This window comes from Bombyx mandarina, chromosome 25, assembly GCF_030267445.1.
Source record: "Bombyx mandarina strain Sakado chromosome 25, ASM3026744v2".
NCBI classification, from domain to species: domain Eukaryota; kingdom Metazoa; phylum Arthropoda; class Insecta; order Lepidoptera; family Bombycidae; genus Bombyx; species Bombyx mandarina.
The window spans coordinates 189754-261842 of NC_143231.1; the positions used below are offsets into that span (position 1 = coordinate 189754).

At 41.5% G+C, this 72089-nt stretch overlaps 3 protein-coding genes across 7 annotated transcripts; 1 reads left to right on the plus strand and 2 right to left on the minus strand.

Annotated features, from left to right (window-relative positions):
* Positions 1–9798: 9798 nt before the first annotated feature.
* Positions 9799–28267, minus strand: Pkc98E (Protein kinase C). Of its 4 annotated transcripts, XM_089738356.1 has the most exons (18): positions 28150–28267; positions 27724–28062; positions 27428–27560; positions 26955–27069; positions 23411–23471; positions 22426–22633; positions 22044–22075; positions 21439–21509; positions 20704–20845; positions 20229–20365; positions 20069–20162; positions 19397–19468; positions 18062–18413; positions 17785–17933; positions 16975–17214; positions 16760–16896; positions 16592–16690; positions 9799–15119 (listed from the first exon to the last, which is right to left on the minus strand). In XM_089738356.1, exons 2-18 carry the CDS (start codon positions 27818–27820, stop codon positions 15060–15062), a joined length of 2199 nt encoding a protein of 732 aa, XP_089594482.1. In that variant the 5' UTR covers positions 27821–28062; positions 28150–28267; the 3' UTR covers positions 9799–15059. The 4 variants fall into 4 exon arrangements, with proteins under 4 accessions (XP_089594482.1, XP_028033283.1, XP_028033282.1 ...); XM_028177482.2 differs by having other exon boundaries at positions 19397–19465; positions 27724–28253; XM_028177481.2 differs by having other exon boundaries at positions 27724–28253.
* A 2711-nt stretch (positions 28268–30978) lies between these two features.
* Arl2 (ADP ribosylation factor-like 2) lies at positions 30979–34095 on the plus strand. Its single transcript, XM_028177488.2, has 4 exons — positions 30979–31115; positions 31902–32057; positions 32555–32753; positions 33095–34095. The coding sequence occupies exons 1-4, from the start codon at positions 31051–31053 to the stop codon at positions 33227–33229; spliced, it is 555 nt and encodes a 184-aa protein (XP_028033289.1). The 5' UTR covers positions 30979–31050; the 3' UTR covers positions 33230–34095.
* Positions 34096–35064: 969 nt separating this feature from the next.
* Pnn (desmosome associated protein-like protein pinnin) lies at positions 35065–39812 on the minus strand. Of its 2 annotated transcripts, XM_089738358.1 has the most exons (7): positions 39539–39812; positions 39331–39465; positions 38124–38346; positions 37363–37657; positions 36815–37060; positions 35320–35500; positions 35065–35241 (listed from the first exon to the last, which is right to left on the minus strand). In XM_089738358.1, the coding sequence occupies exons 1-6, from the start codon at positions 39667–39669 to the stop codon at positions 35343–35345; spliced, it is 1188 nt and encodes a 395-aa protein (XP_089594484.1). In that variant the 5' UTR covers positions 39670–39812; the 3' UTR covers positions 35065–35241; positions 35320–35342. The 2 variants fall into 2 exon arrangements, with proteins under 2 accessions (XP_089594484.1, XP_028033286.2); XM_028177485.2 differs by having other exon boundaries at positions 35065–35500.
* Between the last annotated feature and the right edge of the window lie 32277 nt (positions 39813–72089).

A 72089-nucleotide genomic window follows, 5' to 3' on the forward strand; every position in this document is an offset into this window, starting at 1 on the left:
CCAGAACCAAGACTTTATAAATCCCCAGTATTTATTCAAATTTTCGTTTATGTACACGACGTATGCTAAGAAATAAAAACATCGGCAACTTTATGTTCGCCACCTCTAACATTTATCCTACTTAATTTTATGGATATTATTTAACTTTCATTCCCGACATTTAGAAATTAAAACTAAAAAACGCACTTAAATTTTCTACGTAATGGCTTTCTGACATTTTACTACCAAACTATATCATATTTTTATCAAATATTTAGATAATAATTTGATTTGAAGCCCGCTGCCTTTCATCACTATCCGCCCAGGCTCGGCCCGATAAGATCGTCCAATAATTGAGGCTTTCACTCGCCCCAATGTTGCCTCACGCTATTTGTAATATGAACGCTGATGACGTAGACACGTTGTAAACATTCAGACTGTAGAGAGCACGTATCTACTGCCACTGTCAATAGGACTGCTAACAGCGAGCTGATGTCAGAGCGACTCAACTCTTCTTAGAACATCGGTGAAATTTTTGGCAACATTGTATTCGGGTACAAGGGAGAGTAGGCTAGTAAATGCTGTGTTTAGTACAATCTAGCAACAAAAAGTGGAAAAGAAGTATAATTTCACATCAGATTTATCTCTGTTTCGTGGAAACTAATATTTTAGACTTCCTCGTACAATATTTTAATCATAATGTCGCTTTAGACATCCGTTTATGTCATTTCGTGACAAATCGCGTCGTCGCTCATACAAACGTAATAAATTATTCAGGGCGCAGAGCAAACAACACAGTCAAGATCAGATTTGTACCCGACGGAGACGGTACGTGGATATAACTAATTTGTCCGACATTAATCTGAAGAAAAACCCTTTAAAAAAACTTTAACAAGGTTGGCATCGACGTTCTGTGTATTTCTAGCGCAAAGCAATCATGTCTTCATGCTGTAAGGGTGGGAGCTATTATTATATTAAAAGGGTCGAGTTCCCTGGTGCCAGTATTGGATCCAAGCAGCCGCTACCGACCTTGAGGCGTAAGGTTGCAGGCACAGTTTTATTACATAATAGTTAGTGCACCACTCAGACCGGAGCGCGGGACTGCATCGCTGCAGGAACAGATTAAATGGTAGGCAGTAGTAGGTACCTGCCCACTTGAGAGCACCACCACATCTAGTAGTACGGTACAGCGTCCATCATAGCAGCACATTCACTATACAGCGTAAATTTAATGCAAGATGACCTAAAAAAAACTAAAGACAGAAAGATCCATGTTTTTGAGTAGATTATGGTATCGTTAATCTCAGACCTGATTACCTGCACTTAGTATGCAGGTCCACCTTCTCTTCATCTCCGAGGATCGTCACGCGCCGCTTTAGAAACACATCACGTACTTAATTTTACATTACAACTGTTGTTTTGTATGATTTTATAAGAATTTTTATGACGACTGCCATATTAGGTTGTGTAAATTTCTATTGTTTGAGAAAAGTTTCACAGATTGCCAAATTTACATGCAACACGAATTTAATGGATTTTATATTTACGAACAAAATTTAGAAGAAAATCCAAGTTAACACACAGTAATGTGTTATGTGATCGACGAGATATCTTAGTATACATACATATATCCACAAAGACAGCTAAGTACCATGTTCTCCCGTCGATGTGTCAATTTATTTTCTTTTTTCTTTTCTTTAGTAGCTATGACCGAGATTTAGTGGTATCAGTTTATTTTTTCAAAAAGATTTAACTTGTTGTCTACTTGTCAACCGTTTATCATTTTTTTAAGTGTTTTAGCTTTTGACAAGTGACTTTAGTTAAATCAATAACAAGTACCATATTTGCAAAAATAGTCAATTGTTATTTTAACATATCCATAATATAACAAAAAAATACATAATACATAAAAATAATCTAACTTTTGTCATTAAATATCGTCGAATTTCGGTCATTGTCCAATGATCGCTAGTCATTTTGAAATTGCTGAATTAATTAAACACACCATCAGATATCAAATCAAAGGTTCAATAGCAATCGCATCATCCTTGTCCCTTGAAAGACCTGATATAGTCAGCAGACCGCCGCTTGGGCAACAGGTGGTATACCATCAAGTAGCCAAATATACGCACAATAGCAGATGCTGGAGGCACAACTCACAATACTCACAACTCAGGCAATACTCACAACAAATAATAATTTACATGTATGTTTGTAGAATGAATGTTAATAATACATCATAATCATTGCGCGTGTAGTGCCAGTTCTTAATAGAATATAGGAGATGAGACGAGCAGGACGCACGGACTAGACTAGGTGCTGTGACATCTGGAGCGTGTGCCGCGCTTGTGGTCCGGGCCATCAATCTCACATGTGTCGTCGGCCAATCGAATAATACCCGAAAACTAATGGATCTTTTTTTTTATTGCTTAGATGGGTGGATGAGCTCACAGCCCACCTGGTGTTAAGTGGTTACTGGCGCCTATAGACATCTACAACGTAAATGCGCCACCCACCTTGAGATATAAGTTCTAAGATATCAGTATAGTTATAACGCGTGCCCTACCCTTCAGACTTCTGACTTAAATAAAAACTATTAGAATATCAAAGGCTGTTGACACCAGGTGGAGCTGTCTTCAGAACTGATTACAAGATGTATGTAAGATTTTATTATATGTATTGATGATTCTGGCCGAATAGTCCCCTTCGTTTCGAACTCATTCAAATACAATTACACATCAGTTTTTGTAACGTTCACAAACAAAGGTTTTACAGGACATTGCGACGAGCCGCGCCCGATCACATTACATTATTGTTGATCCATTGACGCAATAATGCTGTGCGGCAACGAGGAACGATATCAGCGGAACTGCGCTCATCCACGATGCGTTTTTCGATACCATTTTTGCCACCGCAGTTGCTCGAAGTGCTTAGACATGTCCTTGTGGAAGTCCGTGGGCGGTGTCCAGCCAACATTAGCTCAGCCGGACGCAACCGTCAAGAGCAATAAAAAATACCTCAACACAAATGACGTTTAACATTCATTGTGAACTATGTATAGCTATCGATTGAGATGTTACACCGTGAACCCTAACTCAAAACAAATAGCCCACTTGATACAAAGCCATCTTTATAAAACAGATATTATCGTGACGTCGTAAACTAACGTGGAGGGTATCGTGGGGTATTGACGGAATCGACTGGGCTTCTGGATTTCATAGTAGTCCTTTCTTTTCTAAAGTTGGTCACAGCTACAACGTCCATGCATTTTGCCATCTGACCCATCAGAGTCACGGCCGTGGGCTGTGCACCCGCACTTTCTAAATATGCGCCAATCAGGAGCCAAGGATACGCCCACGGACTGCACCTCCTACTTACTGATGACGTCATTTGAACTATCTTAGATCTATAATTTGGCTAAACGTTGGGCGGACTACATTCAGATTATCATTTATCTAAGCTTATTTTTATGTAGACGGACACTGGCGGTGTTCATTACTTCTTTAGTATTAAAACACGTCTTTCTTGATGAATATGGACTAGCCAGCTTACTTCTCACCAGATGTTCCAAATTCGTAGCAATATGCCGCCGTAGACAACACCGGCACGCTGGGCCCTGGGCCATGATTATGAGCTGTGAATTCCCCTTTATCTGACTCATACACTAGACGCAACTAGTAAACGTTTTAGGTTACCTAGATCGCGTCGCTCGTCCCCACTGCCAGTCCCGAGATCATTATTGCAATATACCATCCGGCTCTGGTATAAACTGCTCTCTTGGGTCGTGTAGTTATGACAAGTCCTTCTTCAAACGAGCTTAGAACCGTATCGACAGGCTTGTACCGGTCCTGACATTGCCATTATCTATGGATGAAGGTGATCACTTAAAATCGTGTAGGTCGTGTAGGTCGTCGTAGTTTGTCTTCAATCACCAAGAAATACTAATTGTCCAACCATTAATCAGAGGGCATTGGGTATGCGACATAATATAAACTCAATTTGTACCCAATAATGCATTTTGTGATGAAACAGCAAAATAAGCAAAAGCAGCTTACAAATGTGTTAGGTTAGGTTACAATAACGAGACACCGTGTCACTTGCGATTAGATCAAACACGTCATGGTAATAAGGCGTTCATATCAGACACATCTAAATACAACTCACGGACTGCACTACTCTGTGGGATCACGCGACTTGTTCCTTGTTAAAACAAAACATTACGCTATTTATTTATTACATACCGCCTGCTTTGCTTTCATCGACTTGGATTACGAAATGTTAAAGCCCTACTCACCCAGTAAAAACATCACATTCTACAATACTTTCGGCTCTCTTAAGTTAGTAGTTATTCGTAACTTTTAGTAACAGATTATTGTGAACAAAGCTTGAAGTACTAAGTTCTTAGCGTAACAGCTCACTGCAGCGGCATCTGCTAGTGAAAACTGAAAGGTACCTACTTGTTTTCGATAATAATAGTTGACGGATTACAAGCTGTAGCAAGTAAACACAACTATTTATACATATATATTTCATTCACTATTACTCAAAACCCATTGAAGTGGAACCTAAAATACAAACGGATATGTATTTCTACTGCTTATTGGTAGACAACAGTTTAGCCACCTAAAACGTAGATCAGAAAATCAATCAAATATAAATTCATCTAAATTGAAAACAAAATAAGAATCAACAACAAAATAAACAACTAAACTAATGCTTAATCAAAAATATTCAGACTTTCACGTGAGCACTCGCGACGTATGTAATCAGTCTTCATTACATTTGGATATCGGCCATCCCACCTTACAAAATGAACTGTTAATATTTCTGGAAGGAACGAGCAAGGCTATGATTACTACCCAGCCATACGGCCGCAGGACTACCGCTCAAAAAAGTAGCAACATAATTAATATTATCAACTAAAATGATATTCTGGTCAAATACAAAATAGTTCAAGTACTTATAATATTTCCAGATTATGTGTGTGAATATGGACGTTTCCACTGTTTATTTTAAAGATGTAACAAATTTTATTAAGAATATGTGCCCGGTCTCGAACCCCGCGATTGAGCACAGCTGTGCCACGAGTGCATTATATCAGTAAATTTTAAAATCAGTCAGCCCTGTAGGATCGTTCGCGGCCCAGGGTCAGTCGTGACCGGCTGCAATTACACGCGCCGCTCCGGCCGCGGTTATTTATGTGAGCGCACCGCTTTTCATTCTGCTCCCTCACTGAAGTACCACCAACGTTTTGAGGTTTCCATGGACACGCTTGCGACTTTCAATAACACATTATCCAAAACATAAGCTAGAAGGCGGTCCAAGCAAAATCGCTTGAAATAAGATTTTATTAAAATTCTACGTTCAAATGCTATGCCATTCCATTTTTGTGTATTTTAAATTTTAGTCGAAATGGGAAGCATAGGGACAGATTTAAGTAACATTTTTTACTATTATATCGAAAATGTTTCAAAGCTACTTAATCAGTCATGATTTTCATGCGAATGACAAGAAAAATGCCTGATAAATTCAGAGTGAATGCTATGGCCAATGGCCAGTGATTGTTGCCAACATAACCCAATCATTAACGAATATAAATTGCAAATTTCACTTTTGTAATTGATGCATATTTATTGGAGTATTTCTCTTCAGTGTAGAATAGACAAATAAGGTTTGGAGGACTCGGGGTCATAGAATTGGGATTTCAAAGAGTCTTCGAAATCCTTATTAACGAATCCTTGGTTGAGTAGAGGTCGACAGAGTTTAAATTTTGTTTTAGTATTCTGTAATGTTTTGTGATATCTTTAACTTGTGGTCACATAGCGGGCTAGTTCCAAGTTGACCGGCAGGGGTCGCGATTCTCCGTGTTGCTGGCTTTGCGCATTTTTATAAATAGTTCACGTATTACGCTGTTCGTTTTGAACGATAACTTATCTTTGTAAATTGCTTTAATGTTGTATGAATAGCGTGCTTAAACTTTTAATGGGTGATCGCTGTGAAGGTTTTTCGACTAGCTAAAAGGCCAAGTTGCATATGTAATTATTTTTTTTGGAATTAACACCTTTACAGATAAGTTTAAAGGTATAAAGGATTATAATAAAATGAATATTCTAGACCATTTATGGTAATTTAATCAAAACCAAATGAAAATTTGTAACTTTCTTCTAAAACTGAAAGATTAAATTTACATAATGTTGCTAATAAGCTTATGGTTTTATTTTCAATCGTTATCGTAATCAACCTAATTGTAAACAATTTGAAAACAATTCTTCATTATCGTATTAAATTATCAGATTTTCTTGCTTTTGAGTGTAAAAGAATGTTTAGTTGGCAGGAAATAACCTTGACCACATTGCAGCAGCTGAAAACATCTTTGGATCCACATTTCGTTTTTAAGTTACTAATGCCATCTATCGGAAAAGGCTAGAAATTAAAACACATGACACAATTTTAGTCTTCGATAATGGCTCAGCGTGACACGGACACAAAATTACAAATGCTTACGCAAGATGGCATTTTAACTTTAATTTTAAAAATACTGAAGAGTTGGTGTTTTAACGTAAATTTATTATAAAACTAAAATAAAATAACAAGACTTTTGAAAATCATTAAAGTTGGTACATCGATGCAATAAAAATGTATACTACAATTGCCGAAGCCCATAAAAAGCTTTAATGTCATGCAAATAGCCGATTCACGCTCGATTAGGTATTTGCTCATCGATCAATTACCACAAAATACCGATTAACGTTCGCTAAAATCGATTTAAGCGATTCACAAATGGACACCCTATTGGATTATATATTCGACGCATTTGATCGGTTAAGTACACAATGAGGTGTAATGAATAAAGGATTGCGAGGGGACGACATTAATCCGTGTGTCGAATTTTGCAATATCTATAAGGGATGGGGGATTTCTGCTGATCTATACAATTAGATAGTTTTTATTTGTATGTTCGTAATACTTTTACAGCTTGTTGGACAACTAAAGTGGCGGATGAAAGGCGATTGCATGCAGCAGAGATGCAAATGTTGCGATGGATGTGTGGAGTAACGGGAATGGATAGAATACGGAATGAATATGTTAGAGGAAGTCTGAAAGTGGCACCTGTGACAGAGAAGCTGAGAAGTGTGCGTTTGGGATGGTATGGACATGTGATGAGACGAAATGAAAATGAGGTTGGTAAGAGACTGTTAACTATGAATGTGGAAGGATATAGAAGAAGAGGTAGAACCTAGGAAGAAATTGATGGATTGCGTGAAAGACGATATGGGCAAGAGGAGAATGTGCCAAGAAATGGTATACGATAGAAGAATATGGAAAGAGAAAACATGTTGCACCGACCCCAGGTGATTGGGAGAAAGGCTGGAGAATGATGATGTTCGTAGTACTTTTACAGATTATATTTAGTATGGGTCAATGGCGCTTAAGTGTAGGTAGAGTTTAGGCAGAAAGGCAGACATGACATATTTCTGACAAAGCACGCCATTTCTACATTTAAGTTCGAGAAAAATTAAAATACCATAAAGCTTTATATAGAAATTTCAAGGTGCCCACTGGTTTAGCTAAACAAATGGGCACCTTGAAATTTCTGTGCCAAGATCAGGTAAATGCTATTCTGATTAATTCAAATTTAAACCTTATTGCGCCTCTCCACCATGCGAGCAGGCTGTCCGTCGCCCCCTCCGGCTGGACGTACCTAGGTATTGACATGTCAAATTCTTGCTGCGTAGAATCTGGCGTTCTTTAATTTCCAAATCTTGTGGTAATTGACGGAAACGTTTATCCATCCAACCTTTTTGCGTTAACTAGGTACTTATTATTATTATTATGGTAGGTATATAAACGTAGGGGGCGTCCATTTATTACGTGAGGTGCTCTAGGAGAGGGTCAAGATCAAGGGAGAAGGGACGATCAAGTTAAATCTTCCCAAATCCGACTTAGAGAAGGGAGTCTTATTCACGTAATTGGTTTTCTAGCAGGAAACGATATAAAACGGCGGGAAAAATTATTTCTAGAATAAAATATGACCAAGTCTGACGCGATAGTGTTTATCACATTGGTTTTTCTTCTCGTATAACTCGTGTTTCGTAGTTGGTGACGAAGTTTACGTTGTTGATTTCTAAGGGTTCCACTTATCTTCACTCCACCAAAGCTTAGCGGCAGGAGTAGCTCAACCACGGTCCAGTCATATGTTACAGGATAAGAGCTAGGGGGCGTCTATTACTTTGGTGACATTTCGTAACATTTTCCTCAACTCTCTCCCCTAATCCAACGCGAGATTCTTCAAAATTTATGTAATTTGTGCTAATTTAGGTATGTAATAACCAAAAGTTGCGAACGTGTTGGATTATTGAGAAAAAACAACACACTTGTTCTATTAGTTTTTTTGAAGACTAGTAAAATTAACTTATGACGTTGCGCTGCGGGGTCCGCACGAATATAGCCTCCATGACGACCTGGACTTAGAGTCCATCAGTAAGTATCTTCAGTCGGCGTCAATGCGCCACTTCGATAAAGCGGTACGACACGAGAACCCTCTCATCGTGGCCGCCGGTAACTACATTTCCGATCCTGCGGACTAGCGGTGGGTTGTAGCGGCATTTTCGGTTAGCGAAACGAAACTAGCTATCGAATGTCAATAGCGGCTTTTGAAACGCGCTATTTCATTAGCGAGCAATAGCGGGTTTTGTTTAGCAGTAAACTAATGTGCACACGAATGAGCTAGCGTCGCGATTAATATTTCAGTAATTACGACTTTATTTGTAATTTATCTTTAAGGATAATTTATATTAAACAACTATACACTTTATATTTTTAACTATTTAATTTGGCAATTAAACTTAAAACTCCGCGCCGAGTCTTTAATACATTTTGTCGCTAAACACGCGATTCGTGAATAACTGGTTCAAGGCCACAAAATTCGACTTCAACTTGCACTCATGATTTAATTTTATAAATCTTATTTTAAGGGGTTTAAGGGCTAAAGTCAAAGGTCAAATGCATCTCAGTCGTGTGCGTGAAAGAGACAAAACGATGATTGTCTATTTCGATCGAATCGATGTTAGCGCTGCGTGTCGCGATAGCTGCCGACCGAGCGGTACGAAGTAAAACGAATATTGCCGAACGTTGTGTGATTTGTGTTCGTGATCGGTGACGTGATTGAGTAGTAGATGTTAGCAGGTTATTGCAGTAGGGCGAAACTAGCTAACCGCTATTTTGTCTATAGATAGTTTCAATAACCATTTACGTTGCGCAACGACCATGCCTACTGCGGACAGAATGGAAAGCAGTCGACGTCGCCCCAAACACGTCATTTCGGATCCTCCCGATCCAGTAACGGTGCTTTCAGGTACCTCAAGCACCGGTCATCGTTCTCGTCGAACCCGTCGCTTGCGACGAGGGGCTCGACGAGTAAATTAACCTTTAGACACAGCCCACTGAGTTTCTCGCCGATCTTCTTAGTGGGTCGCGTTTCCGATCCGGTGGTAGATTCTGCGAAGCACCGCTCTTGCTAGGGTTCGTGTTAGCAACGTCGCCAGGTTTGAGCCCCGTGAGCTCACCTACTAATTAAGGTTACGCTGAAATAGCCTCTCAAGGCTATCAGATTAGGTAGGAAAAAAAAAGGCGGCGATGATGGACGATCATTTGTTGGCCCATCATGGCCGATTGTGAAGAGGAGCCGTTAGCAACTTCTCTCAAGTTGAGTCCGTGAGCTCACCTACCCGTCTGGGCTGAAATACCCTAAAGTTACCAGCGTAAAAAAATAAAGCAGCCGCAGGTCCCAGAGTTAATCATTAAATAAAACACGTCGTGTAATCTATTTCATTGATTTAATAGACTTGTAGGATTACATTTATTAATATATTTCTTGTTCTCATCATAAAACTATATATATATTATTTGCATGAGTGAACTAATCGTGAATACAATGAAAATGTCCACGCCAGTACAGCCGAGGACAAATTAACAGTACGCAAAATCAATATTATAATTAAATGCAGTTTTAGAATGATAGCGGTCTCGCCCCCGACTGTACCGGACCGGACTGCAATCCCAACACTTCTAAAAATCATTTTTTTTTGTTTTTTTTTTTTTAATTTAATTGTCAACTACACATCATAACACAAACTATATAAGATTTTATTATATAACTCAACTACTTTTACATCTCAAGGTACAAAAGTATATTGTACTTTTTCGAAACAACCAAGATGTTATTTTGTTTTCAATTATGAGTTTTGTCAAGAGGTGTACCTCAGAATGTAAAAGTTAAATACGAAACAATAACATAGTTTAACGTAAGTACACGTGTATTATATAGACACTAAATTTTTAAACAATCTGTCGCAATGGCAAGACGGCTCGGCGGGGGTGACGCCGCGAGGCAAACCTTCCTTACATCTGTCGAAGCAGTCCTATAGAACTCTTCGATACAGTAATGGAGGCTAATGTACTCTGAGGATAAATAGTGACACTACTATCGGTCATACTCAATTTCGCGAGTACACAGAGATTAACATTTTATCAAAAGTTAGGCGAATTATTTTTGTGACAAAGTCAACGTTTGAATATTTTCTAGATACTAGGTACTTTAAAAACCAACGCAATAACTAAGTATATAAATTGCCTAACAAAATCGTACTGTTAATTATGTATTTGACGAGCAGCGTCGTGGAGGAGCGTGTGCCCCGCGCGCGCCCCCCTACTCGAGCCCACGCAGACAACAGGAAAGGCTTTAAGCCACTTTGTACATTCATAAATCCATTTCTTTGGCTATAAAACACCTCTGGGAAGCGTAAAAATATATTTATCTAATATATAAGCATTTTATTAAACAATAATAAAAATCCTGTTAATGATCTACATTCTTCAAATTCGCTCTTAAATCAATTATAGTACATTTCTAATGTGCAAATTGTAATAATAATAATAATAATTCATTAGTAACAAAACGTTTTAATGTCAAATGTTAGAAAATAATTTCAAAATCAATGTGTAAAAAGCATGATCCGAAATAAAGAGCTTGACTGGTAGACCGCGCACCGAGAGCCGCGTCCGACTCGGCAGACGCGTACACTGGGAGCTTCGCAGCATGAGAATGTTATTGCACCCAATCATTTTATAAATATACATACATCGTTACTGTAAGTTGTGTTAAGATCACTATGACAAGTTACTTGTGTGTGACAGTACTACACTAACTGCAATTAACTGTAGTGATGATGCACCGTATAACGCGACAGACGGGCGCGTCACGCCACGCGTCACGCGTCACGTAGACACCAGTGTGCTTAGTGCGAGTGTTTAACGTTCTCGACAGTGTAAAAGTTAACTCAAAATTGTATGGAGTTGGAACAACGCCCCTAGCGGCAAACGTTTACACTGTCTAAAACGTTAAAAACTCGCACTAAGCTCACATGTGCTGGTTTGGACGAATGTAATTCGTTACTCTTCATTACCCAGTAACTATTTATTCTATTGCACCTTTCGTAGCAAGCATTTTATGCGCATTTCTCAGAAAACATCTCCCAGCACACTACTATGTTTTCGACAGTTAAATTACACAAATCAAACAAAAATAATGATTTATTTAAATATGTATATATATATATATATATTGCACGGATTTGGTACTTTGGCACGATTACGTTTTGGTAACTTCTCTTTCAAAAATAAGAAATAAACTAAATAAAGAATATAAAACAGTATTGAACTGGCTCCTCAACGAGCCGCAGTCCCCTGGATTGTTCAAATTATTCGCATATGTGACAGAAGCGTACCAACCAGTTAATAGCAAAACATGGGATTTTTCCAGATTCTGTTCGTATGAAAACAATGTCCGCATATTTGTAAATGATCTTTTAATACTTTTCTTTGAATAGTTCACAAATAATGTACTAGTTTATATTCTAATACATATAATGGTTTCTTTACACGGAGTTTATGACAAGATTGAAAATAAATCCGAGTAAATCGGTCCAGGAAATATAAATTATGATCCGAATTAAAGAAAATGATGCGTCGGTTGCCACGACAAAGTACTTGCTCGTTTGTGCAAGCACACATCACTACAAGAGAAGTCGCTGAAGCCAATTTGTACAAATCACTAACAAGATCCGCGGTGACGGTATCGACAAAAAGGACACGCTGTAGGTTTAGATATATAAACGAACGAGCTCACAGCACGTCCGACGTTGAGTGGTTCCTGGAGCCTATAGAAACCACAACTCGGATGCCGGCGCCCGTTCAGTTATTTTCAAGAGTATTGATTTGGTAATTGATTAATTATGGCATTTTCGATTAAAATGCAGGAAGAAAACCGGGCTCATTTACAACATCGGCGGTAGCCGCCGGCCGCAGTGGCAAAACGGTGCTCACCGCTGTGTCTTAAGCGTCCACTACTATAATCGATCAACATGTACCTTTTTGTCAATGATGATATTTCAACTATACCTATTTTAAAAATAAATTTGATTATAAAAAAATATAAGTAATATGATGCATAGTCATTATTTAATATTGTAACATACAATATAATTATACACTAGTGTGAAGTGAGTACTAAATATATTTATCTGTATGGCGTTTTAGCTTAACTACAACTCGGCCGTTGCGAGTGCCGAGGAAACCGTATTCTGCGGCGGCGCGAGCCAGACTGTAGGCCGAGCGCGCCCGAGCGGACCCGAGTACAGCCGAGCACAGCCGAGCGGACCCGAGTGTCGCCGAGTACACCCGAGTACAGCCGAGCACAGCCGAGCGGACCCGAGTGTCGCCGAGTACACCCGAGTACACCCGAGTACAGCCGAGCGGACCCGAGTGTCGCCGAGTACACCCGAGTACAGCCGAGCACAGCCGAGCGGACCCGAGTACACCCGAGTACAGCCGAGCACGGGGGAGCGCTTGTGATCGCGGGCATTCACGGATCACCAGCGCTCGAGATGTTTACCTCGGCACACGCACACACGCACCGCTCTCACACACGCGCGCGCACATGCACACATCCGATAAAAACACACAAACAGTGAACAACACTCAACATATTAATATATTATATTTTTTATAATCGAGTAAATAACACGACAGTGACGTCACAGCTATAACTATAAAACTATATTATATAATATATATATATTATTACATAAATGATGTATATAATAATGCATAAACAAAACAGTGAATTCAATGAACAACGAAACGAGCGCATCGGCGGCGGAGTCCGGAGGGGCGCGGGGGCGGCGCCCCGGGGTTCGCCCCCGCGCCCTTCCGTGCGCGCGTCGTTTTCCTCGTCTTGTATTTTCGTTATTGTGTGAAGATTTCATGTTCATAAACAAACCGGGCGTATAGACATATAAACCTTTGATCTTTCACGAGGAAATTATAAAATGTCCTGATTGGTAACTATTCATTAAAAAAAAAAAGATTTAAATAAAAGTCAAAACACGACAACGGGAACACGTAAAGAGAATTACCATTTTTTTAGTTTTTTTTTTCAAATTTTATTTAAATGTATGTGTATATTTTATTTTAATGTTACACTAAATACTACGTAAAGCATCAAAATTTGTGCATCAACCGCGACAATCGCACGAGGCCGGCGGGCGGCCGCTACAGAACAAATCAAAAACAAAAACTAAGAGAATATAAACTACAACATCTAAAATATATTTCGACTATAAAATTTATGTTTATTTTAAAATTAACACCTTTGGTTTTGTTGAAATCTTAAACTAAAAAGTAATACTTATGAATACGTCGCGACTCGACAGAAGCGGTGCCGCGGTGCCGCCCACAGAATGCGATCCATTTCCAAATAACAACAAAACACATCAGACGGTCAGACTGTCGATGATCCATCACGTGAACGCACGTTACAGAAGCGCAATGAGTATTAGAACAGACAAGTTTACAACCAAACCTAACACAACGCACGACTAGAAGCGACAAATGTATCAATAACTAGGAACGAACCCGCCGCGGACCCTGGTCCCCCCCTCCGCCCCCCACCCTTGTAAATGTGCAAGTAAAACCACCCATTAATCGTTAATAAAAAGTAGGTTTTCAATGTGTGCAGGGGACGAGGGGGGCGGGGGGGGGGGGGGGGGTTCTGCAGTATCCTCAAGGGCGTGAAGTTAATTTAGTTTCGTCGTACCAGTGCCCGCGGGAGTAGCTATGTATCCTATGTATAAATTAAGTAACATAAAAAGCACCAATCGCAGGTGAATTTAGTAAGCCAAATTATAAGCACACGACATGATCGATCGGTCCGGAATATTTACAGCAATCAATAGTTGGCCAAACATATTTCATCATAGTTCAACGTCCACTCGTGGTCACATTATAATTTATCAATTAGCCTGACACTTGGCCGCACGGACGGTCTCTCAGGCGGGAGAGAGCGCCAGTGAAATAATTCCAGACGCAAGTTAGTGAGCACGTGCTGCGGACCACACGCCTCGCTACTCCTACAGTGTGGCTAGTGTATATACTTTCTCTCTTGTGGACAGATATTTATCATAAGACTTCAACCGTGTCCTTTCCTTTCACAAAAATAAATCTATAGTTTGGCGACGCACCGTGTCCTGCTCGCACGGTGACGCGTCTAAAATAACAAATACATCATTTGTATTAACATGCAGTAGGGTGAGGATAATATTAATAGTTAAGGACTATGTAAACGAAGTTGCAGTAATATTTGAGGTTCGAGGGGGAGGGGGGACGGTGCCCGCGGACCGCAGCACGATGCGAGCGCGAGGCCGGCACCGCCCGCGTCTTTCCATTTCATTATATTATGAGATTTCACTTCGAGTCGTCCTTTTAACGACGGCCGAGAGGTTAAATTTATATTTAAAATGATTACCCATATTAACATTTGGTAAAACTAAACGAGATTTAGATCAGATCGATGATGCGAGTGTGTGCGGGGGGAGGGGGGCCTCATTAATTCGATTCATATAAAAACAAGGTAATACTTTGCACGTTAATATGACTAGAGAGATGGCATGCACTGGGCGCGTGGCGACAGGACAGGGGGAGGGGAGGGGGAGGGAGAGGGAAGGGGAGACGTGTGGAGGGGTTCAGGCGGCGGGCAGGGGGTTGAAATCCTTGTTCACGAACGAGAATCCTCGGAACTCCTCCTGCGTGAACAAATAAATACATTTCAGAATGTAATTATTACACTAATTTTGAAAATAGGCATACATTTCAGGAACCAAATAGTGTAAAGAAGACATCCTCATTTATTGACAATGCCAAGGGAAAAACTCAAGCACTATTCAGTTGCAAGATTGATTACTAGCATCGCAGTACGGACAGCCTGTGCCTGTGGTACAGTTCACAAGAAACTGTATTTGCACCTTATTGAAATATTTGCCACTTCATATACTCAGCGATGAGGGAATTTTGCCCCTGAACCCCTCAATGCTTTTTTCATTTATGATCAAATCACTCGATTCGAGTGCTCCTCTATTAATAACTCCAGACCTCCTCTTAAAATGTGTCTCGTTTCTCTCAAGATCTAAGTATTGTCAGTTCCAACTTTGTACTGCAGTCAGTACCCATACCTACCGTTTGCCGCTACTTGTGGTCTGTAGAGATTAGCCGCTATGGAAGTTCCTTTAAGTACTTTTATTTATTCATTTATTTATTTTTTATATTGTTCACAAAGATATTTTTAAAACTTTCAATTTAATATTATTTTAAAGTAATTCATTGCAAAGCCCTGTAACTATAAAATATCGATACTGTAGTTATAATAAAGGAAATAAAGGGGTAATTTAAAAATACATTATTGATAATACTTAAACTAGTTCGTTAAGAGCGACAAGACAAAGAAAAAAAATCAATAAAAAACGGTGCGCGTGCAGCTCCGCGCACGTGGAAGAAGTCAAACTTCTTTTGCGGAGTGTAGTGTTGTTTTTTTTTCATTTTTCATCTTTAAATAAAATTTCTCTTGTAATAGGGAACGCTGTGTATAAAAGAAACGACCTAGCTCACTTTTTCCGTTCTCTCTCTCCATGGTCCAGTGGCTCGCGGGATGCTGTCTATTTTTTGACTCTCACTCTTCCTAAATTGTATATTTTTTCTCTAGCCGTAACGAATCTGTTACGAGGGAGTGCTCTGAGGAATTGTTCGAGATGATACCGGCATCTCGTTTTTACCACCGCACCGCCCGCCACCGGAGTAGAGTTCATCCATACTACCTGGAGCCGCTGCGGTCATCCACAGTGCGCTTCCAGAGATCTTTTTTGCCACGTACCATCCGGCTATGGAATGAGCTCCCCTCCACGGTGTTTCCCGAGCGCTATGACATGTCCTTCTTCAAACGAGGCTTATGGAGAGTATTAAGCGGTAGGCAGCGGCTTGGCTCTGCCCCTGGCATTGCTGAAGTCCATGAGCAACGGTAACCACTCACCATCAGGTGGGCCGTATGCTCGTCTGCCTACAAGGGCAATAAAAAAAAAATAAAAGAGTTAAATTCTACTCTCAACGCTCCTAAAGAAATTTAACTTCAAAAGGTAAAAGTGGACAATAAACTAAGCATACAATTGCAAGTTGGGTATATAAAGCGCAATTTGCAAGGTCCAGAGCTGTTAGAACGTGCAAGTACCTGGTTGATGGTCCGCAGCACGTCTGGCGCGACGGGCGTGAGCACGGGCTCCTCCTTGGTGAACTCCGCGTCGAAGTTGACGGCCTCGCGCTTGCTCTTCTGTAACCGAAAGCACAGCTGGCACAGCGCTCCCTCGGCAGCGGACCCTTCCCCCGCAACCCTACGCACCTTGGGGCGGAAGGGCGGCCGCAGCTTCCTCTGGGCGAGCGCGTCCCAGTCCACGTCGCGGAAGAACGCGTGCGCCTTGATACCCGCCGCGCCGCCGCACACGCCCAGCCGCCGGCTCGGCGCCTTCGTCATGAACCCTGCGCACGACGGTGTGGTCAGTGGGCCGCCGGTCGCCGCGCCGGACACTACGCCGGGCGGGCGGGTGCCGATATCACCTTTGAGTATGGAGACGGCGTCGCGCGAGAGCCACACGGGGTAGAGCACGTCGTCGTGCAGGATGGACTCGAACAGGTCGTCCTCGTTGTCGGCCTCGAAGGGCGGCTGTCCGGCCAGCATCTCGTACAGCAGCACGCCCAGCGCCCACCAGTCCACGCTGCAGCCGTACTCCTGCTCCTGCAGGATCTCTGGCGCGATGTAGTCCGGGGTCCCGCAGAACGTGGTGGTGGTCACGCCGTCTACAACAAACAATTTAAACTTTTACTCTTTTAAATCAATAAAAACCCTACCGGAGCCTAAGTAAAATATAAAACATCCTAACATCGGTTAGGGAGTGGTTAAACGGTAATTAATTGAAAAACTAACGTAAAGTGGGGATCATATAATGAGTGAACGAGTAAGGACAGAATATTGTGTAGTGAGTAGCGAGTGACCTTGTCGTGAGTGAAAGTGTATTGAGTAGTAAGTGAGCTTGTAATGAGTGAACGTGTAGTGAGTGAGCGTGTAATGAGTGAGCGTGTAGTGAGTGTAGGTGTAGTGGGTGTAATGTGTGAGCGTGTAGTGAGTGTAGGTGTAGTGGGTGTAATGTGTGAGCGAGTAGTGAGTGTAGGTGTAGTGGGTGTAGTGAGTGAGTGTGTAGTGAGTAGTGAGTGAACTTGTAATGAGTGAATGTGTAGTGAGTGAGCGTGTAGTGAGTAGCGAGTGAGCTTATAATGAGTGAACGTGTAGTGAGTAATGATTGCGTGTGTAGTGAGTAGTGAGTGAACGTGTAGTGAGTGAGCTGTGGTGAGCGAGTGGTGGAGACCTACCGATGATGCCCTCCTTGCACATGCCGAAGTCGGCGAGCTTGCAGTGTCCCTCGGAGTCGAGCAGGATGTTGTCGAGCTTGAGGTCGCGGTAGATGACGCCGTGCTCGTGCAGGAACTCCAGCGCCAAGGTGACTTCCGCCGCGTAGAACCTGCGGGGGCGTACTGCGCGCTAGTGCAGCCGCACGCCGGGACGTGCCGCCGCACTAGGACTAGGACCGACCACTAGTAATCATTCAAAATTAAAATTAGCGATGACAAGAAATGAATCGCGACTGACCTGGCGCGAGGCTCGTCGAACTTGCGCGCTCTCTGGATCTGAAACATCAAGTCCCCCCCGTCCACGTACTCCATGACGAAGAACAGACGGTCCCTGGTCTGGAAGGCACAGTGCAGCGCCGTGAGGAAGGGATGCGCGGCCGCCAGGGCCAGCACGCGTCTCTCGGCGAGCGTGCACTCCGCGTCGTCGTCCTGCAGGATGGCGTCCTTCTTAAGGACCTTCACGGCGAACACCTCCTCCGTGCCGCGCCTTTCGGCCAACATCACTTTTCCGAAAGATCCTTTCCCGAGGACCTTGATGAACGTGAAGTCCTCGAGACATGGCTTCTTTAACCCTCCGCATTCTGTGTCCCCTGTTCGATGGTAACATTCCAATACATGTTATATATTATCTAAATCAGATTGCTGTAAAGGTAAAGAGCCTCAATCGAGCCTAAAACTGAATGTACGTTTGTGCGTCTGCGCTTTCGATCCGTTCATGTCATTTTGAAGTGAAACTTCTTTAGGCGCGTTGAGAGAAAAATTTAACTTGCGACGAGCTCGTTACGACTACACAGAAAAGGTGCAATTTAGCAAAAGAAATTTACGAATGAAAAATGAAGAAAACCACAATACTATACCGCAAAAGAAGTTTCGCTTCTTTCACGTGAAGAAATAATTTTTTCAAGAAATAAAGATGTCTATTTTTTTATAGGAGAAATGAGTACATGTAGTTTATAAAAATCAGGCATTGAACGAAATGCAGTGTGCGTATGTATGCAGTGTACGTGTACATGCAGTGTGCGTGTATATGCAGTGTACATATGTACGCAGTGTACGTGTATATGCAGTGTACATATGTATGCAGTGTACGTGTGTACGCAGTGTACTTGTGTATGCAGTGTACGTGTGTATGCAGTGTGCGTGTGTATGCAGTGTGCGTGTGTATGCAGTGTGCGTGTGTATGCAGTGTACGTGTATATGCAGTGTACGTGTATATGCAGTGTACGTGTATATGCAGTGTGCGTGTGTATGCAGTGTGCGTGTGTATGCAGTGTACGTGTATATGCAGTGTGCGTGTGTATGCAGTGTGCGTGTGTATGCAGTGTGCGTGTGTATGCAGTGTACGCATATATGCAGTGTACGTGTATATGCAGTGTGCGTGTGTATGCAGTGTACGTGTATATGCAGTGTGCGTGTGTATGCAGTGTACATGTGTATTCAGTGTAATGCTATAGAGGACTACCACTATTGCAACACTCCACGTGCACTACAATCGACAGCTATGTGTCCCATGATTCGAAGCCAAAAAATTTACTAAAATATTCTTATATGAAAAAATAAAAAGTAACGAGACCTTCTGCAGTAACAAACAGCTGCATGTCGTGCCAGGGGGGGCGCCACGTGCCCTCCTTGTCGCGCACATCTACTGGTGGGGATCAACGCAAAACAATCGTTCAAAAAGCAAACCAAAACAAATGAATACGGAACATAACAACGGAGTGACGCGACTATGTCAGCTTCGCCGCGCGTTGCTGCAGTCCGGGGGCTCCAGCTGCGCTGACAGGGTCGCGTCACTCCCCGGTCTACGGTCGGCAAAACAACAAGATATTTAAACAAAATATTATTCAAGCACTCATATTCTTTGAGAATTTCAATTCAAGCAAATAAAAATGGTTTATGAACAATGTAAGACCTACTATTTCGTTCTATATACAGGCCGTTGTTTTTGTGTGGACGATAACAAAAAATAGCGATCTCAGGGGCCAAATGTTTGCCACAACAATTAAAAGTCAATTTGTAATCAGTTTTAATACAAAAAACATCTCAGTGAAAAGCTATCGCTATATTGCTATCATAACAAACTACAATTTCTTATCTCATTGAGAACGTCCGATGAATGATTTTCGCTATTTTCTGCTCGCTACCTGACCTACCGAGTGCCGGGCTGCGTGTGGCAACAACACTACACACTGTCACACAAACATAACATAAACATTGACAGTAAATGTGGTCCCGGTACGCAAACCTTTATCGTCTTGTTTGTCCCCTGCGTCCTTGGACTCGGAGTCCCCGGACGACGACAGCTCCGAGGATCCTTCGAGCAGGGCGGGGTTGAGATACTGCGGGTGAGAGAGGCGGGTTACACAGTGGCTCGGCGGCGACGGGACCTGAGGGGACGATGTTACCTTAAAGGTCTTCGGTCTGGGGTTCTTGTCGGGCGATATCCCCATCTCGTTGAGCAGAGCCGCCATGGCCTTGGTGTTGGTCCCGCAGTTGTTGGCCACGTTCTTCTGGCACCGCTTGTGGACGTTCATTGAACACGCTGCAAAACGTCGCAGTCCGGGAATGGATCGAATATGATTTGGTACTTTCTTTTGCGGACGTCACTGACTAGTGGGTAATACCTTAAATTACCTTAAAATACCTTAAAACGGCCGTCTGGTGTAGTGGTAAGTGACATGGTCACTACACAAGGTGGTCGCGGGTTCAAATCCCGCCAAGAGGAGATATTTGTATGATAAATATAAAATGTCTTTTCCAGGGTTATGGGCGTATATTAAATATATGTATGTGTATAATAAAAATGTTACATTTATTTCCGTTATCTGGTACCTACAACACGCACGGGCCCAGTGAAGGTGGCGCGATGGTTAGTAATACCTTCGCACTGCAGTCCCTGCTTGATGAGTCCGTAGAGCAGCGAGCCGCAGTGGTCGCAGAAGGTGAACCGCTTGTAGGAGTGCACCACGAAGCGGTGCGGCACGTTCACGCTGAAGCCCTGCCCCACCGCGCCCGCGCCCGCCTGTGCCGCACACCACACTACAACTCGACACTCGCAACAACCTATATCTACTAGTGTTCCTGCAAGCCCATGTCCTTCTTCAAACTAAATTAGGGACCAAATGTTAAGGCTTCGTCACACAGAACACGTACTGAGCGCTGCGTTTTAACGTCGCACTCTTTTCATGTCACACAAATTGACTAGATGAGCCTAACGCTCCTTGACGCAACGTAACATCCGCCAAATCATAGTGCTTTTCGATAGCAGTGTGAAAATTAAAAAGTATTAAGATGTCGAGTGATTCCGATGTGGCATTGTATAAGAATGGGTATTTTTTAACTAACTTTATCAATTTTTCGGGCATTATCCAGTATTTTAACACACATTCACTCGGACGCTAAAATCGTACTCATAGCGCTGGCTCTCTGTTTGACAGTGTATTAACCCTAGTAGTACAACACATCTCGGCGTCATAGCGCGCCGTCAGTTTAGCGTTCTGACGCGCGCTAAGTACGCGTTCTATTTGACGAAGCCTTTATATTATTATGTAGGCGGCTGCGAGGGAGCCGCGGGGCCGGCTCGCGTTGATCTGTTAACAAACATGATCGCGTTACCTCCTCTTTCATGCCGGGACACTTCGTGACGATGAGGGAATGACATCGCTTATGCAGCACGCAGGTGCAAACTGTGAACAAAGTGACGACAAATCAAATTATTAACTCAATCCATTTATTTACTTTCCAAGTACGATTCTACAAAATGTATACATATTGTTACAGCGGAAATTGTCTTTAGAGTGAAGCTCTCTGATTGCAACGAACGATGACAATTGAACTGATGAGTCGAGGTCGAGACCGGTACAACATTCCTGTGATACAACGGCTGGGGTTGTTTATTATGTTGCCTTTTATATTAATTAGTTAATTACTTCCGATTGCGATTACGATTACTTACAGTATACTCATTTTTTTATTGCTTAAACGTGTGGATAAGCTCAAACCCACCTGATGTTAAGTGGTTACCGAAGACCATAGACATCAACAACGCTTGTTGTATGTTATTAAGCATTTGTGTCATATAATTGTTTAAATGTATAAAACTGAGCGAAAAGTCTGCTCAATCGGTTTTGCAACTTTTTATAATAAAAAGATAGTGACTGAAAATTCGAAGTTTGTTTATTTTCAAGCCTAACTAGTTGAAAACTTATTTAAAATCTTACCTTGACACTGGTATCCTTGCTTGCCGATGCCCCTAATAAGGAAAGTTCAGTATTAAAACCGCGAACTTAAATATAATTTATCGCATATTATATAAGTAAACCCTAAAGGAAACGTTAGGAGGTAATATTCCGTATCCGCGCAGAGAGGTCGGAGCAGCGAGAACAAGGCAAGTGGTACCGGCTGGCAGTCAGCCAACATCAGATGGTCTGTGAGTTTGCTCATCCCAGTTTTTTTTTTAATAATGATATAAAGATAGCCGTTGTATTCAATAAGCTCGTTCACCAGTAAATATCTACGCAATGACGGCTACCGGACCTGGCATCAGAAGCGCCTCGTCTGGGAACAAGGGTTAGCGGATATGAGCGCGTGCATTCTACGTACCATATGAACTCCCGACAGAGGCTGCAGAAGGTGGGTTGTCGAAGGAAGGTGGCCATGAACTTGTGTCCGTTGACCTGGTGCACGCGGCGACGCATGGCCCCGCGGCGCCGGGCGAACCCCGCCCCCTCCTTGAACTCCCGGGGAGCGCCGCGCCCCCCGCGCACTCCGCGCGTCCCCCCGCCGCCCCCGCCGCCGCCCTCGCCAGAACCTGAACCGTGCGCAAACGACATTTATTCTATTTCAAAATCGTTTCCTCCTTCAATTACAAAATGCTTTTACTATTTCATGAGACACAGTAAGTATTTTAGTAGATTTCATGAATATTCTAAGCCTAAATTGTGTATACAGTATCTTTATATTAACTAAATTGAGCAAATTATCTCACAATCCACCAGATTTGAAGAGAGTATCGACGACCAAAGGCACCACAACGTAAATAACTCTGCCTACCTTGAAATATGAGTTGAAGTCGCATCTTTCAAAATGGGACAAAGCTGACTTTGAGTCATATTATTTTTTATTACCCTTGTACGCAGGCAGACGATCTTACGGCCCACCCCGATATTAAGCAGTTACCGTGGCCGCTGCCCATTGCTATTAATCTACCTATGATACCTTTCCAAGCGAGTCACAATGTACAGCAACACCACAAAGAAAAATAATACTGAAGAACTTGCAATATAAAATTGTCACACAAGACATTATGGACAGAAATGCCAGGATAATGTCAGACTTAAATTGCTGTAAAAGTATCATGTTTGAGATAAAACAAACACACACACACAAACACCCACATCTAGTTACAATTACACATAACAAAAGTTCATCAATAAGTTTGGTCAGTTTCCAACTTCACTTCATCATTTTACAGTATATCCATTTTAGTTTATACTAAAATATTAAATATAATTTGTCATGTATTTTTTTTAGGTTGATGCTACGGACAAGTAAATAACGATTACCTATACTAAGTACAACAACTGACCTTGAGAATGCCATTTCAGATCTATTTTCAGATGCAGTTTCCCCTGCGGCTCTAGGTCCACCTGCAACAAAAACATGTATTAACTTTCAATCTTATATATTATTCAGTCTTTTAGATAAACATATATTTATAATTAAAACAATTAGAAATAATACCTTATCTTAAGAATTCTCAAACACATGACTGACGCTTCCCAAACCAAAGATAGGAATTTCTTTCAATATAACTATGATTTAAATTATTATGACCTTATTTAAATAATTTTAAAAACCAACTTTTCGTGTGAAATTTATTTTTATTTAATACTATGTTAACTAATTTAGAAGACCAATTATTGTTGGTACAAGCTTACCACCCAAATCATTTAGCCTAAATGAGTTTAAAGGCGCGCTAACTTACAAATAGGATGACTATTAATTTTATGTGTTACGAGATATGAGACGGCCTTTCTTTTGCCAAAACGAGAACTACCTCTGAGGTAAACGGAAACAATATCCATGAAGTAATCCAGCACCACGCCGACACTTGTCACATTTGTGTTGTAGTGTTGGGCTGTTTCTTTTTTGTTGTTGACTGTTTGCATTATCGTTTTTACTTATAATGAGATGATATTTATCATGTAACTTATTTTGGTCAATTTATAACTTCTTTAAATGTGCTGTCTTCATTGGTACAACTCTTTGAACAAATATTTAATGAACCAGTAATGTAAAGAAAAGCAACCCATGCGTCAAACGACCGGGATTTTTTATTAAATCACCAGCCCTAGGACCTGTGTTCGTTTTCGGGAATAATTACAAAACGCTCAACACGTAGTATATGTATTTGCACACAAACGCACCTCTTCAACCAATTGCACATATTTAGGTTCAGGACTAGACAATCTCCTTTTGAAATTATTAATCATTTTTTAAATTTTTGTCTTACTTGTTATACTCCACGGAAACTAATGATATTACAGCAGAAACAAGCTAAATTATCTATCAAAACAAACATTATGCCAATTGTTGATAACAATCTGAGACATGACAGAACTCAGAAGTATTTTTTGGGGGTTAGTAATTGTAAAAATTACTAAATTTTTCTGTCTATACTAATTTAAATCGACACATGGCTTGTTTGTAAAAATATAACACTGTAAACCGATATTTAAATTTACTTAACCATTTCAGAGTTATGTGACATGAAGAAATCTAGAGTTACTTGACATGAAAAAACACTTTGTACATACAAAAACCCATATTTTTTCTTTCATATTAGGTGAAGCTTTGTTTAGAATTCTTCAAATTTAAAGCGAGAAAAACCACGGGGCACTTCCTTGGTTGGAACAAAAATAATACAATAATACAAAACTGAGTACAACCCTGCCGCAACCTAACCAGACATCCAATCTTCTTATCTTATCACTAGACTGCTCTGGATAAAGATATAAATTTATCACCTAAGATTTAAAAAGACAGTCCTTACATGTCAGGTAGCATTGAAGGTTGTATTTTACAAGATTCTAAGTACTGCAATACATGTACACTGTGAAATTATGGATAAATCAATAAGGTAATATTCACAATGAAATTATAATCAGAAGTTACGACACTAGAAGGTTTAAACAAATTCATAAACTGCCTTATTTTACTCAGTAAAACTTAGCATTTGTCAAAACTGTAACCTCCCACATTATCCCAATGTTTATGCCTTATCTTGTGGAGTATTTATTGCTAGAAACCAAGAAAAGAAAAAAAACCAGATAATCTATTAAATTTATCACCTTGATGGTAGCTCTATAGTATTCAACAGTCAGTTACTGATTACAATTGAATTTTAGTCCAGTAATCATCACAAAAACAATAGTAACCACAAGATCCAGATATTGATCTTTTACCATCGCACCGCCCGCCACCGGAGTAGAGTTCATCCATACTACCTGGAGCCGCTGCGGTCATCCACAGTGCGTTTCCAGAGATCTTTTTTGCCACGTACCATCCGGCTATGGAATGAGCTCCCCTCCACGGTGTTTCCCGAGCGCTATGACATGTCCTTCTTCAAACGAGGCTTGTGGAGAGTATTAAGCGGTAGGCAGCGGCTTGGCTCTGCCCCTTGCATTGCTGAAGTCCATGGGCGACGGTAACCACTCACCATCAGGTGGGCCGTATGCCCGTCTGCCTACAAAGGCAATAAAAAAAAAAAAAAAAAATATTGATTCTTGTTTTTCTGGTCCATACTCTGTTACACTACTATTCTAGTACAATATGAATATTGAAGAAGCATACTCATTATTTCTTATGTACTATTCACCTTCACCTTCACCTTCTGATTGGATTATTCTTATTGGTGTTATCAGGAGGCTAGCCTTAACCAATTAAACATTATATATTTTTCCATAAATCATTGAAGTCCATGTTATCAAAATAAACTTAAACCTCCTCCACAGAAGTAATAATTGGAATGACAAAAAAATATTTTAAATGACAGCTACTGCCATAACTGATACTGGTTGTGGTGTCATTCTATTTTATATCATATATTGTATTTTATAGCCAATAAAAGTCATTTTAAAGATATCACAATGCCCAAGCCTATTTGTGTGTTTCCCTATTTATAGTTTATTGTACAAGTAGGTATCTCAGTCAGATTCCTATCATTTTGAAACATCTCCTTGTAGCCTAACAAGTATTGTTTATTTCTTCTTAAAGATTATCAAATACTTATCCTTTGAGATGTTGTAAAATAATAAAAAATTTAAATTTCCTATTGTCATTGCATTTACTAGTGCTAGGGCATACTCTGAGCCCAAATGGGTAGTCATCACCATCTTGCCTAGTTCTGCCATAAACCAGGAATGTGTTTGAAGGGTGGAGCAACTGTTCTACTATAAAACTGAGACTTAGAACCCATGTCTCAAGATGGGTGGCAGGATTTACGTTGTTAATGTCTATACACTTCAATAACCAACTTAACATCAGGTGGACCATGAGCTCAACCACCACAACAGGCAATAAAAATATTAAAAAAAACTAATAAACAAAGATATATTCATATAAAGGATTATTAGTTAACCTTTAAATTATCTTTGCAGGGAATCCATGGTCTGACAGGTACCCAGTATAATTATAGATGCATACTGTATTTAAGAAGGTATGTAACAAACTACAACCAATTGATAGTCACTTTGCTACTATTTTTATTGCTTTAGGTGAACAACTTTAGACTCACCTGGTGTGTGGAATTGTTACATGGAACATGACAATAATTCAAATTGCCTCTTCGAGGCGTGGAGTTAATGTCTCAATTTTAGTATATCCCTCATTTTTATGCTTTCCCAGCCTTCATACTCAAATACATTGATACCGTTTCCCCTCTTAGCTTGTTTTAGACAAACTAAAAAACTCAAGCTACAAACCTAAACTAATGTTAGGTCATGCAGTACAATAAATATTATCATATTCTCTGGCACTGTTGTATTTTTACCTTAAAGCTGCTAGTAACAACTAATCAAGCTATATTTAAATTTCTCTCTAGTAAGCACCATTGAGTTGTAATTACTTACCCAAAAGTCTGTGGCATCCTTATCTCGCAGCATCAGATCCTCAAAAGATATTGTGCAATTTGCAACAAAGTCATCAGGAGGGATAGCCGCATCATGAAATACTGTGATCCCCAAACTGAAAGCATTTATTAATATAGGCTACTTGTTTATTCCATTTAAAAATCATAGTAGTTTATACAAATTATTCTTTAAGTATTTGTTTAACTTAATTTAATTAATTTTCAGTGCCAGTCTTGATTAACATCTTTATAAAGTTTTTGGGCAGTTTCAATAAAATGCTTTTGGATAAATATCATTCTCAACACACATTTTTAAATAAGTTTTAAAATAAATAAACAAATGATTATTTATTTTTATATGTTTATGAATTACATTTGAAATACAAGTCATTACTTCAGTAAAATATTTTTTAACAAAAAAACCATCAACAATTATTTGTGACTAAATAAAGTACTTTATGAATATTAAGGCACCTGGAAACATTGTGAACGTCGTGTGAAAATGTCTCGTTCCAGACAGGGTCAAATGTTTTGGCTTTGGTGCTGGAACGGTCCAGGTGGTGCTCGTCGGCATCTATCGAGACGTAAGGGTCTATCGGCTGATCGTCTGCAATAATATGCTCACATATATCTATCCATCTTAGTAAACACTAGGTACATCTTTTACATGACAAACTCTCATGTTGACTTTTATATTACAGGTCAACATTTCGCGAGTCCTTGAATCTTGAACAGTGCATTGAATATTCAAGATGTTGGATTATCCTCACCTGGCTTTCCAAAGGCCATATTGAGCCGTTTCTGAAAGTCGGTTGGCCGAAGACCCGTCGCCTCACATACTTTAACTCGCACCGTGCCACTGAACATGGTGCTAGCGACCAACGAGACGTATCACCGAGACCGCGCCGCCACACGATCACTTCCACGCTATAAACCCACTTAAAATCATTGAAGGAGCTTCATATTTGATGCAAAAACTAAATAAAAATCTTGACAGCGGCGACGAGATCCGCCATGGATGGATGGATATTTTTCTCTATGGGCACAATGGTTCCAGTTTCGATTTCTATAAAAGTTAGGTATGATTGCCTATGGAGTTGAAAGCCCACCTAAAAAATATAACAAAAACGATCTTGTTCACTAATGCTAATAGTACTGTTCATATTGAACACAAAAGTTTTGTTCTCATAACATACAGATAATATGTGAATAACACAAGTTATTTCATTTTTCGACAAATCTGCAGAAACGTAAACAAACAAAAATTGAAACTCATCGCTGGACCACACCTAAAATTGAAAAGCGACCTCGTCCCGTACAATGGGGTAAATAGGGACAAAATCGACCTTCAGATTGAATTTTAAAATAGTTCCAACTAAATAGTCACTGCTCAACCAAAGAAATAAGTTGAGTCTTGAACGTACCTAGGTGATAAAAACCGTTACATTATTTTAATTATTCATTTTAAAGAAATAATCGGTAAAATAATGGCCGTCCCAATTTACCCAGCGTCCGGGGTAAATTGACACGGTTAAGGGTTAAATTGGGATATTTGTAAGGGTTGTCAACTCGCAGTACTGCGATATATAGGTAGGTGCCATATAATTATTTATATGGACCGAAATGATGAACACAATCCATAATTTAAGCACAATACACAACATAGTGTAAATTAAGCTAGTTTCTATTCCGAAGCGATGTGACGTGAATGATAATCAACAATACAATGATCAAAAAAAGTATGTGCATGTTATATTTTATAAAATTATTATTTAATTTCTTAAAAATCACAACTCTGAAACAAAATCATAAAATAGAATAAAAAATAGAAAACAAAAGGACTGGAAATGCAATAATACAATTTTATTTAATCAACATTTGCAAAATAATCTTTGAGCAAGAGTAAGATATCAGGTGAATAAGATAAAAAAACAGCTTTATCTGATTACTGCCAATAATAACAAAAATAAAAGAAATTCTTTCTAAGCGAAATAACTAAACTCAATTAATTCACTCACTCATAATTGGATATCTCGGATTTTTAATTAATGGTACATTTAAAATCTGAGGCCTGTTTTTATTTGTGTGTGTTCATTGTGAATGTTAACAAAATCATGATTCGATACGTGAATAGATTCTGAAATAACAAAAGTTTTGATTCGTTTGAGTTCTTTTAACTTTTAATTTTTTTTATTGCTATAAAGAACATACGACCGGGCAGATATTACAAGGTAAATGTCGCGAAAAAAAAATAATTATATATGTACTTTTCTTTTACCTATAATACTTACATAAACTAACTGATAAACACATTAACCTTCTTTACATCACGCAATTAAGTGATAGTATAGGCTAAAAAATCTATTATAAGATATCAGTGACAACCCTAACAAGCCATCCCTATTTTGTCTTTTGGCGTTCCAATTTTGTGTTTTCTCGTCCCTAATTTTTCCAGTCTCGTTCCAAATTACCCTACATACGTCCCAATTTTCCCCAAAAAGAAAGGAAAAAATATACATTTTTTATTTTGTCGAAATATTGTATTTAAAATAAGAATATTGCAACTTACCGTTTGTTGTGGTATTTCCAGGTGTATTAAAAACTTATATAAACTGTGATCTGATTGAAAAAACAACGATAATATCACTTTTTTTAAAAGTTCTTTAAGCTGTTTTAAAACGCACTTTTCAACCACTATTTTAAATTTAATTTGACGAATTTTTGGGACCAACTTAACTCATGTTTAGTACTTCCATAATTAACTTGGTTTTTCTTCTATACATTGATAAATATTACCTTAAAGAAAATTAGGTAGATTCCGTGCTACAAGTACTTTGAGAATCTTCCGCAGGTTTGTCCCAATTTACCCCAGGATCCCAATTTACCCCATGTCATGGTCCTAGTTTACCCTGTTTGACAGTTGACGTTTGCCAACAAAATTTGACACTAACAGTTGCGGTCCTAAAACCGAAATAATCACTAAAACGAATCGAAATTAGCTAATTTTGTGAATACACTCATTATTAGACTTGCGCAAAACATCACTCCTCAATGTAATGTGATATGACATCACTTTTACAGACAGGTGATATTACTCGAAAACATTACACATCACTCTTAACATTACTCGGTGCGTTCAATAGATACTGTGACGACGAATACATTGTATCTATACACCCGAATCATTACCTAAGTGATGTGTTGATACACATCACTTAGGTAATGATTCGGGTGTGTCATTACAGTAGTATATTACAATACAAAGTATGAACTTTGTATTGTAATACACTGTTATATTACTTGACAGAGATTGACTTACTTAATAATATAATAATTTTATTTTTTACTTAATATAATTTATTGTGGGATGAACGGATTTCATATGGCGACTTAGACTGCAAATTGAGCTCGACCATAATGTTAATATACGAGAGCAGTAGATGCATTGTTTCGGCGCGATATCCTCAAAGTGCATCCAAGGAGGACTGTACTTTCATTTAGACACCGTTATTTCTTTCACTTATTAAACACGCATTAAAACAAATAATAAAACTATCTTCAAACAAGTGCTTAAGTAATTCAAATCAAACACAAAAATTAATATGAAATATTACTAAACAATTACGAGCGACTAGCGATTTTACAAAAGTTGCGAATAAAAAATTAAGTAAGTACTTGCGGGAAACTACCGGCTGGCCGCATGAAAAATATAAACACAAATACCTATATTAAAATTCAGACGTACCATAGGTATAAAAATGTACCTAGCGGCCAGGACATACGGTTCCAAATCACTAGGAATAATTCCGTGTCGCTTGCTCATTTATTTTGCGTCGATCGGTCTGTCTCGCTCGCTCGGTTCCGTTCGTGTATTAAGCAACATTACACGACAAAGAAAGAAACATGTTGGGTGATGGTGTGATGTTTGTTTCCTTCGCGTAATGTGTGATGTTGCATTACATCGTAGAGTAATATTACCCGAGTAATATCACTCGCATTACTTACACATGTCTACTCATTATTAAATATTTACAGAATGAAGAACTAAACTATTAGTAGTGTGATAAACGTTAATATCAAACAGTTGAATAATTATAATGGGTTTCTTGACAATTCTAAAGAAGCTGCGTCAGAAAGAGAAGGAAATGCGTATACTTATGTTGTATCCTTTCTGAATTCACATTGTTTACCTTTTTATCAAGGAAACAAATTTAACTGTTATTGTGCAAGCTTTGCAAGCTTTTCGGAACACTAGACGTCATAAATGTGGACTATTTAGCGCGTTTTAATTTAAGATAATCATGTAACTTCATCAGACTTACTCTTTTAATCCATATACTAACAACCTTCCTGACTTTTATGTGATAGCATGGTTTTTCGGCATTTTAAAATTAATTGAATGTTATTAACACAACCTTATTGATATTTTATAATTGTTGGTGAAACTATATAAAAACACATACTAAAGATTAGAAATTAAATAATTGTACTGAACTCTAAACTGCAAATTACATTTTGTACTAATAGTATTGATTTTTATGAAACAACATTTCTGATTAAATTTGTTCAACTTGGCAGATCATCCTGCAAACTTTTTACTGTTGACTTGGCTTGGCAGACATACATGTGCCTCACCCGATGATATGTAATCACTGTTACTCAAAGACATTAACAATGCGACAGCTAAGCTGTGGCCTACTGCTGAACACTCCTTTAATCTCATTTGAAAATGGATATGTCATAGTGCTCTAAAAATTCACTAGGAATGAACATAGTTGTTCTGTATAGTATGGTTCAGCTCAGCTCTTATGGCAGATGATGTGATGTTATAAAAGAAAATGGTATCATCTTGAACAATTCCTCCTTGAAACATTCAGTACAATACACAGAGAACCAAAATCTCTCAGAACATCTAGAAACAAAACATAACTTCCTGAACATTTATCAGAGGCCTAGACAATGCAGGGAAGACAACAATTTTGAAACGATTTAATGGTGAACCAATTGACACTATTTCTCCAACACTAGGTTTCAACATAAAGACTTTAGAACATAAAGGATTTAAGTTGAACATTTGGGATGTTGGGGGACAAAAGTCTTTGAGGTTAGTGATTTATCTTGTTGCAAAAGTGAGCAGGAATATATTGGATAAAGGAGCAATTTATTATGAGTTTTTACACTAAAATCATTAGAATGTATCAAATCATCATGATAATTTTAATATGTCCCCTCCTTTAGAGACCAATTTCCTTGTATTCTTGATTGAAATTCCTTGTATTCGTGAGATGTATGGCTTTTTAAGATTGTCTGAGATGTAAATCTGTTATAGTAGTTAGCCCATAGACTTTAGTTAATTTTTCTAATAGCTTTTCTAGCATACCTGATGTTTGTGATCAATGAAATAATTTGTTAACAGTGCCAATTGAATGTATAACTGCAATAACAGGCACATCTCTAAGATGTCATGTGATAGCTAACAACTGGCTACAGAAAGCTGAATGACTGCTGATAGGCTGAAGTTTTGGGTGAAGCCAAAACATTCTTATGATACTATTGTAGGAAACAGGTTGTTGCTGTGGGTTGTTAATATGTAGTTGACAGATCATACTGGAAGAACTACTTCGAGAGTACGGATGGAGTGGCGTGGGTGGTGGACGCGGCGGACGGGGCGCGACTGTCGGCGTGCGCGGCTGAACTCCGCGCGCTGCTCACGGAGGAGCGTTTGGCGGCCGCCACGCTGCTCGTGCTCGCCAACAAGTGCGACCTACCCGGAGCACTGTCCTTGCAACAAATACGAGAGGTCATTATTACACATATTCACATGGTTATGTAACAAAGTTTTTATTTACAAAAACACTTTTCAACCTATAGTAGATACAAATACCTTAATTTCATCCATATTTGCCCTTAAAATAAAAACAATTGCTGATTTAAAGTTTTAAGAGAATTGAGAAATGATGCTCTGATCCTTTCCTCACTATTTTACATTGCCATTGCTGGTTATTCTATATGGTGCCTTCTCTCATTCCTTAATGCTAAACAGTATTTAAGTCTATTCATGTTGGTTAGCAGATTTTAAGGTAGTTTTTTTTATGAATAAAGAGAAATTAGTTAACATAACAAAAAACATTTCGTTTTCAGGCTCTAGATCTCGACAGCATAAAATCTCATCACTGGCGCATCGTGAGGTGCTCTGCAGTCACCGGAGAGAATCTTTTAGAAGGAATCGACTGGATGTTAGACGATATTGCGTCGAGAATATTCACTCTAGACTGAATTTATTCTATTTTCTTTATAAAGCACTATATCACAAGATAAATTGTGACGTCATAGTAATAATTTAAAAAAATCATAAGAAATTTACAACTATTTAGATATAACAACTCATTCTAACAACATTTATTCGAAACTAAATATTACTTAGTTTTTATTTCACACATTTATTCACCATAATCCATTGAAAAAAATAACCCTTGGAAAATGCTGTACATTTAAGTAAGTTTTATATGTATCATTATTTTTTTATGATTGAAATGTCAATCTTGTGAATTCTAAAATCCTGCATGGTAAATTTACGATATCAAAGAAGAAAATTTAATGGATAAAATAATTTATCATTATAGTATTATAGCATTTTCATTTAAATATTAAAATAGTGTTTATTGATAGTATTCCATGTTCATTAGAAAGTGTAGTGATATATGTATTTTTAAAGTAAAGGTAACCCTCCTATAACACGGTAGATACATTCCTACAAAATCCCGTGTTCTCATATAGATGAGATGTTACAATGTTACATGTAAAATACAGGTATACACCTAATTGTTTTTCCTTTAATGCATAGAAAAATAGCAAAAATTTCGTTTATTCCGATATACTGTGTGTTCATAGTGCATAATGTAATTTTCTAAATAATTTTAAAATCATCATTATCCTGCTGGAGAAGTACTGTGTTACTAATAAGGGATTTGGGATTTTTCCTTTAGTTTTATAGTGAAACCGTGTTTTTATAGGAGGGTTACCTGTACTTAAAGGTCTACACACACATTTTCAAAATGTAATTAGGTTTACAAAATGCAGATTTAATAAATTTACATATTAACTGTGATGCTTTTTAAAAATAAATACATGTAATGACAAAATTCTTATTGTAATATTTTTACTGTTTATCCTTGGAGCTGGAATCCAGTACGGAAGGCAGGTGGTGCTCCCTACCTTGCAACATAAAGGTTAGGAATTTGGTAACTGGAGAGGGTAATACGGACTTGTGACGAAATAATAGCAGTATCTCCAGGACAGTCTAGAACCTCGGATTTACATTGAACATAAAAGAAGAGTAGATAACAATTGTTCTAAATCTATATTATACATAAGGACATTACTAGTTAACAATTTTCTCCAGGCTGAACCACGTAACCTCACCTACTGCCTGTTGCTGCCAAAGCATTCATACAATCCGATTTGAAAGCTAGGGCAGCCTTTACCTATTATTCATAAACGTTTGTTAAACAAAAGAAAGATAATAATAATAATATTGAAAGGCCTAATTTAGGTTTAAAGCACAAGAACATTAAGAACTCCTAAATAAGTGTTATAAAGAACAATAAAAAACGTACCTAGTAGTTCTTTACTTGACTACTTATTTATTGCTTAGATGGGTGGACGAGCTCACAGTCCTGGTATTAAGTGGTTACTGGAGCCCATAGACATCTACAACGTAAATGCGCCACCCACCTTGAGATATAAGTTCTAAGGTCTCAGTATAGTCACAACGGCTGCCCACCCTTCAAACCGAAACGCATTACTGCTTCACGGCAGAAATAGGCAGGGCGGTGGTACCTACCCGTGCGGACTCACGTGAGGTCCTACCATCAGTAATTATAATTTTGCGGGTTTGATTTTTATTACACAATGTTATTCCTTTACCGTGGAAGTCAATCGTGATGAACATTTGTTGAGTACGTATTTCATTAGAAAAATTGGTACCCGCCGGCGGGTACCGAACACCGGTGCATCGTTAGATACGAATGCACCGGACGTCTTATCCTTTAGGCCACGACGACTGCTATCGGCTATACTTACTTATTTAATAAGAAAATAATGAAAAACCATTTTAATACGAATAAACTTTTAATATTTTCTCTTGTCTATTTGTAAAATTTATTAACTTTGCAGATTTATTCCTATGTTACGCCTCGACATGACCGACTAATGTTCGCTGGATATTACCCAGTGTATGTACCTTCAAAATGACTTTCCATAAGCTGCTGTACGCTTGTAAGAAAAATCTGGAAATACCGTGATAAATGTAGACCTTTATCACAGAACTTGTGTTCTTCAAGCTCCTACTCTGTTGATAATATTACCAGTCATGTCGATGTAAAGTCTACTAAGATTGATTAATAACTTCTTCTGTTGTTTCGGTGGAAACTTCGTCGTTTTTAGGATTGTCTTTCACCTCTGATGGTTTTTCAATTATTTTACCTTCATCATCTTTTATATTTCTATCTTGTGGTTCAAAAATTTCTGGTGTATTTTCTTGTTTTACTGCAAAGAGGTAGTATGGTTCATTAGTATATGTCTAGATTACACTATAGTCGGATTTTTAATTAGACGAAGCCAGCTGACAGTAGCTAATGTCACTTTGTGAAATAATGTTGCTATATTTAAAGTAATAGTGATGCGTTCAGTTCTCGTTCAATCACATAAATGAACAATGAGTGTGAAGAGTTAATCATTAATTTCAAACTATAAAAGAATATTATTTATATTTTACAATAAAATTGTATTAAAGTGATCTAATATAATAATATGTTACTAGTAGTATGTAACTACAATCAGTTTTTTTTTATTTTCATTACCTATGTACCTATAATTGTTATATTTTATACATCTATAGTTTCAACTATATGATGCATTGGAAATAGGACAGTCTTACAAGCTTCCTCGCAATGTTTTTCTTAATGTTTAAAACACTCGGTATTCAGTACAGGTAGATACCATAGGAACATAATGTTTCGTCGAAAACTCGTTGGTATGTACAAAGCACGGCTAAAATTCGAACCCCGTGCCCGATATCGGCAGTTCGGCACACTAACTATTCACTAGACAATCGAGGCAATTTCATTAATTCAGGAGTTTTTTCAATCGTTCACTTTGTCACGACACTATTTTTATTTCATCAAAAACTGACAACACAGTAAACGTCAGTTTACTTCGTCTAATAAAAAATCCGACTATAAATATCCCTTTTATTTTTTTCTGCCATTCCATCACCAATAAAAACAAACACTGCACTTATTTAACTTCAAGTTTGTAATTTTGATTAACATATTCGGATTATTTTTTTCAATAGGGACAGTAGCTTGATATAATAATTAAAACACATTCTTAGTTATGTTTCATAATTCACCATTCTTGAATAACTAAAAATTACATCAGTTAAAAAAATTACTAATGTGTATATTTGAAAACAAACTAAGAAGTAAAAAGCTTATTTTTTCTAAACTGATTACAAAATGGCATCATTGCAGAAAGTCTGTTTGGGGAGTAAGTTGTAAATGAAGAAACCAAAAGAGAAAAATAGGCCTTCAGGTGGCGAAAACCCCTTTTTGCTAAGACATGCTAGGGGAAACTGTCTGATATTACACAAAAGTACTTTGAAGTGCTTGTCTTATCTCTTACTCAAATGAGTGTGGCCTCTAAAAATGTGGAAAAAATGCACATGATAGTTTGTAGCACCACCATCATGAATAAGTAATGCAAAAGAGTCAACCAGATATTCATCACTTTTCCTTGTGCACTTACTTATCTTTCCTTCCTCTCATCATACAACCTTTAAATTACTCATAAAATACATACTCGTCTCTTCTTGATTTGAATGTGTCATAGTGGTGTCTTCGTGAGTATCCTCATCCGGTCCATCAGCATCACTGTCATCTCTTTCAGTGTCAGCTGCAAACTTGTCTCTCGTCTTTTTATCTGGTTTTTCCTCCTTAACTTGCTGTCCATTCTGTTCCGGCCCTTGTTGGTGGAAACGTTTAGTGCAGCGTTGTTCTATACGAGATAATTCATCTTGAAGTTCTTCACGTTTCTTTATAACACATTCTGCAAGTTTTAATGATTTTTATGAATTTTATATGTATTACATTGCTCAATATATGCATGTTAACATCAATAATATATCTATTGGTTGCAGTAATTACTCAAGTGTTTGCACCAACAATATATATAACAGAAAACATCATAAATTAATTATTAGTAGAATTCTACCACAAATGAAAATGATTTCAATTGCAATAGACAAGACAGTGAGACTAGCGGGCTCACAGCCCTCCGACTAAGAAAAAAAGCATTGTCTATGATAAATACAATGAACTCCCCAAAGAAACTTAGTATAGAATACTGACTATCATGGTACATCTGACTCAAGTCCAACTTTTCTTTCGCTTTATCATTCAACTTCTTCGGCATCCAGTATACGTGCGGCTTTGCTTTAGTCAATATAAAATTCCTAAGGTTCTTCTGGGTTGTCTCCCAGATCTCAAATTCTTGTACTCGACCCATCTTTGCTTCTAATGCTTTTATTGTGGCTTTCTTCTGTTCTCTTTCTGCAAACATTACTTTTCTCTCTCTAAATTCTTTTTCCTTTTGTAATCTTGCTTGCTCTTCTATTTTCCTTTCAACTTGTGCTTTCTTTTCTTCCTGAAAAATATTTGTCTTATAATAAAATATGAAGAAACTACACAGGCAGACCAAAGTTCATTGAAAAGCTGATTTACAAACAAAGTATATTTACTGCATGAGTTTTTTCAGGCAAGGTTACTATCCTGTTGGTTTTAGTGGGGAGTCATCAACATTGCTTGGCATCAGAAATGAGCTGGGTCATATTGATGAAAATCCATTGTGGGCTTACATTGTAGTTTGCCAAGCAGCCCATTAGATACATATTACCAGTAAACCAAATTAGATATACATTTAATTTGAGGAAAATATTGTTGAGAAAAAAAAACAAATTTATAGAATTTTTTTTTTCACAACAACATTCTGTACATTTATCTTTCAAAAATCCCCATTGTTCCAAGTTGAGGATCGGTAAGTTACCATGATAGGAACACAGCAAGTAATCTCAAAGTATAATGTTTAATATATTTAAACGTATGGGCCAAACCTTAGTCTGCAATTCAATTTCTTCCTGTTTAAATTTCTGTAATGTACCAAGTAAGGAACCAAAAATTCTTCTATTCCGTGTGCGTGCCTGTTCATCATCACCCTGTGCTTTAAGGATTGCTGCTCTTGTTGGTAGTTCTCTACACACTGCTGATGACACCCGAACTCTTTTGTTCGTTTGTAAGTCATCCTCACCATCACTATTGTCAGCTCTTGCTGATATTCTGATGAGATTTATATATCATAAGAGCAATTTTTACAAACAATAATAATTAAATTTTTGTTTCCATGTAAAATAATTTGTACAATAGGTTGCCCATATTAATTATTGTTAATGTTTAATGTGACTTTTATTATTTTTCACGTTTTAAATACTTTAGAATTTTTGTGGTCACAGACAACAGTCAAAAGGAACAGTTTATTCATATATTTCTTGGATGGCTGGATGAGATCATGGTCCACCAGGTGTTGAGTGGATACCAAAGCCCCATAGACATCATCAATGTAAATGTCGCCCAGCTTGCAACACAAGTTCTAAGTCTCAATTTTATAGTACAATAGCTGTCCCCGCCCTTCAAACTCAACAACTTCAAACAAAATGTATTTATGATTGACTGCAGAAATAGGCAAGGTGGTATTCGGTATTTACCTGTGCAGGCTGTGAACCTACCACCAGTAATTAGGCAAATTTAAATTTTGCTTGTTCGATTTTGATTACAGGTTGTTATACCTTTAACATGGCAACAATTTGTGAATATGTGTTAAATACCACATTTCATTCAAAAATTGCTAATGGCTTGTGAGATTCCAATTTCAGGACAGTTGGATAGCTTAATACAAATATACTGGGAATTGTATTTTTAGGCCATGTTAATTTCAGTTTTAATCATGCCTACTACTCACGAAACTGAAGCAAATACTTAAATACAATTTAAAACTCATTCAGAATTAAAGTTAGTGGGAAAATGAGTGTAAGCTAGATACACTGACAGATTTTTAATATGGAAATTTATGTTTTAAATTAGGTAATTGGATGTCGTTGAAGCCAGTTGTGCACAGGACAATCATGACCTTGAAAAACAAATTTCAATATTGTTTACACTTAGCATTATGACATCTAATTTAGTTTTTCCAACAGATTGATCTTGTTCAAATCCGTCAACGTAATCTATATAATTGCAACTCTTCAAGTTTTTCAGCATGTTTACCTGCTAAATACAGTTTTTGTCTCCTGTTTACGTTTTCCAAATTGCTCATCAGGTTTGAAGTTGTTACCGCTTTCTGTATAAGAATTTCTGTTTCCGATACGATTGCCACCTCTAGGATAGTCTCCTGAGTTAAATCTGCAACAATTAATAATTAGATTACAAGATAAACATCAAGAAATTTACAAAAATCTATATTTTAATGGCTAACCTATCATTCGCAAAGCGTCCTGTGGTTTGAACAATCTTTTTAATGTTTTCATCTAGTTTAAAGAGGTTACTCTTCTCGTTCTCCAGTTGTGCTCGTAAAGAACTAAAAGATATAGCTACTTCTGTCCCCATTATATATACAATTTACGAGAAAATACTGGTATCATCTAAAACAAAATTCTCTTTAATCGCAGTATTAGAATAGCTGAAAATTGATACAAAACGCACAGATAAAACACAAATACACAGACAACAAAAACTACACATCAAACGTCACACTGAAAACCATAGATAGTCAGTCGACTCGAAGGAATTGAGAAACGGAGGAGGATCTTTCTACTGCGCGCCACCAGAGCAAATATCTACTATATTAATGACCATCTGAGTTACGTTTTCAGAGATAATTTGTCTCACGGACCATCCGACTCTGGAATGAATACAGCTATCACCCTCGGTGTTTCCTGAGTGCTATGTCAATATCAATTTTTAAACAATGTTTGGAGAGAGTCCTCTGCAATAAGCTACACTTTGACTAATTCGATGACGTTGCCGATGTTTATGAGCGATAGTAAGCTCGATAATCGGAAAAAAGGTTTAAAGAACAACATCAAAATCAGCGGTTAGAATTTTAAATATTTAACGGTGGTAGGACCTCTTGTGAGTCCGCGCGGATAGGTACCACCGCCCTGCCTATTTCTGCCGTGAAGTAGTAATGCGTTTTGGTTTGAAGGGTGGGGCAGCCGTTGTAACTATACTGAGATCGTACTTATATCTCAAGGTAGGTGGCGCATTTACGTTGTAGATATCTATGGGCTCCAGTAACCACTTAACACCAGGTGGGCTATGAGCTCGTCCACCCATCTAAGCAACGAAAAAAAATAAAAAAAATAACATCAGCATCTTGTAATACCGCAAACCGAATCTTGGAAAATAGCCGCACTAAGACTTACTTATCTTAGATAAAAAAGTTCTCCTCAGTCGCTTGTACTCTTGGCAGAATAGTTGTGGCCATCAGTTCCGGTAGTGGCGCGCTTCAAAATGTCTCCACTCCTCGCTTACCGCGGCCCTTCTTATGCACTCGTTGATCGAACCGTTTAGGGCTACTTTTATTTGGTCGGCCCATCATGGATCATAAGGCGCTCCACTGAGTCGTCACCCCGTCGCGACAAAAGTCCGAAGAAAGTGAGAATGCGACCCTGAACGATAGAGGATAGACGCTGCTTGATACCGAGTTCCTGTAGAATTGACTGATTCGTTCTGAACTCCGTCCACTGTATTTGCAGCATTCTTCTCCAGGACCACATTTCGAGAGCATCTATCTTCTTTTTCTCAATTTCTCTCAATGTCTAGGTCTCAGCAGCGTGTAAAAGAAAAAGAGAAGCCAAGCGCTCTTACAAATCTAATTTAAGTAGCTTTGGTGATATTTAGATTCCCTCAAAATTTCTTCAGCCTCAGCCCATGGCTGACATCGAAATACCCATACGTCACTTGACTTCATCAACGCACCCGCCACTCTTTGTAATCAGTATGGCCAAGTAAGTGTACGATGATAACATTTATCATAAGTATTTGGTTCGATATATCCACTGATGAGACTAGCACATACCATAAAATGATACAAAAATAGTATCTATAAATCTGAATTATAAATTAATAAAAGTCCTGTGTGGCGACATTGTACTCCAAGACGCGTGTTGAGACTTGTAAATGGGACGTTCAACATTGGTTCACCTTGGTTGTCACCTGGGTGGTTGGTCCACTTTATTTTGAGCGGATTTTGATATTATTACTTATTAGTGTCTTCCGAATTGAAATTTGCTATAAAAAAATTAATTAAAAAGTCATAATTTGTGGTGTCACCAAATAACTCGAATGCATTAAATATAGGTACTAACTAAACGCGTAAAACAAGCTAAGTAGGTATGTACCAAGTCAGGTCATAAGTATTGTCACACAGTAAAAACTTTTCTTTTAGAATGCTGCCTACAAAAAAGTTTTTTGAATTCGAATTTCGAATTGTTCATGAAAATAAAAATGTATACTTTTTAGAATTTTACTCATTTTTAAATATGGAGTGGACGCTTAAAGAAGACCGTGTTGCAGTTATTGCGTTGCATCGTTGCGGTTACGCGCCAATTCAAATTTTTAACATACTGAAAAATTTGAATATAACCAAAAGATTCGTTTATCGTACCATCAAACGATACAATGAAGACTCTAGTGTAGATGACAAGTCAAGAAGTGGTCGCCCTCGGTCTGTTAGGACTCCAGCAGTGATAAAAGCTGTGAAGGCGCGAATTCAAAGAAATCCCAAACGTAAGCAGAAACTGTTGGCCCTTCAGATGGGGTTAAGCAGAACCACGGTGAAAAGGGTGTTAAATGAAGACTTAGGGCTTCGGGCATATCGAAGAAAAACAGGACATCGTTTGAATGCTCGTCTAATGGACCTGAGACTGAAGAGATGACGCGCTTTGTTGAAGGGGTACGCGGGAAAAAAATATCGGGAAATTCTTTTTTCGGATGAAAAATTTTTTACCGTAGAAGAGAGCTACAACAAACAAAATGATAAGGTGTACGCACACAGTAGTGAAGAAGCGAGCAACCGTATTCCGCGTGTCCAACGAGGTCATTTTCCATCCTCGCTCATGGTATGGTTGGGAGTTTCTTATTGGGACTTAACAGAGGTACATTTTTGTGAGAAAGGTGTAAAAACGAATGCAGTTGTGTATCAAAATACAGTCCTGACGAACCTTGTGGAACCTGTTTCTCATACCATGTTCAATAACAGGCACTGGGTATTCCAACAAGTTTCGGCGCCAGCTCATAGAGCGAAGAGCACACAAGACTGGCTGGCGGCGCGTGAAATCGACTTCATCCGGCACGAAGACTGGCCCTCCTCCAGTCCAGATTTGAGTCCGTTAGATTACAAGATATGGCAACACTTGGAGGAAAAGGCGTGCTCAAAGCCTCATCCCAATTTGGAGTCACTCGAGACATCCTTGATTAAGGCAGCCGCCGATATTGACATGGACCTCGTTCGTGCTGCGATACTGACTGGCCGCGCAGATTGAAGGTCTGTATTCAAAATCACGGAGGTCATTTTGAATAAACTTTAGTGTCATAAGAATCTATGTTTTGTTAAGTTCATTTTGGTATATGAATGGTTACATAATGAATAAACTTGTTTCAATTATTTTACATTAAACATGTGACAGAATTTATGACCTGACTAGGTATATTACTTAGGTAGGTAAGTGAAGACATTGCAGGCGGGGATAAGCAAGGATGTTCAATATTTTAGAATACATTGACCGATTATCATTGTTATATTCGCGGACGCCATATTGAAATAACATGCTCGTGCATTACTGATGGGCATGAGCATATTGATGCTCATGCCCATCAGCAATGCCACTGGGCTACTTACCTTCAGATTTTTTTTAAAAACTTAAGATGATTCCGTCAGACGAGTTAGTCTATAGATTGTGCTGAAGAATTGGACAAACATATGGTCAAACAACATACTCTGCTTTGGCTTGTCAATTTTATCACCCATCAATGTCACTATGACCTTGTATTTCATTGTAAACATTTTGTGGATTCCCAGCCGAGCGTTCAGGCGTGCTATGAAAAATTTACCGACCACCGTCAAACTTTTACAGACGAAATTGGAAATTTAGTACAGGAAATTTATGTTAAGACTTGTTTTCAATATAATGTCTGTATAGAATAGCAAATGACTAGCTTACTGAAGCTTTTCGAACTGCATTCAAGATTATTTGAAAAGCCGTCTAGAATTAGAATTAGCCAACCATCACAAAATAGATTTGCATTTGAGATACTTATCGTGTCTTAATACGATATGACGGAATAAATTCGGATCTGGCTTTAATGATGTAGGTATTGCGACAATTTAAGTTTTGCTTAAAACACTTGTGATTAAGAACCCGCTCAATGAAGACGGACACATTACTGCAAAACTCACAATTGCCTCACCCACCTCCGTAAATACTTCTCGTTACGAACATACGAGGGCTGCACTAAAAGTATCATCATCATCATCATCATCAGCCTTTATCTGCCCACTGCTGGACATAGGCCTTCCCCAATGCCTTCCACATAATGCGGTCCTCCGCCTTCCGCATCCAACGACTTCCCGCCGTGCGCACTAAGTCGTCAGTCCACCTGGTTGGAGGACGCCCCACGCTCCTTGTACCCATCCGTGGCCTCCATTCGAGGACTTTCCTCCCCCACCTGGCGTCGCTGGCTCGACAGATGTGACCGGCCCATTGCCACTTCAGCCTACTAACTTTGAGAGCTATGTCGTCGACTTTGGTTCTCCGTCGAATTTCTTCGTTCCGGATTTTGTCCCTTAGAGAAATACCTAGCATAGCTCTCTCCACCGCCCGCTGTGCGACTCTTAACTTATGGGCCAGCCCTGCCGTCAGTGTCCAGGTTTCCGCGCCGTAGGTCATAGCGGGGAGAATGCACTGGTTAAAGACTTTTGTCTTCAGGCATTGAGGAATTTGCGAGGTGAGGATTGCACGGAATTTCCCAAATGCCGACCAACCCAGTCGTATGCATCTCTCAATCTCTGTATTGAAGTTACCCCGGCCAAGCTGAATAGCCTGACCGAGGTAGACAAAGTCTTTTACCTCTTCAATGACTGCATTCGAGATGGTAACTTGGCCCGGGACGATTTTATCATTGAACATGACTTTCGTCTTGTCAAGGTTCATCCGCAGTCCCACGCATCGGGAAGCAGCATTGAGATCGTTGAGCATACGACTGAGGTCCTCCAGCGATTCCGACATTAAGACTATGTCATCGGCAAATCGAAGGTGTGACATGTACTCTCCGTTGACGTTGATTCCACATGTTTTCCAGTCCAGCGTCTTGAAAACATCTTCAAGTGCAGCGGTGAACAGTTTCGGAGATATAACATCTCCCTGTCGGACACCCCGCTGCAGCTTGATAGGTCTAGACTGGCAATCCTGGATTTGTACGGTCATCGTCGCGGCTTCGTATAGACTTTTCAACACCTCGATATAGCGATAGTCTATCTGGCATCGCTGTAAGGATTCCAGAACTGACCAGGTCTCGATAGAGTCAAAGGCTTTCTCGTAGTCCACGAAAGCCACGCAAAGTGGCAGATTATATTCTGTAGACTTTTCTATAATCTGTCTGAGGGTGTGAATATGGTCTACGGTATTGTAACCCTTTCGAAGCCCAGCCTGCTCCGGTGGCTGGCATTCATCAAGCCTTCGGGCGAGATGATTAGTAATGACCCTAGAAAATACCTTGTAGACGTGGCTCAAAAGAGATATCGGTCTATAGTTCTTCAACAAAGTTTTATCACCTTTCTTGAAGAACAACATGACCCGACTCCTTGTCCACGCCAATGGTGTAGTCCCATTGTGTATGACGGAATTGTACAGGCTCCGTAATTACTTCAGGATAGGAACCCCTCCGGATTTCAGCAGCTCCGTAGTAATTCCATCTTCACCAGGCGCTCTACCATTTTTGAGCTGTTCCAGGGCCATCCGAGTCTCTCCGATGCTGATGTCCGGGACATCATCCGAGTAATGCCGAGTAAGTGGTGCTCGGCTGTCACTAGCTCGGTTGGCGGGTGTAGGTAGAGAAGTGTGCATTGCGTAGAGTTTGCCATAATATTTTTCGACCTCGCCTAAGATTTCTGGCTTGGAAGTAACTATAGAACCATCTTCTCGCTTAAGCTTAAGCAGAGGAGCACTTTTAGACGTCCGTACAAGGGCTTTAAGGCCTTTATTGCGCTCTATCGCAGCTTCAATGCGTCTAGTATTAAAGCTACGGTAGTCACGCCTCACCATCCTCCGGACGTCTTTATTTAAGGTTGCGTACTCTGCTGTAGCTCTTGCGGATGGAGTGGCTTCTCGTCGTTTCCTTTTCCGTTAGCTTGGCTTCACGAACTCTCCGCTGTGATCCAAAGTATCTTCCGCCAACTTCACGTAGTGTCACCGCCATGTTCTCCACCACGTCGTTCACGTCCTCAGTGGGATCCAGCAGACTGAATCGATTTTGAAGTTCCAATTGGAACTTCTCGGAAACTTGAAATGAAGAGACGGGCGCAGAGTCGATCTCATCAACCGGGTTCTTTCAAGCCTTATGTCGATATTTAGGGTTCCTCGAATAAGTCGGTGGTCACTGCCGGCACTAAACCTGTTGACCACTGAGACATCCGTAAATATTCGCTTCTTATCCGCCATGATGAAATCGATCTCGTTCCGTGTCACTTTGTCGGCACTTTGCCAAGTCCATCTCCTTTGGGGCTTCTTTTTGAAAAACGAGTTCATCAAATAGAGTCCCTCCATCTGCAGAAAATTGACAAGCATTTGTCCTCTGTGGTTTCTCGTCCCCAAACCATACCGTCCAATTATGGATTCGTCTTCCCCTTCTATTCCCATTTTGGCGTTGAAGTCGCCAACTACAACGGTGAAGTGGGTCTTGGTGGTGTTATGAATGGCCTTAGAGATGTCTTCATATAAGGCCTCAACCTCACAATCAGGGTGTGTCGCCGTTGGTGCATACACTTGCACGACCTTGAGTAAATATCTCTCTGAGATTTTAACTATAATGTACACCACCCGCGACGACACACTCGATAGCTCCAAGACGTTGTTAGCGATGGCTTTGTGAACGATGAACCCAACACCGCCTTGAGAGAGCTGGTCTCCTTCACGGTAGTAGAAGAGGTTACCAGACTCGAGGATGACGGTGTCCTCACCCTCTCTACGGACCTCCGAAAGCCCAAGGATATGCCATTTAATGGACCTCAATTCTACTTCCAGCTCTTCCACATCCTCATCTCGCCTCAAAGTCGGGGTGTTAAACGTGCCAATGGTCAGTTGTTTATGGTGGCCTGCCGACCGGGGATTCTTCGCACCCCCTGCCCTACCGTTACCGTGACCGCCACAGTGGCCAGGAATAGTAGAGCTGCCGGGTACTGGGGGCCGTTGCATTTTGTGTCCTATCATTGGGGAGTTTGTGCCCTTAAGTCACCACGCTGGGCATGCGGGTTGGCAACTAGGAAGTTTAACGTCGTACCCAGGATGAGGAAGTTTAACGTCGTACCTAGGACGACTAAAAGTATCGGGAATTGAATATTTCCACTGTTCCTGTCATATTAAAATCTTTTTAATTGAAAACTCCTTGGTTTTAAAAATCGAATACCATTTATTTATTTAAAAAAAGATTCTCGGTCTTGTCACGAGGTTTTGTCAAACTTGTTTAGTCGTTGAGAAAATGGAATTGACTCGAGAAAATTCAAGAGCGATGATTTATTGGAACGAAGTTCCTTATCGCGCGTTGTGAAAGAGGGCTAGACGGAAAAAATTCTTACGAAAAGTTGTCAAGACACTTTTTAGATCCGTCATTCTGACCGATCAACGTGTAGGCGCTTATCGCGTGACATTGCTCGTATCCGATTGGTCCGCGTAATGAGTACAGTTTCTCGAGATAGCGTTTCAACAATAGTAATTTAGTTCATAGTATTGTCTTTTTCTTCTTCATAATGCCGTAATTTATTATTATATCTTTAAAAAAAAAAATTACAATTCCTTCACTAATTAATCGAAAGGAACTTCGTTCCATCCGGGTGTCCCTTGACACCTCTGAAGTTTTTTATGACTTTCGAAGTGGTTTAATACAAAAACAGTGTGTTGACCGGATGATTTCTGCATTTGGTGATGAAGCCCCATCCAAAACCACAATTTATCGCTGGTTTGCTGAGTTTCAACGTGGAAGTGTCAAGCTCAGTGATGATCCCCGTCAAGGTCGTCCAAAAACTGCAGTCACCCAAGAAAACGTTGATGCTGTGCGTAAGCTGATTGAGGAAGATCGACATGTGACATAACGCGAAATTCAGGCAACTTTAGACATTGGCATGAGTCAAATACAAATAATCTTGCATGAACAATTAGGTGTAAAAAAGTTGTTTTCCCGATGGATACCGCATTCGCTCTGTGAAGAGAAAAAAGCGGCTCGCGTTACTTGATGCGTCAGAACTCTCGAAAGATTCCACGCAGGATCCTCAAATGCTGTATACAACATTGTATCAGGTGACGAATCCTGGATATACGCGTACGAACCCGAAACAAAAAACCAGTCACGAGTTTGGGTGTTCGGAAATGAGTTAAAGCCAACAAAAATTGTTCGATCACGGAGTGTTGCAAAAAAATGTTGTTTGTCTCCAAAACCGGCCATGTTACGACTGAGGGACTCTTGAGGGACAAAGAACGGTTAATGCAGAATGGTATGCTAGCATTTGTTTGCCACAGGTATAGTACTATACCAGCTTAATGCCATCACCAACCTGCATTTACTGGTAAGAGGAATTTTAAGCCCGCATCCGGCTAGGTTTGACTCTATCTCTGCCGCATTCGGTTCTGCGATTTTGAACAGTCGCTACCTATGTAATTTGAAACTTCGACCCCGACTCAGGGTGGGTGCTGGGATTCGCATCGAGATCTGGCAAATACCAGATGAGCTATCAGTGAATATGGCTAGTTAACGTAAGAAAAAAAGTATCTAAGCCAGCACTTTTTTGTTTGTTTAAATTAGCATAGGCCATTGTTTCAACTAAATTTCATGAAAAGCTAAAATTCTAATTGACAACATGACAAGAGAACAAGTATTAAAGCAATTTCCACAAAATGTCTTTAAAATCAATGCCAATTTATTTTAAATACTACAAATAATGAATGAGTATGTACGTCAGTTCTTGATCAAAGTACAACAAAACGAAACGCGCCACACCACAGCCATTTGCAAGCGCTTCGCGCCAAAACGACTAACACGCCATTTTGTTTGTCTGTTTTCGATTTACGCTAACTGAGTTGGATTGGAACTTAGTAGTCATTTACTTGTTCAGACGCATTAATTTTAAACTTCAATTTAATGCCACTGTTACTATCATATTCTACTAAAGTAAGTTAATTCCTATTAGTAATCAGCTCTAATATAGATGACAAAATTCGACCAATTTCTGAAACAATCTTATGCCCTGTTGTTGTACCAATCACTCAATCATGATGCACTTAATATCAAGTATGCCGTGCGCCCCTTCTTTATGTAATATGTTTAAAATAACCGGGAACAAGTCACACATGCTCATCTACCCCAAGCTAGAATACCCTGTACTGTGGGAATCATTGACTGATACCTTTATGTAGGTACTATGTGTACGTTGAAAAACATATTGTTAAAGGCTGGGGCTCGGGATAAATAAAACATTAACCAATATACAAATTAAAACTCAATTTCATCATTACCACACTTTGGTAGATTTGGTAGGTTGCAATATCATAATTCACTTGTTTCGCTTCGCTAGAGGTGATCCGTTCGCTGTTTCACTTCGAGTAGAATTGATTACTGCCTTCATTTTTTTACCTACGTCACGACATGTCCACAATTTTCGAAAATACATATTTAGTTATACTAGTTGTTTCGATATCCGTTTTTGCTATTTGACAATAGATGGTGTTACATTCCCCGAACAAAGTATATTGTATTAGATGTTTTGAAAACTATTTGTGCTGTTTGATGACAGGTGGCGCTACTCGTACCGACATAATAATACTTATATAGACATTAAACACTAACAAAATTCAAGCTTTCTCCTTGTTCATTACACGTATGTTGGTATGATGGTCGAATTGAACCCACGATACTTAACCCACAGTCAAGGGCGTTAACTACTGTACGACCGAGTCAGCTATGATTTAGTGAATAAATTGATTAATTTATTTTAATACATAAATGCAATGCGTTAAAAATATAATAATTTGAAAAGTAACAAAAGCAATCTAAGGGAATTAGCGCCATTACCCAATTCTCACAAATCCACATACAACGTTTCGATATATTGTATAAAGTTGCTGTCAGAGGCACGAAGTATTTGGCGGAACCGCGCGCGCACACCACAACCGCCAAATAAAACGTTCACGCTGATTAATTACGACGCAACTTACAAATGACAGTGTGTTTGTCCCCGCTAATATCTTTAGAAGTCGAAGCCGCTTTGGAAATTGAAAAAATAAACGTGTAGTCTACCGGAAAAGATTTGGTGTTGCCTGTATTATTAAATTACCGAAGACATTTCAGTAACCTGTATGGAGTTTACAAACGCATCAAGTTAATAATGTATTTAATTTGTAATTTACACTGTAATAGGCTCTAGTTACCACGGAATAGATTATTTATCTATTCCGTGCTAGTTACCAACAATATCGTTTATTTCCAAATAAAAAGACTATAGGTTTTTCACGTTATTCCAGCACCTAATATAATATATAACTTAATGAAAATTACCTAATGAAATTTGTACCGTACCATTTTATTCAATTCTATTAAGTGAAATACTGTATGAGGTTTATGGCATAATACTCTTACTCATTTAAAAAAATCCTTCGTTCTTTGAAGTTGTAATAACAAAAAGCCCAGCTTTTTTTTCTTGCCATTGTAGGTAGACAAGCCTTTCTGTAATATAAAAATACATGTATCTAAGTGCAAAGAATGCAATTACAATAATTAGCTAAACTAACTCGTCTTTCACTTCTTTTTCTCCACCTTATCCCACTAGGTGGGGTCGGCACAGCTAATTTTTCTCTTCCATTCTCTTCTATCAGCCGTCATCTCAACACTCACTCCTCTCTCTGTCATATTCACACACTCCATCCATGTCTTCTTCGGTCGACCTCTTCCCCCTCTACCTTGCACTACCATTTCCATACATCTCCTAGTCACATGCATCTTCTCTCTACAAACTAACTCGTCTTTATCATTTAAATTACTAAGCATCTAAATGCTTTTTTCATCTAAATGCAAATCCGATTTTTGCGGTTAATTGGGCCACAAAAATAAGAAATCTATAATTTGTGTATTTTCTTAAACTTGTTATCCCCGTCGAATGAAAAAAACCCAAATCGTTTTCTACTAAAAAGCGGACTGTTTTTATTTTTAAATTGAACTGTACCGTGGTGTTTTACATAAATCTATCCGATGTAAAACACTCGCATATTTTGTGACTTTATTTTTAATGTCATTTTATTTTAAAAACACGCATTTGTTAAATTAAATATTTGAGAGATGTTTGTTTATACAATCACTAGCGACCCGCCCTCGCTTCGCTTCGGAAACATTAAAACACACATGAAACCAAAAATAAATAAATAAATAAAAAATTAAAAAAAATAGCCTATGTTCATCAGGGACAATGTCGGCTTCTAATGGAAAAAGAATTTTTCAAATCGGTCCAGTAGTTTCGGAGCCTATTCGAAACAAACAAACAAACAAATCTTTTCTCTTTATAATATTAGTATAGATTCACCTATCTATCCATATTTGGGTTAGGTTAAACCTAATTTATACGGGCGCAGTAAGATTAATAAACTCTGTCATGAATTACGATGCCTGTGGTTTTCGATAACCACTTACCATCCAAGTGGATCGTGAGACCGCAACAAAACGGTACACGGTTAACCAGGGCTAATTCCCTACGAATAGATTTTCGCACGTTTGCTTTGCAGGAGTTGACCTGTTGTCCGTAGATTCGTAGGATCCTTTCCTTAATACATATAGAAAGGAGTAAGTCGAGAACTATTACGTAATAGTTTTCGACTTCTTCAATTCAACATTTATGAATCCGCGGTCCAAAGAGGGTCGTACAGAATACTCGTATAGGTACTAGAGTCTGCCCGGGCAGGTCCCACCCTCCTACATACGAGTAGTTCTGCTGCAAAGCATCATGCTTCCCCGTTTGGAGAGCGGAACAGCCGTCAAATTATACAATTGAGACCTCGACCTATCGTTGAAGGAGGGAGTCGTCTGTGGTTTCACCCTCCTGCCATTTCTGCCACGAAGTAGTCACACACTCCAGTTTGACAGCCGGTATACTCGTACAATACAAGAGATCGCAACCTCCTGTCTCAAGATGAGTGGCCGCATACGTAATGTTGTTGATGTCTGTGGGCCCCGGTGACCAATTGCATCAGATGGACCGTGAACTTATTCACATTTTAGATGCAGCATGAATAAATTATTAAATGAAACAAAAATCTGTCTATATTAAAATACTTATTAAATTTTAAACTTCGCTAGTTCGTAAAGTTATTACAGGTGAGTTTTTTTTCATTTTTTAGATGTGTGGACGAGCTCACAGCCCACCTGATATTAAGTGGTGTCTGGAGCCCAAACGCAAATACGCTACCAACCTTGAGATATAAGTTCTAAGGTCACAGTAAATAAATAAATAAATAAATATTTATAGTTATAACGGCTGCCCCACTCTTCAAACCGAAACGCATTACTGTTTCACGGCAGAAATAGGCAGGGCGGTAGTAGGTACCTACCCGTGCGGACTTACAAGAGGACCTACCACCAGTGAAAAGAAAAATATCAATATTGTGGCGGTAGCTGTCATACAGCACAAGATATTTGACAGATGCCTGTATCTCTCTTACGACATCCAAGATAAGCTTCCATGTAGGTAATAGTTCCGAACAACAACAATCGGACCGTCGGTCTTCCGAGCAATCTCACCCGCTCTATGGAAGATCTTTCCTTTGTCGATAAATATATTATATTTCATAAAACCGCAGAATCCGGTATGTCTTTACATTGTAGAAAAATATGGATATGAAAAATAAAATATAAACCAGCGATTTTTACAATATTTTTTGTCTGTCTGTTTGTTTATCGGTGCACATCTCCGGAACCACTAAACTGATTTTACTGTAGTTTTCCCATGTAGACAGATATTTATTTCATACTGAATTTATCATTGTATCAGGATATATAACTAAATTATTTTCAATAAATTGGATATTACAATAAAAACATAATTTAAAGATTTTAGGCCCTTACTTTCCCCACACAACGTGGTCTCGCCTTGTCGTGGCGGTGGGGCTTAAGCGTGCACCCCGATACCGTGGAGCAGCGTTGTCTGCACAGGGGTGGCGTGAACTAAGAAGACTGCACACCGTGTTCCCTTTTCCCACCTTTGCTAAGCAAAGGGTGCGTGAAGAGGGAAGAGGGCTCCCTTCTGGAGCCCTCTTGTATGCTAGGCCATGTCCCCGGCGGTTCTCTGGCTGTTAAAGGGGAAGGCCCTCCAGAGGGGGGTACCGGTACGCCGGCGTGGCCACAACGTGGTCAGACGTGTGGGTCTGTCAGTAATGGTAGACCCACGTGGATGAGAAGTGAACCGGAGGGCACTCCCTTCCGGTCGCTGGTCGTCATGTCCCCGGCTGCCTCTTGGTGGCTACAGGGGAAGGCCCTCCAGAGGGGGGTACCGGTTTACCGGCGTGGCTTCGTAGAAGCATACCGTAATCCCTACCGAGTAGGAGGCGGGGGCCGCTGCCTAGCAGGGGCCGCGAGGATGCGAACCTCTATAAAAAATGCCCTAATCTTAAGCTTGTGACGTGTCCGGTGATGAGATGAGTGGCTGGAGGGAGTCCAGTCGTGAGGACCGTCCCAGGGGACCGACCCCTGGTTAAATAAAAAGGAACAAATATAATGATGGCAAACTTAAAACAAAAATTACCCCAGGAGGGTACCACCTTAGGTGGAGAATCCCTCCGTGCTTCCACCTCGGTGGGAGCACGCTGCCCCGCGTATTCTGGGGGGGCAAAGAATGCCATGATGAAGGGGGCTGTGCGACGGGCAGCGGAAAACCCGTCGAACCGAGGTGTGCCAGCGCTGGCTCGACGCGTTCTGCGCTCGTCAGCGACGGCGAAACAGTTGATCCGAAAGGGACAGCCGCCAAGAAGATCAGGCGGAAGAGGAAATCCTGGCGAGTTTCCTCTCGTGAGGGGGTAGGGGAGCCAGCATCGTCCTCTGGTGCGGATGCCCCGCCGGAGAAAGTGCTGGTAGTCTCCGATGCGGCATCTGCTGCGGAGGAGATGCCGCCCCCTAAAGGAAGACCCGCCCGTAGAAGGGGCGCGCCGTCACCGGCGCCATCATCAGTGTCGATGTCTGTCGCCTCACTGGACGGGCAGACGACGGAGGAGGAAGAGGGTGGCCTTCAGGACCCTGCCTTGGTCATAGACAGGGCCATGAAGACCATCAAAACCTATGCGGCCAACGGCACCAAGACCAAAGCCGCTGGCCGTAAACTGCGAGAAGTGGTCTCGCAAGTCTCGAAGGTTCTGCCTTCGGTTGCTTCTGCCAATGACCAGGTAGTGCAGCTGAGGGCGGAGAATTCGAGGCTTCGAGCACAACTTCAAGCACAGCAGCAGCCCAATGATGGCGCAGCGACGCCTTGGGTCGCTGGAGCCCCTCGAGGTCCCCGTCCCCCGGCGCTGACTGGCGACCGATGGCCTGTGCTGCCGCCACCGCGTGTGGCACAGCAGAGGCCGCGTCTCCCGTCGCCGCGCTCTAGGGAGACGACCGCTGCCGAGCGACAGCAAGCACTCGCGGGGCCACGGATGTTGGCTCCGCTACAACCAACAAACTTCAGCCTGGAAGAGGTAATCAGCCGCACCATCCAGGCTGTAATAGAAAGGCTGGGCGGCAGGTTGGCGGCTCTCGAGGCGAAAGTCCCTACCTCGGCTGACGCTAGGCGGCCGGCGGCGTCGGGTGCTTTGGCCGCTCGTCCTGCTCCCGTACGGGCTCCAGTCACCAGGTCGGGCCCGGGACGGGATAGAACCAAGCGAGGGGGTCGCGGTAACGCGAAGCCCTCACTACAAGCACCCCAGTCCCGCCCGCTGCCTCCGCCCCCGTCAGATATGGATGAGGGGTGGAACGTGGTGGCCCGGCGGGGTACCAAAAAGGCCCCACCGGCAGCTCCTCAAACGAGTAGAGCGCCGGTGGCCATGGTGGCTCAGGGTGCATCCCAACAGGGTCGAGCGCCTGTAGCCACCAAGAAAAACAAGAAGAAAAAGAAGTTGCCGCGCGCGCCTCGGTCGGCGGCAGTGGTTCTTACCCTACTGCCAGCCGCTGAAGCCAAGGGCATGACATACAGAGATGTCATTGCCCGGGCGCGTGCGGCAGTTGACCTGGGCGAGATCGGGGCGGAGGAGGAGGGCCTCCGCTGCAGGCAGACGGCCAACGGGGCCAAGCTGCTAGAATGTCCCGGTGCCGATAGTTCCGGCATCGCGGAGCGTCTGGCGGCGAAGCTCCGTATGGTCCTGCCTGAGGAGGAGGTACGGGTGCACAGGCCGGTAAAAATGGCCGAATTAAGAGTAACCGGCCTGGACGACTGCACCACCAGGGATGAGGTGACGGCGGCCGTCGCTGCCCAGGGCAAATGCGCACTGGAAAATGTTACAGTAGGCGAGCCGCGCCGCGGTTATACCGGGGCCAGCTCGGTGTGGGTGCGTTGCCCGGTGGAAGCGGCCGCCTCCCTGGCTGCTCCTCCTCCCGGGAGACCTTCGGGAAATCCGGGCATGCTGCGCGTGGGCTGGATAGCGGCCCACGTGCACTTGCTTGAACCACGCGCCTGGCGATGCCTCCGGTGCTTTAGCACCGGACACGGCCTCGCCAGGTGCACCAGCTCGGTTGACCGCAGTGGTCTGTGTTTCCGCTGCGGCCAGCCGGGACATAAAGCGGCGTCCTGCACGGCTGCCCCGCATTGCGCTCTGTGTGCTGCGGCCGGGCGCAGGGCAAGCCACCGAACGGGAGGCAAGGCGTGCTTTTCGTCCGGTAATAATACCGAACGCAACCGGCGCCGCAAGTCAAAGCGTCGGCAAAACAGAAGGTTGGCCAGAGGAGCACTGGCCAACGCTGTAATCCCCGCTGCGGCGCCGGTGCCGGAGGGCGGGGGCAGTGGTGAAGGGGAGGGGGCGATGGATGTAGTCCAACAGTAATGGACCGCACCTATCGCTTCCTCCAAGGAAATCTGAATCACTCCGCCAGAGCTCAGGACATGCTGTCTCAGAGCATGGCGGAGTGGTCCATAGATGTGGCTGTGGTCGCCGAGCCGTACTTCGTTCCCCGGCAAATGATTGCTGGTTTGGGGACGATGGCGGCCTGGCGGCCATAGTCATAAGAAGAGACGCGGCGATCCCCCCCCTGGCGATGGTGACCAGGGGCCAAGGTTTCGTCGCGGTGCAGTTGGAAGGGACCGTCGTGATCGGGGCGTACTTCTCTCCAAACAGGCCTACTGTCGAGTTCGGGCATTTCGTGGGCGGGATCGGGGCGATTGCTCGCCGCCTCGCTCCCCGTCCAGTGATTCTCGCGGGGGACCTCAATGCGAAGTCTGTCGCATGGGGTTCCCCCCGCTCGGACGCTCGTGGTAGGCTGCTGGAGAGGTGGGCGAACGTGGCCGGCCTCTGTTTGTTGAATAGAGGTTCGGTTGCGACGTGCGTGCGGTGGCAGGGCGAGTCTATTGTGGACGTTACGTTTGCGAGCCCGGCCATCGCGCGCCGTATCCGCGGCTGGAGGGTCTTGGAGGGGGCGGAGACACTGTCAGATCACCGATATATTCGGTTTGATCTCTCCGCCCGCTCCGCAGTCGCGGACGTCCACAGGGACCACCCCCATGGTGCGTCCCGGTCATTCCCCAAGTGGGCACTGAAGCGCCTGAATAAGGAGCTCCTGATGGAAGCCTCTATTTTGGCGGCGTGGGCGCCCATGCGTCCACACCCGGTCGAGGTCGAGGGCGAGGCAGGGTGGTTCCGGGACACGATGTGTCGCATTTGTGATGCGTCGATGCCCCGGATTGGCCCTCGACTTCCTAATCGCCAAGCGTACTGGTGGTCGCCCGAAATTGCGCAACTCCGCGTGGAGTGCGTTCGGGCGAGGCGCGAGTGCGCCAGGCATCGCCGCCGCCGCCTGCCGCGACGCAATGATCCGGTTGCATTCGCGGCGGAAGAGGTCCGGCTGCACGGCGCATTTCGCGTCGCGCAGAGGGCATTGCAGCTGGCCATCAGAAGAGCCAAGAACCAACACATGGAGGGTCTCTTGGAGACGCTGGATGAGGATCCGTGGGGGCGGCCCTATCATATGGTGCGCAATAAAATGCGCCCATGGGCCCCCCGATCACGGAGCGTCTCCAGCCTCAGCAGCTGCGGGACATCGTCTCGGCGCTGTTCCCGCAGGAGCGGGATGGATTTATCGCTCCCGCTATGGACGCGCCGCCGGAATACGACGGTGAAGTCCCTGCTGAGGTGCCCCATATAACGGGGGCGGAGCTCCGTGTGGCCGTACGCAAAATGTGCGCGAAGGACACTGCACCCGGCCCGGACGGCGTCCATGGTCGGGTTTGGGGCTTGGCTCTTGGTGCCCTGGGGGACCGACTCTTGAGGCTTTACAACTCCTGCCTCGAGTCGGGACGGTTTCCTTCATCGTGGAGGACGGGCAGACTCGTGCTGTTGAGAAAGGAGGGGCGCCCGGCGGATACCGCCGCCGGGTACCGTCCCATCGTGTTGCTGGATGAGGTGGGCAAGCTGCTGGAACGTATTCTGGCAGCCCGCATCATCCAGCATCTGGCCGGGGTGGGACCCGATCTGTCGGCGGAACAGTATGGCTTCCGAGAGGGCCGCTCAACCGTAGACGCGATCCTTCGCGTGCGAGCCCTCTCGGAGGAGGCCGTCTCCAGGGGCGGGGTGGCCCTGGCGGTATCACTCGATATCGCCAATGCGTTCAACACCCTGCCCTGGTCCGTGATAGGGGGGCGCTGGAAAGACACGGAGTGCCCCGCTACCTTCGCCGGCTGGTGGGTTCCTACTTAGAGGACAGATCGGTCACGTGTACCGGACATGATGGGATCGTGCACCGATTCCCGGTCGTGCGCGGTGTTCCACAGGGGTCGGTGCTCGGCCCTCTTCTGTGGAATATCGGGTATGACTGGGTGCTAAGAGGTGCCCTCCTCCCGGGCCTGAGTGTAATCTGCTACGCAGACGACACGTTGGTCGTGGCCCGGGGGGGGGAGTTTTGCTGAGTCTGCCCGTCTTGCTACCGTTGGGGTGGCGCATGTCGTCGGCAAAATCAGGAGATTGGGCCTCGACGTGGCACTCAGTAAATCCGAGGCCATGTGGTTCCACAGGCCCCGGAGAGTGCCACCTATCGATGCTCAAATCGTGGTTGGAGGCGTCCGTATTGGGGTCGGGGTGCAGTTGAAGTACCTCGGCCTCATTCTAGACAGTCGTTGGACCTTCCGTGCTCACTTTCAGAATCTGGTCCCTCGTTTGTTGGGGGTGGCCGGCGCGTTAAGCCGGCTTCTGCCCAACGTCGGGGGCCTGACCAGGTGACGCGCCGTCTCTATACAGGGGTGGTGCGGTCAATGGCCCTATACGGGGCGCCCGTGTGGGGCCAGTCCCTGGCCGTGGGGGTAGCAAAGTTGCTGCAACGGCCGCAACGCACCATCGCGGTCAGGGTCATCCGCGGCTATCGCACCATCTCCTTCGAGGCGGCGTGTGTACTGGCTGGGACGCCGCCTTGGGTTCTGGAAGCAGAGGCGCTCGCCGCTGACTATCAGTGGCGGGCTGACTTTCGTGCCCGGGGCGTGGCGCGCCCCAGCCCCAGTGTGGTCAGAGCGCGGAGGGCCCAATCTCGGCGGTCCGTGCTGGAATCATGGTCCAGGCGGCTGGCCGATCCTTCGGCTGGTCGTAGGACCGTCGAGGCGATTCGCCCAGTCCTTGTGGACTGGGCGAATCGTGACAGAGGACGCCTCACTTTCCGGCTCACGCAGGTGCTCACTGGGCATGGTTGCTTCGGTGAGTTCCTGCACCGGATCAGAGCCGAGCCGACGGCAGAGTGCCACCATTGTGGTTGCGACTTGGACACGGCAGAGCACACGCTCGTTGCCTGCCCCGCATGGGAGGGGTGGCGCCGTGTCCTCGTCGCAAAAATAGGAAACGACTTGTCGTTGCCGAGTGTTGTGGCATCGATGCTCGGCGACGACGAGTCGTGGAAGGCGATGCTCGACTTCTGCGAGTGCACCATCTCGCAGAAGGAGGCGGCGGGGCGCGTGAGAGACGCGCAAGCCCGCCGCCGTCGAGCGGGGGCCAGGGAGGCGGATATCGCCCAAGCCCTGGCCCTCTAAGTGTTTCGGGTCCCCTTTACACGTCGGTCTGGGGACCGGCAAAGGGGGCCTAAGAAGACGACGTGCAAGCTGCTCTGCACGCGTTTTACGCAAGAGCATCCGGGTGATGGAAGGCCGGCTATCCTCGACCCACGCTGGTTTTGATCCAGCGGGGTATTCCGTAGGATAACCCATTCTAACCGGCGCCATCTAGGCGGGCTCCGGATAGCCTGCCGACCGAGAGGGCTGGTGGTCGTGGCGCCGACGACCACCGGTCCGGCGTCCCGAGGGGGAGGGTGATGGGAGAGATGTGCTCCGCACTAAACGCTTCACTTTCCCCCCTTTGCCTTTTCATGGGTTCTGTCTCATGCGAGGTTCGGACGCGGGTTGTTGAGCGACAGGAGGTTTTAGTCAGTTCGACTCCGACATGCCCCGCCCTTCATCCCCAGGGGAGGGCGGAAGTCCGGCGATTTCCTCCTGACCAAAAAAAAAAAAAAAAGGCCCTTACTTTGCAATTGTTAGATAATAAAGTTACAGGAAATACCTAGTCAGGTCATAAATTCTGTCACATGTTTAATGCAAAATAATTGAAACAAGTTTATTCATTATGTAACCCTTCATATACCAAAATGAACTTAACAAAACATAGATTCTTATGGCACTAAAGTTTATTCAAAATAACCTCCGTGATTTTGAATACAGGCCTTCAATCTGCACGGCCAGTCGTCTATCGCAGCACGAACGAGGTCCATGTCAATATCGGCGGCTGCCTTAATCAAGGATGTCTTGAGTGACTCCAAATTGGGATGAGGCTTTGAGCACGCCTTCTCCTCCAAGTGTTGCCATATCTTGTAATCTAACGGATTCAAATCTGGACTGGAGGAGGGCCAGTCTTCGAGCCGGATGAAGTCGATTTCACGCGCCGCCAGCCGGTCTTGTGTGCTCTTCGCTCTATGAGCTGGCGCCGAATCTTGTTGGAATACCCAGTGCCTGTTATTGAACATGGTATGAGAAACAGGTTCCACAAGGTTCGTCAGGACTGTATTTTGATACACAACTGCATTCGTTTTTACACCTTTCTCACAAAAATGTACCTCTGTTAAGCCCCAATAAGAAACTCCCAACCATACCATGAGCGAGGATGGAAAATGACCTCGTTGGACACGCGGAATACGGTTGCTCGCTTCTTCACTACTGTGTGCGTACACCTTATCATTTTGTTTGTTGTAGCTCTCTTCTACGGTAAAAATTTTTTCATCCGAAAAAATAATTTCCCGATATTTTTTTCCCGCGTACCGCTTCAACAAAGCGCGGCATCTCTTCAGTCTCAGGTCCATTAGACGAGCATTCAAACGATGTCCTGTTTTTCTTCGATATGCCCGAAGCCCTAAGTCTTCATTTAACACCCTTTTCACCGTGGTTCTGTTAACCCCATCTGAAGGGCCAACAGTTTCTGCTTACGTTTGGGATTTCTTTGAATTCGCGCTTTCACAGCTTTTATCACTGCTGGAGTCCTAACAGACCGAGGGCGACCACTTCTTGACCTATCATCTCACTAGAGTCTTCATTGTATCGTTTGATGGTACGATAAACGAATCTTTTGGTTATATTCAAATTTTTCAGTATGTTAAAAATTTGAATTGGCGCGTAGCCGCAACGATGCAACGCAATAACTGCAACACGGTCTTCTTTAAGCGTCCTCTCCATATTTGTGTAATGAGTAAAATTCTAAAAGTATACATTTTTATTTTCATGAACAATTCGAAATTCGAATTCAATAAACTTTTTTGTGGCCAGCATTCTAAAAGAAAAGTTTTTACTGTGTGACAATACTTATGACCTGACTAGGTATATACATACTTTCAAGTTAAGAACTCGGCGAATGCTGTTGGAAAAGTTAGCGGAATCGTCATGAACTTATTAAGATGAAGTTATTTGTTAAGTGAATTTATTAATATATTCCTTTTAATATATACTGCATAAACTATTATATGTATGTATGTATGTATATGTGTTTGTTTATATTATATATTGAGCATGTAGGTATTTGTAATTTAATCTAAATTTAATTGCACCTATCACTATTTACTCTGCACTACCTTTGGTTGATTGGTAGAGAATGCCTTAGGCATTAAATCCGCCAATGTAAATTGTTCATGAAGTGTAATAAACAAATAAATAATATGCATACGACATGAACTCTGTGTCGATAACTTTTGAACGTCCAAGCTACTGACCAAATTTGAGAAAATGTATGAATGAATGTATCTAGGAATTTATTCCCTATAATCCCATATATGTAAATTGTCATTCCATATTCACGGTATATGTATGCGTGACATATTTACGGAACATATAGGTACACTGCGAATAAAGAGGTTTTACTGTACTTACGACTCAACGTCGACGGTCATGGATGACAATTAAAAAACTAAATTGAACCGTAAAAGTAGTTCTCGTTAAGTAACGCTCTGTAAAATCTCGTGCCTATTGTGTTCATCCTATCTTCCGATGCTACCAACCTAAGTTGACGAAAAGTGATCTTTTGGGCAAGAATATAATTTTTCATCATCAACCATCTAAATATTGAGTAAAAAGAAAATTACAAAACGTGAATTTAGTGATGAGTAGGCTTCGGTGAGCGACGACAGGACAGCAGCGGTCAGGTACACGGCACGGCACATGGAGCTGCAACTAGGTGTGGCGCCCGTCACACCCGTCACACTCTCCGCAACACCGCTCCGATGCAGACGTTTGACGTTCTAATGATACGTTTGTGCCAATTTATTGGTAATTGTTAGTTATGCTCATTATAACCTGGAAATGTTGCGTTCACTAAGTCGTACATTTACATTACAATTAAATATTTAGTTACAAAACGAAATCCACCAAAATTGTAAAGTACATTAAAAATATTGCTAGATAATTCTGCCAAAGACAATAACTATAAACGATCAAACTATAATGTAACATCATCAATGTGTAAGGGAAAACTAGCAGACTTGATGATTAACAGAACTTGATCGGCAGTAACTATGTGTAGTAAATAGGCCCAGTGCGAGTATCACTCTTCAGATCAACGCTCGAAGTTTACGATTCTGTTGAAAGTAACGGGCACAAAGCAGTATAGTAGGTAACAAGAACACACTGACGTTGAAGCCAAAGACGCAAGCATAAAATCTTTTAAAACTAAAATACGGCGGTTCAATGACAAAACCGGAAACGAATTAGACGTTTCGCAAAATATCGCGGCCACGGAAATAGCATTGCGATCCAGAACTATCAGACAGTCCATTAATTAGACCGCGGTCTCGCGAGACGGTCCAAAGTTACCTAACAATATTTCACGTTTAATAAATCATCATATTGGGGTTGTCAACGTAAACAGATGTCATTTATGAATGGCCGCGAGATCCCGGGGCTTGTTCCGAGTGCACGAGCCGTAGATGAAAGAGTATTTCGACGAAGCGACGCCCGACCGAGCGCCGGTTCGCGCGCCGCCGCGCCTCACTGGGCGCGGGCCTTTTGTGCCCAGTGGACGGTCGCCTTTATGTTTTATTCAATATGACGTGTCATTTCATTTTAAGATTTCAAAAAAGGAAATTACTAAAATAAAAATTTGACCGAATCTTTGTTTTTTGAAGTGAAACTTCTTTAGAATCGTTGTGATTTCAAACTCGATGAAACGAAAAAATGGACTTATTTTAGAGACACAAACACATAATGTTTAAGATTCAGCCGGTGAGAGAATGAGATAGAACACATAAGTTAGACGTTCTCGGTCTCTTCTTTGTGCGACTCTTCGTAGCATCCCCACTATCTTCTACTAAACATTGTCCATATGTATGTGGAATAACATTTGCACACAATCTAATGGTGACTACCTACATATGTACGTGTACCACTAAGTGAGTTAAAGAATTATTTAAGAATTAAAGAATTAGAATTAACTAAAGAGGCTGAGGTCACTTGAGGAAATATGTTATGGCTACATTGAATAAGATTTATGCATCTTTTAGAATAAAAAAAAAATCAGATTGATTGAATGGTAGGCAGCGGCTTGGCTCTGCCCCTGGCATTGCTGACGCCCATGAGCGATGGTGACCACTCACCATCAGGTGGGCCGTATGCTCGTCTGCCTATTACGGCAATAAAAAAAAAGAATCAGAAATTTATTATAAATGAATTGACATGCATGTAACCACCGAGCAAATACTTCCAGTTGCCTCCTCAAATAACAAAATTTAATTAAAATTATCTAATTAAAATATTCAGATACGATCACTGCGTTTCCTTTAAAATTCAAATTTAAGCCAAACTGAACCTTATGTTAAGCCGAAACGCTTCAAACTTGCCTAACAAAAACTGTGTTTAAGATTTAAAAAATCTACTTAAAGGAATAAAGGCTTTACGATGAGGGCAGAGTGTTGAATTTATGTTGTACGTTTTTTGTGTAGGGTAGGCGGCCCTATTACCGCTGTAGTTGGCGCGTGACGCCCGCCGCTGAGATCTGAAGCGAACGCAGTCGGGCGCTACACTATTTATAGTGGGAGGATGTACGCGCTCACATGTGATCGTAATGTACAATCAGTTTATGGACTCCCCTGTTCCCCTGTCTCTAGACACTTTATTGTCTCGTACTACTTCAGGAAGTACTCGGAGAAAAACATATCTGAGAAACCTCGACCCTTCTCCCTCACTGTCGTCAACAGGGAATTTACAATCAATGCATTTTATTCTGGGAAATTTGTTTCATCTCGGGAAAAATAGCCCGATTGGTTTCAGCTACACCGCTACCGTTTTTCGTGGAACACCAGCGCTTTCTCTTTTCCAGGAGGTACCCGGGTTTGTTTGGATTTAGGTGTAGGTACGTTAGCGTACGATGATTTTCGATGCTTTAACATTCCCGATCCTGCGAACAGAATGGAAAGCAGTCGACGTCGCCCCAAACACGTCATTTCGGATCCTCCCGATCCAGTAACGGTGCTTTTAGGTACCTCAAGCACCGGTCATCGTTCTCGTAGAACCAGTCGCTTGCGACGAAGAGCTCGGCGAGTAAATTAACCCACAGACACAGCCCACTGAGTTTCTCGCCGGATCTTCTCAGTGGCTCACGTCTCCGATCCGGTGGTAGATTCTGCGAAGCACGGTTCTTGCTAGGGTTCGTGTTAGCAACATCGTCAGTTTTGAGCCCCGTGAGCTCACCTACTAGTTAAGGTTACGCTGAAATAGCCTCTCAAGGCCATCTATCAGCTTAGGAAGGAAAAAAAAGATGCTTTAACGGACCGACCAAAGTTTCATTCAAAATTAACACAAACATTATTTTACTGGTGGTAGGACCTCTTGTGAGTCCGCGCGGGCGGGTACCACCACCCTGCCTATTTCTGCCGTGAAGCTGTAATGCGTTTCGGTTTGAAGGGTGGGGCAGCCGTTGTAACTATACTTGAGACCTTAGAACTTGTATCTCAAGGTGGGCGGCGCATTTACGTTGTGGATGTCTATGGGCTCCAGTAACCACTTAACACCAGGTGGGCTGTGAGCTCGTCCACCCATCTAAGCAATAAAAAAAAAAAAGATAATGCAGCAATTTATTTATTATAAAAAAAAGAACACAATATTCCTAACCTAAAAGTACATGTTATTATCCGCAACATGCTTCGTCAGATTACAGAATTGCTGCAATTGATTGACTCGAATTCGTTTCATTAATCTCTAGTAGTGTTGACAACACGCGCATTTCTTTAATTACAAGACGAAAAGGAAACAGTCATTACAAAAGCAGAAACATCCTCACAAATCACAGACCGCATCATAAAAACTTGAACAGCAAACAATCTGTGTAACCCTCGCGCTCGTATCTAGATTAACAAAACACTTTATTATACGTTTTATTTTTAGTTTAAAATCCATCAAACGTTCAAGTTTAGACGACAATCCCGTCTATAGTTAGCTGGCAGAGGGACGCAGCGGTCGCGCTCCGCCGGCCGTGACCGCCGCACGCTGTCACACACTTATTAACAAGAATTCCTGAAGTTAGTAGATCATTTCGAAAAATAATGATGTGGACCAGATTATCTCTAAGTATTTGTGGCAATGCATGTAGGTACTACTCTTATAATAATCAAAAAAAAATTAGATTGGAGTAAGTATGTTGAAACTGGCGGTAGGACGTCTTGTGAGTCCGAACGGGTAGGTACCTATCACCATCTTGCCTATTTCTGCCGTGAAGCAGTAATGCATTTCGGTTTGAAGGTTGGGGCAGCCGTTGTAGACACTTTTTTTTTTTTTTTTGACGAGGACGATGACCGGTGCTTGAGGTACCTAACAGCACCGTTAGTGGATCGGGAGGATCCGAAATGACGTGTTTGGGGCGACGTCGACTGCTTTCCTTTCTGTCCGCAGGATCGAGAATAACAGAAGGTTATACTATGTACACAAGTAAAAGTTGATATTAGTGCCGGCTGACAAATCTGAAAGCAACTTAAAATCGAATCAACATTAACAGGGCCCCGCGTAATCAGAGCTCGTGTCGATAAAATCGTATGAAACGAAGAAAAAATAACATTTTATTTTTCGCGAAAAATAGCGTATTAACGACATGTCATAAAACTGAGTTTTATACAAAAGATAAAGGGAGCGAACAATACTGCGCGAGGGATTGATGCTGACCAGGGACGCATTCAAAACTGTAATCGGTTTAGTTCAATTTAAATAAAAGTTTTTATTGTCTTTAAAACCCGACGAACCTTTCATGGACATCTGCAATACGAGGCTAGAGTCGACAGCCGAGAGAGAGGATCCCATGTGGTTATGGAATAATAGTCCCCGTGTATAGACACCTATAGCCTGCAACTGTAATTCCTCCGTAGCCTCCAAGGCTTTCATGAATCGCGGGCGTTAAAATCACGACACGGTATGATTTGTTTCATTGCTTTATAATTACGAACGTTCCGAACATTTCTCGTTTTCATGAAACACTACGTATATCGTTATTTTGTACTCATTTCCCCCCTGGCGGTAATCCGGCACGGCGACCGACGGACAATCGAGTATAATCCACGCCAGTCTGACCGAGAACAATGACTTTTATAGGTTATTTATTAAGTTCATGAAAGCGGTACTCCCTTCCCGCGCCGAAACGCTTGTAAATATACACAATTATAACATACAAACAAACAAGACTCTTATTGATATTTTACTTATTATTCGTAAGTTTAAATTTAGGTAGGCATTTCAATGGTAGGTAATCGAGGTCGGTCTGGATTCACTAAATCTATTGACTTATATTAAGTTTTCGCGGGTGTAATGTAGATACATTACACCCGTAATACTGGGTGTTATATTTCGGCTGTCTCGGGTAGACTCATAAAGTGATCGTGGTGGTTGCAACACCGCTTTTCGACATTCGATTTTCGCAAACGATCGCAAACGATTTTCATTTTCATCCTGCAGAAGAGGGCTATTCGTGCTATTTATAATATGCACCCGAGGGAATCCTTGAGGGACAAGTTTAAGGAAATCAAAATTCTAACTTTAGCGACCCAATACATTTTTGAAAATTTATTGTACGTGCGTAAAAACATTGAAGAATTCCCCAGAGTCTGCGATTTGCACAATGTGAACACTAGGAACAAACATAGGCTTGCGTTGCCGGCGGCTCGAATTAAGAAAATAAGCAACTCTTTTAGGGGGCTGGGTGTACAGCTTTTCAACAAGATCCCACTAAACGTTCAACTACTACCTGTTCCTAGATTTAAGAAAACTGTTAAGGAACGTTTGTGCAACAAGGTATATTATAAAGTTAAGGATTATTTACTAGATGGCACTACGTGGGAATGAGGCGCTCGCTCCTGGCCTTTTCATTTTTCATTATTATTATTATTTTTTTAGACTTGTTTTTTCTTTTATTGTGAATATTTCTATTTATTTAAAAAAAAGAAAATATTTGAGAAAAAACAAAAAAAAAAAGCCCGCTGAGTTTGTTTCGCCGGTTCTTCTCAGGACTGTGGCTTTTTTTGGAACCGGTGGTAGAGTTAACATTGTTATTTGTATTTTGACATTCAACAAGTGTGTCATACTGACATCTAAGTTGAAATAAATGATTTTGAATTTGAATTTGAATTTGCTGAATACTTCCGTAACTAATTAAATGGTAAAATCGTGATAACACGCAGTCAAAGAGTTTAAGTCAGTCAAAAAGTGTTTAAATCTTACGTTGTCAAAGAACCTTTTTTTTTTAGTTATAAGGAAATCACCGGACTTCCGCCCGCCACTGGTAATGAAGGGCGGGGCATGTCGGAGTCGAACCAGCTAAAGCCTCCTGTCGCTCAAAAACCCACGTCCGAACCTCGCATGAGACAGAACTCATGAAAAGGCAAAGGGGGAAGAGTGAAAAGTTTAGTGCGGAGCACATCTCTCCCGTCACCCTCCCCCTGTCAAAGAACCTAACAATTATATCGGAAAGGGAAACATCAGTAATACACTAGGTAAGAAGACGCCGCGGCTTCATCTCGGGATAGGCCCTAATGTTTAAAAATAAATATAATGTGAAGCTGCGAACAAACTACTGGTGTCAAACTGCTTCTTCCCTTGTGTCCACATTTACACCGTAACCTTTTTTTTCATGATTGAAGGATTACTGTTGGCCCGGCGGCCTTTACAGTTTCACCAGGATAGATGGGTGAGCAAAGGCACAGCAAGAAGGGGTGGGATTTGCTAACAGCTGCTCGAGCGCCTTCAAAGGATACCTAACAACTCAAGAGCAACTGCTTCGCGAATGAATCTACCGCCGAATCCGAATCGTGACACGCTGAGAAGATCCGTCGAGAAACTTAGCGAGCTGATTCATGGGTTGGGTTGCACGTCGACCTCTTTGTTGAGTTCGACGAGTTCGGTTACCAGGGTTCCTCAGCCTGCTCCTAGTGCTAGACCTGTAGGCGTCAGCACCGTAACCTATGTACCTTACAAGTGTTAACAATTAGCATTAAAAATGTATTAGAAAGAGACCGGAATAATATTTACACATCCACTCGTAGGACAAGAGTAAACCGAAATATAGCAGTCCCTTAAGATAACCGTAAATTTTAACATCTTTTTTCAAGGTAGATAGCCGCACTCCATCTCCAGCAGGGCTAAATAAACCTCTCTACTAATCTAAAATGAGTCGTAAACATTTAACTTACAAATAGCAAGTACAGGACTACTACCTACTCCTACAGGACCTATCATGTGAATCAAACACTTGCCTGCTGAAAACACGTCATTTCATTCTTAGTCTCAAATGCGGCATGAGCGCAGCTCTCCAGTGGCGTATTCCACACCACTCTGCCAATCTGCATTATCAGTATCTGACAGTTTTGAAAGACCTCAAATTGCCGCATCATTAAACAAAATTCTAATTTGTAGCATCCGCAGCGTCGCAGCGGTATTACCGGTGAAGAATTCTTCAGTTTTTCTGAAATGTTAAGGTGTAAATTTGTAAAATATTCGACACTTATTTGATATTATATAAAAACTGAAAAATGCAGTTTACGAGGGATAGCGATATGATCTTTTGTTTCACGTGTAGCATCCTATCTATAGATTAAGTAATATAAGGAATTTTATTTGGTTGCGAAGTTAAGCTCCAGATTAACCTGCTTGTTGCCAATGTGGCTGTTGTAGGATAGATATAGCCAAGACCAAGTTGGGTGGGTACGCATATTTTACCACCTCGCTGCACTCAAGTGAAGGTATGTTTTCTCTAGTTCTAGGAAGACAATTGGATATATAGAAGAGACTAAATCATCTGACATGTAAGCATACTGAATTAGAATTTGATTTTTTTTATATTTTCGTTTATTATGTTTCTACATTTGTAAGAAATAATTTGTGTTATTGTTATAAAAACATAAATAATAAATTTACCTAATGGTAAAATACCTGACCAAATTTCTGCCCATCTTCTCCTAACCCTACTACATATTTACATAATGAGATAACCTCCTTTAACGCTGTTTCATATTGTGCTCTACTGTGATGGATCTTATACGCAGCGTTAATCGGGGTCTTACTTTATTCTGTAAAATGGTGTACCAATTCTTCTCAGTGCGGAAACTGCGTTCCAAACCGGTGGTAGAGACAAGAGCATTTAGAAGCAAGCATATTGCGTTTATTTAATAAATAAAAACTAGATTAAGTTCTGATTTTGATAAAAAAATTTTTGCCGCTGTCTGAGGTCTTTTTTAACCTAAGTAAAGTATTGAAATATTTAGCAGAGCCTGTGCGATGCACCGGCCCCCGAACACATTTGGTCCTTAGCAGAAATTTAATATTAAGCGAGTGAGTTCGGCAGAAATACTAAGGGTCACTAAAACCCATAATTATATTAGATAAAGCTGTAATAAATTTCCGTAAGACTTTATTTAAACAATGATAGTGCGAGACTGTATCTGTATTACGAATTCATTTCATAGTTTCACAAGTTTCCAATACCTGAATAGTGAGGAGCTTACAAAGATGGTGTTATTTGACGTTGAATAGCAAAAACAGACAAACTCACCCCTTGCTACCCGCGGAAATACAACTAGGTACTATACTAACACTAATTAAGGATTAAAGAATAGGTACATCAACCAAAGAATAAATACAAAAATGTATTTAGCAAAATCTAAAACACAGAGTAACTCAAATTAAAACAAAATCAAGGTTTGAAGTGCCATTAATAGGATGGTTGCCTTAGGCTTGTTTTTTTTTATTGTTTAGATGGGTGGACGAGCTCACAGCCCACCTGGTGTTAAGTGGTTACTGGAGCCCATAGAAATCTACAACGTCAATGCGCCACCCACCTTGAGATATAAGTTCTAAGGTCTCAAGTATAGTTACAACGACTGCCCCACCCTTCAAACCGAAACGCATTACTGCTTCACGGCAGAAACGGGCAGGGTGGTGGTACCTACCTGCGCGAACTCACAAGAGGTCCTACTACCAGTAAATTTTTGTCAACATACACCTAGGAATAATGTATCCAGCTAACACAATCAAATAAAGCTTGCAGCGTCATCATCAGTCGGTTCCCCTCAAAGGCAAGTCAGTGTCGCGTCATTTGATTCGTAGCAATTTGTTTCCATCCGCTGCGCTCGAGTTTCATGTCTGTAACTTCCAAGATGGTAGGGTGACTGTGATTTGGGTAGAGACATCTGATCAATGGAAAACGTTTAAGAATAAGGAACTTTGTGAATGAATTGATTTTATACCATTTTACATAAAAAATACGAAGTAGACGTCATAAAACCAAACGTAAATAACTTTACAAACGCTTTTAATCTTGACTTTACAATATGTTCGCAATGCAGTCGGCAAGAAATTCAGGGTTCGTTATTTCCCAATACATACATACATATGTGGGTACACAATACATGAGAACACACAAAATTCACAGCAAATAAACCGCATCATTATTTACATGTTGTTTTAACCTTGTTTGAGTTTATTTAAGAAGAGAAATACCTATGTAATAGGGAATGAGCCGATGCCCGACGGAATAATCAGGTTTATTTAGTGATAAGATCTTCCAAGAGCTAATTAGTGAATTGAACGCTAACTTCCAGGAGAAGGAACATACATAACATAATGCAATGAAATTTACTGGTGGTAGGACCTCTTGTGAGTCCGCACGGGTAGGTGCCACCACCCTGCCTATTTCTGCCGTGAAACAGTAATGCGTTTCGGTTTGATGGGTGGGGCAGCCGTTGTAACTATACTTGAGATCTTAGAACTTATACCTCAAAGTGTGTGGCGCATTTACGTTGTGGATGTCTACGGGCTCCAGTAACCCCTTAACACAAGGTGGGCTGTGAGCTCGTCCACCCATCTAAGCAATAAAAAAAAAAAAACAAAGTGCACAACAAATAGTAAATTGGCGTAATTCGTTCGGTCCCTCCCTACCGTCCCCTACTAATCAGTAGGGATCAGATAGTGGAGTGTAATGTGACTCCGCTCGGGTAGATAGATACCACCAGCCTTTGTCACGGGCTGACGGTTGAGCGTTGGGTTACATGGCTCCAGAAATCTTCGCTAAACGATCGCCGGTGTGATAGTTGACTCTCTGTCAAGAAAAATACCGAGATAAATAAGAATTGGTGGAGACGGGGTCACTCTACACCCGCACATCAGTTTTTACGTGAATAAGCTACATATTTGTGGTAATTAACAGGCCACGCCCCGCGGCGGCGCCTCTCATGTTTTCCCTCAACAATTTACGGTTCTTTTAATTACTACTCCTGTTCGCTACTGAACTTTTATTCGTGTCATATGTCGCCTTTTAGATAAAAAAAAACAATTTCCGACGTAAACACATACATGTGGCATCGTGATCACTCAATTACCTACAACCTCGTACATAAGTGTTTACAATTAAAACGGAACTTTGTATCTAGATCCATAGGTCCATATCTATTTGTTCACAGCGCACCCTACGACTGGTTGTCGTATCTAACTCTGCCCTTCTCCAGCGACGTTCAAAATGTGATATCTCTATTATTATAAGGTTTTTAGTTGAAATGTTTGTGACGGTGCTGTTATCTCTTTGCTATCAAACATTCATCGTCGCCGAGGGGCATCATCAATGCCAGGGGCATAATGAAGACTGTGCCTACATTTTATAGTCGTCGTGCCCTAAAGGATAAGACGCCAGGTAGGTACATTCGTATCAAGCGATGCTACCGCACCGGTGTTCGAATCCCGCAGGCGGGTACCAATTTTTATAATGAAATACGTACTTAACAAATGTTCATGATTGACTTCCACAATGAAAATAATATTTTGTAATAAAAATCAAACCTGCAAAAAATATAATTTGCGTAATTACCTACTGGTGGTGGGATGTCTCATGGGTTCACAGAGGTAGGTACCACCACCCTGCCTATTTCTGCCGTGAAGCAGTAATGCGTTTCGTTTCAAAGAGTGGGGCAGCCGATGTAATGTTAAAACTGAGACCTTAGAACTCATGTCTCAAGGTGGGTGGCAGAATTTATCTTGTTGATATCTATGGGCTCCGCTAACCACTTAATACGGTGGACCGTGAGCTCGTCCACCAATCTAAGAAATAAATAAGAAAACATATTTGTACTTATCTTTACAAACAGGTTAAAAAATGTACCGAAGTAGATACATAGATGAAAACATCACTTATTTATGTGTTCATGCGTGTAGGTATATTCCCTTTAATACTTACACGCATCTTCAAACATACACTCGGTAGATATTTTAAGCAATCTGATTTCCTCTGGAAGTAATTTTGAAAATATTTAGCATGGGCAGGTACTAGGTACTAGGTCTATTCTTCTTAGTCATTTGCTCTCTTTGCAAAATGATCGTGGTCACCACTAGCAGTTACAGTGTACTTGCCTACAGGTACATATGTAACAACTCCGAACCACAGCACACCGACAAGACACCCGTTCGGTCCTTGCGTTATTACGATTCCCAGATCGTTCTCACCGATGCAACCAGAGCTTCTGCTAAAAACCTAATCGCTGTTCAAAAATCAGTTACCTAACTGATTTTTGAATCTACC

Coding starts and splice junctions, on each gene's coding strand:
- Pkc98E (XM_089738356.1), bottom strand. CDS start 27,820: ATGTTCAGTGGCACGGTGCGAGTTAAAGTATGTGAGGCGACGGGTCTT. Junction 20,366..20,703: donor GCAGGGACTGCAGTGCGAAG/GTATTACTAACC, acceptor GACGTTTTGCAG/CGTGTTCAATGAACGTCCAC. Junction 17,934..18,061: donor TTCGACGAGCCTCGCGCCAG/GTCAGTCGCGAT, acceptor ACGCCCCCGCAG/GTTCTACGCGGCGGAAGTCA.
- Arl2 (XM_028177488.2), top strand. CDS start 31,051: ATGGGTTTCTTGACAATTCTAAAGAAGCTGCGTCAGAAAGAGAAGGAA. Junction 31,116..31,901: donor GAAATGCGTATACTTATGTT/GTATCCTTTCTG, acceptor AACATTTATCAG/AGGCCTAGACAATGCAGGGA. Junction 32,754..33,094: donor CCTTGCAACAAATACGAGAG/GTCATTATTACA, acceptor TTTCGTTTTCAG/GCTCTAGATCTCGACAGCAT.
- Pnn (XM_089738358.1), bottom strand. CDS start 39,669: ATGGGGACAGAAGTAGCTATATCTTTTAGTTCTTTACGAGCACAACTG. Junction 37,658..38,123: donor AAATTGAATTGCAGACTAAG/GTTTGGCCCATA, acceptor AATATTTTTCAG/GAAGAAAAGAAAGCACAAGT. Junction 37,061..37,362: donor GAGTCAGATGTACCATGATA/GTCAGTATTCTA, acceptor TAAAACTTGCAG/AATGTGTTATAAAGAAACGT.